Raw genomic sequence first — 59260 nt, 5'->3', positions numbered from 1 at the left:
GCGGAAGTGACACGCAATAGTGTCCTTTTAAACAATGAAACCGTGCCTGACACACGTGGCCTTTATCCACCACAACTCATGTGTTAACCAGTGACATATTTGACACAAGTCAGACTCATGTCAGTGTTAACATTTTGTACATAGTTTGGATGGAAAATTCTCTAAACAGTTAATGGACAGGTCTAAGCTAGGGATTAGCAGTACCTTTAAACAAAAGTCTGCGCTACAGTAACAGTAATACTGTGGCTTAAATATTTAGACAACAAACTGTAGGCTTTTTTTCCTGGAACATAGCAGCACAGATCATTTGTACTTAATGAAAACACGAACTAATAAAGAGATAATAATGTCTCCGTGCAAGACAGCAGTAAATCATCATCATTTGTAAGTGTAGGCCTGCTGTTTCTTCATGTGACTTCAGTAATCCCATTTAGCATCGAATCAGGGATTACTTTGCAACTATGGAGTCAAGTACCTTAATTTAAATGATTTAAAATTACATTATCTTATCCCAGAGAGCCCCCAAATGATACCTTAAATTGTCCACTTAAAGAAGAATAAGAAGCCAGTGAATGAATTGACTCTATGATGCTTGCATCTAGCTAGATTATGCCCACTGGTTTTATTTAGTAGTTAATTTACTGATGTAATAAAAAAACAACTGCCACTGATTTATCAGGCAGCTGGGAACAGCTGCTTGTTGTACCAACTGGCACCAGAGATAAGCTGTGGTTTAGTGACAGCTACTTCATCACGTGCCAAGTTTAACGGCAGACCACAGGAGATCTTCCTTCTCAAAACATTCACCATTTTCACCATTTCACTACTTTGTCACGAATCAACCTATATCCTAGCGGTAGATGTGCTTAGTATTAAAAATACAAAATAAAGAGTTACTAGTTAAACTAGATGTTTCCACTCCTGGGAATAATATAAAAAACTGCGAATATACTTTTTTTTACTGTGCAAAAGTTTTAGGCAGGTGAGAAAAAATGCTGTAAACAAAGAATGCTTTCAAAAATGGAAGTGTTCATAAATGAACAAAATGCAGTGAATGAACAAAAGAGAAATCTAAATCAAATCAATATTTGCTGTGACCGCCCTTTGCCTTTAAAACAGCAGCAATGCTTCTAGGTACACTCGCACACAGTTTTTAAAGGAACTCGGCCGGTAGGATGTTCCAAACATCTTGGAGAACTAGCCACAGATCTTCTGTGGATGTCGGCTTTCCCACATCCTTCTGTCTCTTCATGTAATCCCAGACACACTCGATGATGTTGAGATCAGGGCTCCGTGGGGGCCGTGCCATCACTTCCAGTACTTCCTGTTCTTCTTTACGCTGAAGATAGTTCTTAAATGACTTTAGCTATATGTTTGGGGTCATTGTCCTGCTGCAGAATAAATTTGGGGCCAATCATACGCCTCCCTGATGGTATTGCATGATGGATAAGTATCTGCCTGTATTTCTCAGCATTGAGAACACCAATAATCCTGACCAAAAATCTCCAACTCCATTTGCAGAAATGCAGCCCCAAATGTTCAAGGAACCTCCACTATGCTTCACTGTTGCCTGCAGACACTCATTATTGTATCGCTCTCCAGCCCTTCGACGAACAAACTGCCTTCTGTTACAGCCAAATATTTCAAACGTTGACTCATCAGTCCAGAGCACCTGCTGCCATTTTTCTGCACCCCAGTTCCTATGTTTTCGTGCATACTTGAGTCACTTGGCCTTGTTCCCACGTCGGAAGTATGGCTTTTTGGCTGCAACTCTTCCATGAAGACTACTTCTGGCCAGACTTCTCCAGACAGTAGATGGGTATACCTGGGTCTCACTGGATTCTGCCACTTCTGAGCTGATGGCACTGCTGGACATCTTCCGATTTCGAAGGATAAGAAGCTTGATTTGTCTTTCATTCGCTGCACTAAGTTTCCTTTGCCGACCACTGCGTCTACAATCCTCAACGTTGCCCGTTTCTTTGTGCTTCTTCAAAAGAGCTTGAACAGCACATCTTGAAACCCCAGTCTGCTTTGAAATCTTTGTCTGGGAAAGACCTTGTTGATGCAGCATAACTACCTTGTGTCTTGTTGCTGTGCTCAATCTTGCCGTGGCATGTCTTTCACAACTTCACCTTGGTAGCAGAGTTTGGCTGTTTTAAGCCTCCTACACAGCTGTTTCTGTTTCAGTTCATGACTGGGTTTCAACCTACGTGTGACCTTGATGATCATTAGCACCTGTTTGGTATAATTGGTTGATCACCTGACTATAATCCTACAAAATCCCTGACTGTGTGCAAGTGTACCTATAAGAATCGCTGGTTTGAAGGCAAAAGTTAGTAACACCAAATATTGATTTGATTTAGATTTTTCTTTTGTTTGTTCACTTTGCATTTTGTAAATTGACAGAAATAAACACTCATTATTTATATTTCTGAAAGCATTCTTTGTTTACAGCATTTTTTCACACCTGCCTAAAACTTTTGCACAGACACTTTCTGTGCAATTAGTAACTCTGTGTTTAGGGGATGTATCCGGCAAAGCACAGAGTGCTCCACAGTTATCATTTCATAGAATGCTGCAAGGTTAGTTATAGGTATAGTCATATATCCTTGGGTAGAAATCCTGGTCTGAAACACAAGGTCACCCATAGTTATCTGGCCGCCAAGCAGGCAAGGCAATTATTGCCAGAGAAGGCAATTATCCTGCTGATTTTAGAGATTCACATTTCAGATTGACATCTTGAACAGACTTATAATAAAAGGACATAAAGGACTTTGGTACAAGGGCTGATATCCCATACTGGGCTCCTAGGGAATCAATGCAGAGCTTCCACTTACGGCCAAAGAAGATCCATATACTAGGGCTTCTGGCATTCAGTAAAAACTCTTTGTCCACTGTAAATCTGCTTAAGAGGGATCTTAACAGTGCATTCCGAAAATCACTGAAAGCTCTACAGTAGTTGTAACAAACGTCTTTCCAGCTATCATGGGGCCACCAGAAAATAGTGGTGACGCAAGTAATAAGCCTTTGCATTCTTTCCCAGCAGGCAGTCTGGCTCTGCCAGGGAGAAGCATAACTGTCAATGTGTTTACTTACACTGGCAAAAAGGTCCACCTGTGCCTGGCCAATTTTTCAAGTCTGGGCTTCCTCTCTGTAAGGACAACTATGAATGGGTCCACCTGAGGTGAGATCATCGACCTTGTGATTCTTTCATGGCTGATAACTCAACACTGTCTGAAAGAACGAGCACATGCTAACCTCATAGAATGGGTAAGACAAATCTGATTATCAGACAGACCACCTTCTGTCTGGTCCTTGGATCAGATCTGTTCTCTGATCTTACATTCAGAGGCAATATGTCCTTTATCGGGCAATATGCCCCTGTGACATCACAGTGTTCCTTTAAGTAAATTAATGGAAAGCTTTGTTTCTAGAAATTGTGTCAAATACACAGAGGTGGAGAGAGAGACAATGACCAACAGGGAAAATATAAGTGCAGATTACCAAGTGGAAAGGAAAACTTATGCAGAATGAGTTTATAGAGAATGTAGAAAATGACACGGTGAGAGGCAAGACAATGCTAATGATGCTAGACATGGGACTGCAAACTCATTCACACTTGAGGCAATCAAGTGTAGCCAATTTGCCTGCAAGCTTGGTTTGGGAATTGGGAGGAAACTAAAGAGGAGGACATGAACAGGAACTCCACACAGTGCTAACATGAACCACCGCTCATGATTCAACCATGTATCTTGAATCCAATTTATTACATTTCACAGTGTTCTGTATAAACACCAGTGACTGTTTCTAAAAAAAACTGAAATTTAATACCAACATCTATGCCACAGATGAAAATCTAAAAATTCTTCATTCTGATGTTTGATGTGAAAAGTAATTGAAGCTCTTGACATGTACAGTATCTCCATGATTTTTTTGCATTGCTGATTAGATCATTAGCGAAGTGCATGAATGTTCTTGTCTATATTCATTAATCTGTTTTCTGATTCTCAGAGAAATTTCCAGACAAAAAGCAAATATGACAAATATATTAATTGTAAAGAAAACATTCAGGTGTATTTACAGTATATGTAGCTTGGAAGGAGGTACGATTTGGGATCCTACGTGGACATAAATAGAAAAGGGGGGTCTACTTGAAGCCTGCTTTCTCACTCACATTCAGTAAGCTATATATTCTGGTTCACAGTGAATCCAAGGAACCCTAGGCATGAGATGTGAATACACCCCTGGTTTGGATTCCAGTCCATCACAAAGCTCACATACAGCATCACATACAGGCATGATTTCAGGAGGTGGGATCAAACCCACATAGAACCTGATCTTAAGATGAAACCAGAGGCAACAATGGAATCTATTCCTATAAGAAAAAAAAAACCTACATAGTCCTGATATCTGAAGGGGACAAGCATTAGATATTAGCAAATACCCTTTATTAATATTTAAATGGATATATACACTCCTAGAAAGGGGTATATTTCCTGCTCAGTGAATTAATACTCTCAAGCTAATTAACGGATTAAAAAACCCACAGTGATTCTTAAGACCATCCTTAAGGACATGCCTTCTTATTCTGAGTGTGACATGAAACAGTCATGAATCTCAATTCATTGAGGTTTTTTTCTTTTTTTTCCCCCCTCCTTCTTCTTTTTTTTTAAATAGTTGAAATCGTAAAACCTTACTGACAAACACTTCCTGTCCATCATCTCCAAACTTCATCTGGAGTCTGTGTGCGTCTCTGCGTGCGGTTCAGTCAGTGCGTTGCGCTCTGATGTCATCAGGCGGCCACATCTGGATCGCCTCTGTAGCGCCAGTGCGTGTGAAGAACGGATTTGTGTGTGCGGGAACAAACACTCATCACACTCGTACTGCATTTGTAGCATCGGAGAGTATCAGGCTTGTTTTTTGCACTTCGCCTATTCAATACGGTAAGCCTACTGTTTCTTATTCAGGGTTGCACTGTTGCTCTACACCAGCCTATGTTATTATTATTATTATTATTATTATTATTATTATTATTATTATTATTATTATTATTATTATTATTATTATTATTATTATATTCTATCTATTATATCTTTACTGCTCCTGATTTTCATAGTCAATCTTTTATTTTTTTAATCTATTTTCGTGTAACTATAAAGTAACTATAATTGTTATTTAGGAACAGTGTGATCTGATCCAGTGTGATATATAGATAGTTTTTGGGTTTTTTTTGTTTTTTTTTTGCCATAGTGTCTCTAGAGGAGATGGATATCAGTGTGATGCAGATTTTTAAAGAGGATCAGTGTCAATCTGCTGGTGTTGAGGAGTGTTTGGTGAACTTGGACTCGCTTTTGGAGGCACCTGTGAACTCCACAGGGAATGAGAGCTGGGCAAGCGAGGTGGAGACCCTCTCTCCTATCGTGCCTGTCATCACAGCTGTCTACTCCGTGGTGTTCGTCGTTGGCCTGGTGGGAAACTGCCTGGTGATGTATGTCATTATAAGGTAAGTTAAGGACCTGATGTCATTCACCTTTTTGCTATTATTTCTCTAAGATGTGAGTGTGAATGCAGTGTTTTTGTTTGAATGAGCTGGAGCTTGCAAATAAAAATCGTAGTCAAGATTGTTAAACTTGTTCTGAATATTGTTTGGAAAAATATTTGCTGGAGAAAAAGTCTGACCAAAGAGCTAAGAAGATTATTTGCAAATAGGTGATCTGGCGTCCCCAAGTGGCTGTCAAAACTCATTGGAAAAAAAAAACAAAACAAAAAGAAGAAATCCTCACTAAAGTGTTTGGCTGATTGTGTAACAGTGCTGATTTTTGGATTGTGTAGATTAAATGTACGATTAAAATCACTAGAATGTTGGCTTCCTGTCCATTCTACAAGGAACAAATACAAACATGTACATTGACCTCACTGGGGCAAAAAAAGATGCCCATTATGATAACATGCCGGCATATGTGTATGTTTTTCTTACTCCTACAAAAAATGACTTACATTGTACATGGGATTGTGTGAGAAATATGCAATAAATTTAAACTCAAGTGTAAATGCAAGTAAACACTTGAATCTTGAAAGATAAGATGTGGAAAATGAATCATGTGAAAATAATACAAACATGAATGAATAATATAAAATCTCGTAACAATAAATGAATCACTTGTAAAATCAAATATGAAAATAAATAAATATCAGATCATATACAAAGCATACATTATACGTGAAATTAAATGAATCATGTGAATCATGTGAATCATGACAGTTACATTATTAAAATTAATTCATTAACTGTTTATTTTTATCATGAAAAATCACATGTGAGTGTATTGAAGTTTGTTTGATTTACATGTAGGAGGTAGCGAAAATTAACTTGTGGAATTTCCAATTATAGAGATATTTCTTTTTTTTTTTGTGGCATTTGACATTATGTTTCTTTTAGCAAATATTCCTGTAGACATGTTTATCATTTATGTTTTTATAAAAGATTTACAGCTTCTTTACATCAGAATAGATGGATTTTAAAAAAAAACATTTTGTGCTTTGTTTTATTGGCTTTATTTCAATTTTCTGGTAGATACACTAAGATGAAAACAGCCACCAATATCTACATCTTCAACCTGGCAGTAGCTGATGCCCTCGTGACCACCACCATGCCCTTTCAGAGTACAGACTATCTGCTCAACTCCTGGCCCTTTGGAGAGGTGGTCTGCAAGGTCTTCATCTCTATTGACTACTACAACATGTTCACCAGCATCTTCACGCTCACCATGATGAGCGTTGACCGCTATGTGGCTGTGTGTCACCCAGTCAAGGCCTTAGATTTCCGCACACCAGTCAAAGCTAAAATCATTAACATCCTCATCTGGGTTTTGTCCTCAGCAGCTGGCATCCCGGCTTTGGTCCTTGGAAGTACTCAGACCAACAATGGTAAACAATACATTTCACATCCTCATGTTCCCTACTAAGGCCAGTATTTGCATTACGTTAAACTGTCTAATACAATGGATATAAATAGTTTACACATCCCTGTTAAAATGGGAGCTTTTTGCAACATATTCTTAAACATTTTATTAAAAATATTCATCTCTTGGGGGGGGGGGGGCACGGTGGCTTAGTGGTTAGCACGTTTGCCTCACACCTCCAAGGTTGGGGGTTCGATTCCCGCCTCCGCCTTGTGTGTGTGGAGTTTGCATGTTCTCCCCGTGCCTCGGGGGTTTCCTCTGGGTACTCCGGTTTCCTCCCCCCGGTCCAAAGACATGCATGGTAGGTTGATTGGCATCTCTGGAAAATTGTTCGTAGTGTGTGTGAGTGTGTGAGTGAATGAGAGTGTGTGTGTGCCCTGTCATGGGTTGGCACTCCGTCCAGGGTGTATCCTGCCTTGATGCCCGATGACGCCTGAGATAGGCACAGGCTCCCCGTGACCCGATAAGTTCGGATAAGCGGTAGAAAATGAATGAATGAATGAACATCTCTTAAACTTTTCCACCCATGGTGTGAAATTTCATTGTGTAAAAATTATTTGAAAAAAAAAATTAAAAATTAAAAACAAAAAAACAAACAGTACCATTGAGGATGTATCTGTGTTCAAAATGATTTTATTTTTGTTTCCTTTTATATTCATTGTATATCTTATCTCCATATTACCGTAACCGGTTTTTACATCCGTAGACTCACAAAGCCGCAGAATTTTGTAATTCTCTCTATGCTAAATAATCAACAGGTGGATTGTAACAAGAATTATAGTAACCTACTACGAGTATATTTATGAAAAGCTCATTTTCTACCACATTAGTAACTGCTAATCATTGACTTCTGCCTTTGTCACACCAATAATTGCAAGCTAACCACACTAACCATGTCATGCATTAAAGGGAGTCATTAACTGCCAATTCTGTACACACGATTCAGCAGATGCATGTGATTGTCTAGTGATACTCATTAATAATGAGAAGAAAATGACCCCAAAAGCTTGCTCACTGCTTAATTGATCACAGGCCTGCCTAACACATGGGGTATGTTCACAAAAAAGCTTCATTGTGCCATGTTTAATGAGCTAGCACCTGTTCCATCAAACCCCCCTTCGTGTGCAAATTGATTTCTAGGGCACTAAATTCTGCTCAAATGTCAAGTGATTCACCAATTTATCCATCGTTTCATCAAATATTGTTTCAGCCGTCTCTGCCATCCATTGCTGTTTTGACACTCTGCCAACGGCGGATGAAGACGACAAGCGAATTCTGATCTGCCCGTTCTCATTCATGTCACATGTTAAATACATATTGGATTTAGAACCTCATATGAAACTAGTTGTTATATCCACACAATGCCACATTAAGGTAAAAATCACATTTGTGTCACATCAGTGTGGTAATATAAAGTAGTTTTAGACTGCTACATCACTGGGGAGCTTCGAAATGGGTCCTTTTGACCTAAACAGAATATAAAGGTTAAGAGTAATAAAGAAGGGTTAAGTAATGGTTTACACAAAGTTCTCTATAAGATAAGATGACTTTTTGTTCCTTCATTGTTCTTAGGCACTACGGAGTGTGCTCTGCAGTTCCCTGATCCCTATGTCTACTGGGACACGCTGATGAAGATCTGTGTATTTGTTTTTGCTTTTGTGGCACCTCTGATCATCATTAGCGTATGTTACACACTGATGGTGTTGCGACTGAAGAGCGTTCGTCTGCTATCAGGCTCACGTGAGAAGGATCGTAATCTGCGGCGTATCACACGTCTTGTTCTAGTGGTGGTGGCTGTGTTTGTCGTATGCTGGACGCCCATTCATATCTTCATCCTGGTCAAGGCCCTGGCTCCTGATGTGCCGGAGACCACAGCCGTCATGGGTGCCTACTTCTTCTGTGTGGCACTCGGCTACACTAACAGCAGCCTCAACCCCATCCTCTATGCCTTTCTGGATGAGAATTTCAAGCGCTGCTTCCGCGATTTCTGCTGCCTGACTCGAAGCAAGGTAGACGGTGTGGGCGTGACACGGGTCAGGAGCACTCTCCGTGAGCACACATGCCAGGCAGAGACCAGAGGTGAGGTAGGTCGTGGTAGATCAGTATGACTAGCTGTGGAGCTCTCCTCCTTCCAAGGCCTGGAAATCTCCAATGACCTGGGATTGACACAGATCACCACCACCTTCTGATTAGGAGAGAGATGAATTCAGGCCTTTGAGGTGTGAGAGCCACATCCTTTGGGAGCGCATAAAAGGAACTGTTCCATAGTGCAGCATCTAAAACAAGCATTTCATTCTACTTACAGTTAGCTATATTCATATTCCTACAGTCACATTGTAGGATTAATAATACATACAAACAGCTTATCTCAATCTGAACATATTCTCATCAACAGAATGGCTGAAGGTTTCAGAGGAGCTTACAATCCTGTTGGAGTTTCTGGCAAGGTCCTGATGCTGTAGGTATAAATCAGTCACTGGCTCCAGCCAATCTGCCGGTAAAGAGATTTTTTTGAGGCCGTGCACATCCATTAATCCTTTATTAAAACATCCTGATGTTTTAATTTATGGACCTTGCTGAAATATTAGGTCCTTTCCAACTTCCCACAGCTCTTTATATGCCATTTGTCCAGTGTCCGAACGCTCCTGATCCAGAGACCAGAGACAGTATCCGATATATCATGGATGAGAGTTGTGGGTGATGCTCCATATCTGAGCATTACACAGCTGAATTCTATATTTAAGTGCATTATGAAAGAACACGGCGTTTAACACAAAGGGAGTTGGATGCAATGGGATTTACTTCGTATGCAGGAATAAAAATAAGAACTTTGTGGACATGTGAATGGGGATAAATAGAGATTAATGAAGACTGTGAATGAAACGTGATACAAACATGGTATGATTTCACCAGTGAAACATGATCGTATAGTAGAATTCCTTTTTTTTTTTTTAAATTTCATTAGTTTTCACATCTCTGTTCGCAGAAAATCATTAAGACGTTAATAGCCGCCGATCGCTGCTTTTCACTGCGTTTTGTAAATGATCATGTGTACAGTACTGTATATAAAAAATTTCTTGCTTCTTAGGGATTTATGCTTAAACAAAAATCCATAACAAATTTGATATTTAGTAATGGCTGGAAATATTTGATATCAAAAGAGCTATCTATAAACCTCACGCTGCAAATCTTAGATGTAATTTTTGGACAGAGGGCTTTACAAAATCTAAACTTGAATCTGTAGTTATGTAATGTATGTTCAATACCATTTGGTGTCTTACTCCATAGAGTAAGATGATATTCACATATGGTCCATGGTTCATGGTCACATTTGATCTGAATGTCATTGTCGGCGAAGTTGTGATCTCATCTAAAGGTATGAAATAATCGTGTGATTAAATTAGTCTTAGGTTTTTTTATATCGTCTAAAGCGGCACACTGTAAGTTATTTTTTCAGATATTCACATCTTTCTGTGTTTGGTTACGTTTGTTTAATAATCACGCAGTATACAGTAATATAATTGTGATTGCCTATTGTGTAAATGGGTTTGACAATAGATATGGATTAGTGACAACATCTGCAAAACAACTTGATTTTAAGGTACTCGTACATTACGTTATTACATCATAGTGCATTTTATTCCCAAAACATTGTCAGATCAGATGAGTATGGATTCGATTCTTAAGAAGAATCGGTCTTTTAATATATATATATATATTTTTTTTTTTTTGGAGCAGTCATTGTACTTGTGTAATGTGAAAGTACAGTATGAGATATTGCTATATTATATATGTATGTATCTAATAAATGCTGCTTTGTTTATTGCTTTGATTGATGCACTTTTTAAGTAAATACAGTAATTAACTGTTTGATATAAGCGAGTCATGTCAGGGGCAGCACAGTAGTGCAGGAGCCACCTCACAGCCCCAGGGTCCCCAGTTTGATCCTTGAGTTTCACATGCTTTCCTCATGTCCATGTGGTTTTCTTTTAGGTTCTCTAGTTTCTTCCCAACTTCCAAATCAAGGTGGTGGATTATTTGGTCACTTTCTATTACACTTAGGTGTTTATGTGCATGTACCCTGTGATTAATTGACATCACACAGCATTCCCAGTTTGGCTCACCTCAACCCTGACCAGTATAAAGTGGTACCTGAAGATAAATAAATAAGTCTGTTCCTGTAGCTACACTATTATGTGGTATGTATGTAACTTGTAAGATAAGATAAGATAAGATAAGATAAGATAAGATAAGATAAGATAAGATAAGATAAGATAAGATAAGATATACCTTTATTCGTCCCACAATGGGGGAATTTCTCAGTTTCAGTAGCAAAAAGTAAGAAAATGCAAATATAAAAATATAAATATAAAAAGAATAGAGACATAATTTAATATACATATTGCACACAGGTAATATTGCACGTTTTTCAAAATTTCTGTTATTGCACTTTTTAAAATACTTTGTTATTGTTTATTATTGCAGTTAAACAGTAATAACAGTGTGTATTATGGTGACTGGTTTACTGGGAGGAGCTTTGATTGTAAAGTCTAATAGCAGCAGGGAGAAAAGAGCGTCTGAATCGCTCCTTCAGACACTTAGGATGCAACAGTCTGTCACTGAAGGAGCTGCTCAGAGATGAAACCGTTTCATACAGGGGCTGAGAGTAGTTCTCCAGCAATGATGATAGTTTTGCTACCATCCTCATTTCTACTACCTCCTGTACAGTGTCCAGAGGAATCCCTAGGACTGAGCTGGCCTTCCTGATCAGCTTGTCCAGTCTCTTCCTTTCTGCAGTAGAGATGCTGATGCACCAGAATACCACACCATACAATATGACTGAGGCCACCTCAGAGTCAAATTAACATATTATTCATTTGTAAAATGATTACAAAATTAAAACGTTTTGGATCTGTTTTAGTAGATAAAAAGCACCAGAATGACCTTATTTTTTTTACTTATTACAATTTGTCTAGAGAAACTGATTTGGCCACTAATACAGAGATGTAGCCATTAAAATACCACTGCTCTTTTTGTAGAATATTTATTTATACACCTGGTAACTACCTGCATTTACAATGATATGTGTTCATTTCTAAGTGTGTAATATCTTTAATATCTATTTAATATAGTGTAATATACATTTACATACTAGAGACACACACGATACTAGATTAGCATGGGATTAAATCTGGAAACGATATCAATTAATGACATAGCGGTATTATATTTGAATAGCATCATATTATAGCATTATAAATATATATTTATAGCATTATATTTAAAAAAAATATTTTTCCCTTACCAGTAACAGGAAAGCGACTTATCTGACATCAGTATTTCAATCGGTATAAACAGATGAATTATTTTATATTTGTTCATCATTTATGGAATCTAAATCATGTCAACCGCATTATGATGTCATAATATCATCGATGGATGATATCATGCTAGACAAAATCTGTCCATATGTACACAACGTACAAGTTATTATCAAGTGCCAATATAAAAGAAAGAAATTTTACAACTGAAAATTCTCTCTGACACAGCAGTCAATTTTTATATATTAAATATTATATATGTACAGGATAAATATATCGTTATTGTTTGTGCTGCCGTGCTATTTCCTTTATATTCCAGTATCAGAGCTTAGCACAGCTTGCAAATTCATATAAACCAAAGTTGCAGGTGCTTCTTTCTTAATAATGATGCTTTGAAGTAGAAGGCTTGCTTTACATGAATACATGAGTACAGGAAATGTGTACCTTTGAATGTGAGTTCATTAAGTGTGATTGAGATAATAAGCGGTGAAGCTGCATTCCTAAAGGTCATTTATAATGATGTACAGTGCACATTATAGTGAAGAGTATGAATAGCTTTGATATCTATGTGGACAGTGATTACACAACGGGACTCAAACCTTTCTGTGTGTCAGATCTCAAAGCTTATGCAGGTTTGCACTTTTCAAACATGATTATGTTTCACTAATATACAGTAGTGTAGGTCAAATGTGATAAGAATAAAGGATTTACACGCATACATGAATTACAAATTTGTCACGTGCACCTCTGTACCTGCTACGCAATTGAAATTCTCTGCCCCTTAGTCAGTTCCCACATCACATGTTCGATCCCAGTCTGTGTACTTCTTATGCTATGATCACACATACAGTGAAATGCAGCAACAAAGCAACCAACTGATATATTGATATAGCATGGTGGTTGTTCCACCCACCCAGGAACACCTACTGGCAACTTTATAGACTGATGACTTAGAGAAATAAAATCAGTAAATATGTGAACGTAAAATAATAAGACACACAAAAAAACATTTATGATTCTATTATTAATCACTCTTACTCTTTCCTTAGCACGTTCTCCTCATTCTGCAGAAGAGATTCTGCATAATATCTGTTCCACCAATCCCAACACAAGTCCCAGACCATCTCACACGTTCTCCTCAGCTCTATCCTTAATATCTGGACAGCTCTACCAATTCTCTCAGTGAGGTCATGCCCTCACATGGGTTTTCTTACCATTGCCATGCCGATGAAAATCAACTTATCCTCTTCTTTCTTCTCAGACATTCATGTTTCAGAGCCAGATCTAAGCATACATTTGGCAGACAGTTTTCTGATGGATCCCAGCAAGACTGAGCAGCTGTACATCCCTCTAGATCCATGCCATTTAATAATGTTTGTGTAGTTCTGGAAAACCAACTATCCTTCGAAGATGTTCCTTCAGGTTTGTCCTTGCTCTCCAGGAGGATAATGCCTTCCCAATCCACAGAGGCCACTTGTTCAGTCCATTGTCATCTTGAGATTGGATTCTTCTGATGTTTTCACCATTCCCTCACAGTGGCTACCTGTAGCTGTCAGATTAGCCTACAAAGCCAAAAATGGACCTGTGTCTACCTACCTTTGTCAGTGACGCGGGGTAAAAACAGACCCAAATGCAGGATAGCATAAGAGAAAACGGGATTTATTCAATAAAAAAATACAAAACAGGAACCAAGACATGATACAGGACGCAACAAGAGACGACATTAGATGACAGCATCAGGACGACAGGACAACGACAGAGGATTCGACTAAATACTAATCACAATTAGACACATGAGGAACAGGTGTGCAGAGGCGGGGAGGAAGAGACAAGGGTGGGGCAGACACGTGACCCAAAACATAAACAAATTCACATGGCCAAAGTCCGGGCCATCTAACATGATTCAAGTGGACCCAACATCACTCAAGATACAAGGAGGACATGCTTCTCTGTTCTAGCACCCAGGCATATCCTGGCTCTCTGTTGGTCTTCAACCAAAACTACATTAAAAATTAAAAAAATATTTTTATCTGTTTTCTTTCAGATTTGTTCTAACCTACTAGAGTCAATAGCTTGATTGTATTTTTTAGCCCCTGATTCAGTGAACTAGTGAACACGAGGATAAGTTACATAAATAGCTCAGATGCCCTTTAATAATATGCTGAAAATGTAAATGTGAATCCTAAAACCACCAGTTTCTAGTAAAGATAATAAATACTTGCTTGACACTAAATAAAAACTTGTAATCAACTTGAAAGTTGTCCTTAAGTTGCTAGATTTAGAATCTCAATCTCTTCTAATTTCTTTTTTCATCTTCAGTTAATTCAGAGACTTCATGCACATGCCAGTCCATTAAAGGACACCGTGCATACATATACATTCACACACTCATTTACACCTAGGGGCAATTTAGAATAGCGAATCCATCTACTGATGTGTGGGAAGAAACTAGAGGCATGAGGAAAACATATGAGGTGTATATAAAGTTTATCTTAGCTCAAAATCAAACCAGAGACCCTAGAGTTTTTGATGCTACATGCTGACGATCTCTTATAACAAACAGAAAATTCAACAGCTTAGATGCAAGACTGCACATCATCTAGCTTATTGAACAGAAGATCCGCAGCATTGTCATGGCAACCAAATTTACATCTGAAGCATTAATTTAGCTCAGTACAACAAACAACAGCCAAGAATCATTGTGTCTTCCATAACCACTCGCATTCCAGCACAAGTACTCCTTAGTCTTCACAGCCAAATGTGCTTGATTTATATTTATATCAGAATCCCGCATATGGGAAAGAGTTTTTTTAATGCGATTGGATGTCAGCCAGTGAATCCATCTTCTAAAAAACAACAAAGAAAAAAACGCATTTACTATATAACCAATCCGGTCGTATTTGCAAACCTTGCCTCTAAGCACTTTTTTGCCTTTTTTTCAGGGAATTGATGCAGGAGACAAGCGCAGCTCGAATCAGTCTTTAATCCTCCTTCTTTTCCTAGTTATTTTTAAACCAGTGTTTAGACTTCATGTTTCAGCCCTAATACTGACGTTGCCATGGCACACTATGATGAGCGGAAGCAACAGTTCACGGTATCTTGGAACAATTGAAGACATTATGTTTGCTTAAATCTCTCTACTTTGAAGATGCATTATTTGTATTAATGACTCATTGTAGAGCTTTCAACTTTCTGTGACATTTTCCGGTGTGTTTATTTTTGCGGTTGTAATTTTGTTTGTTTGTTTATGCATTCTGCTGTAATGGACACGTATAAAGAACATGCTTATTTGTCAGATGCTATGGCTGGGAATCTATACTGTATTTTGATACTGATGTTAGCTGGTTCGCAAAACAGAGCTAAAAGAGATATACAGAATCTATTCTTCTATCTATGATCCTCTAGGACTTTTTGGCTGGTCCCACCATCTCTCAGGGTGCAAGAAAAGCATTCGTCAAGGTTTTTTTTTTTACTTCTGGCTTCAACAGTAGTTGGTGGAATGAAGTTCCCCTAAAAACAGAGTTAGTGGAAGTCTTCAAAACACATACCTTTTCCTGAAGTTAGCTTGATGCTACACGATATTACTTCTCCGACAGATTTTTACACTGCTAGAACTCTTAGTCTGTGACCCAATGCACCAATATTTAGCACTTTGGCAATATTTAGCACAAGTTGAAACTAATGCAATATTCCTTCATGCTTGTTTCCTTTCTAAATACCAATAACAGTTAGTATGTTGTGACATTGACTCTGACTTCAGGAAAGAGAATACAGCTCCCTATTATGTCAAGTTATGTCATTTGTATGTCCTATGTTATGTCAAGGCCATCCTTCACTTACTAACCAATCCATAATTACGTATGTAACTTTCCTCTCAGTTACCTTACATTTGAGTTTGCCATTACAGTTTCCTTCTAACGTAGTGCCGACTTTATCCTGGCCCAAATCTCTCTTTATGAACTATAATTGTAAATAAATATACAGTGAGGTCATAAAGACAATATCTTTTCATCTGCCCACCTCCAGAGCTTGCTTGTCCATCTTAACTAGGTACATAACTTTGTTTTTTTCTTAACTCCCTGTCTCTAATGGCTGCCTATACTATATCAAGACTGCTTACTATATCAAGAACATGTGAATGTTTTAGTTTTTATGAATTATATCAGTAGTGTCTGTTCAGCACCATACTATCTTAAAGGGCCAGAAAACTCACTGTCTGTTACCCATCCTACCTCAGTGAAATTTTTGTTACATACAGTTTGTTCCTGTGTTCCTGTTTGATTACTTGAATATTTGTCGAGCAGGAAATCTCCTGTTTGTCTCCAAAAAATCCAGTGATATTGTAACGTAATAAGCTTGTATCTGAAGTTCTCCATTTAAAAACATGCAACCCTAAAAATCTGCCTAAAAATTCAGCCTTTAAAAATCTGAATTTGTATTAATTTGAATTAGATTAGACAAGTAATTCAAGTTCGCATTTAGCTATTACTGATGCACTGTGTCACTATTTAAAATAGACATGGAGATGATGATTAACATCAACATCAACAACAACAACAACAACAACAACAACATCAACACCACCATCACCACCACCAACAAAAACAACATCATCATCAACAACAACAACAACAACAACAACAACAACAACAACTTCAACAACAACAACATCAACATCATCATCAACATCATCATCAACATCATCAACAACATGAACATCAATAAAAAAATACTAAAAAATAAATAAATAAAACTAAATAATAATAATAATAATAATAATAATAATAATAATAATAATAATAATAATAATGAAGGACACACACACACACACACACACACACACACACACACACACACACACACACACACACACACACACACACACACACCGAGACAGATGTACCAGCTTGGGATGTGCACAGCGAATGATCTTATAGGATTCGATTCTTCTGAACTATTTGATTCGGCTAGAACGGTCAGCATGGATAATTCTTGATTCGTTTTGATACATCTGACTCACTCAGAAGAATCATTCGAAGGAATCACTTTCCGCACGAGTCTCCGAGCTTTGGCCTGAAGCAGGATCAGTCTGTCAGGAACATTACAAAATGAACCGGCTTTTCGGTAGGAGCAGGAACCAGGCGCCTCCCAACCTTTCGGACTGTATCGGAAATGTGAGCCGTTTCTTAAATTGCTGTGTGTCTTGTAGTCTAGTGCGGTGTTGCATTGCATCGTGAACACCAGGGCACTGATGCTTCACTCATGATGGCCGCCGTTTCAGATCGATGCTCGAGCCGATGTGATGGAGAAGAAGATAGCGAGGATCGACACAGAGCTCATCAAGTACAAGGACCAGATGAAAAAGATGAGAGATGGTCCAGCCAAGGTACATAAACACCCATAAACAGTGTTTAATGCATGCAAGCTCATGCATTTGTCCTGCGCTATACATCAGGAATGAATGCATTGGTGTATTAACTCTGTTTTACAGAATGCAGTGAAACAGAAGGCGATGAGAGTTCTCAAACAGAAGAGGCTGTGAGTGTTGGTGTTATAGTGAAGCATACTGGCTTCATAGATTTATCTGTGAATGCTCTTTATGTTTACTGTCACTGTAACATTAAATAATTAAGTAATATTTCAGGTAAAGGGGAGCTGCTGACCATAATGGAAAATTAAAATAAATTTTTATAATATATGCACTTGTTAGAAATGTTTAAAAAAATATACATTTAGTTGACACTGTTATCTAGACTTACATTTTTATTTCAATTTATACAATTGAGGGTTAAGGGCCTTGTTCAGGGGTCCAGCAATGGCAGCTTAGGGATTCAAACCCATGAACTTTCAATCAGTAGTCCAACACCTTAACCACTGAGCTACCATATCCCACATACATATTACACCAACCTAGGTTTGAGAATATGTTTCCAAATATATTATTTGCAATATATTATAAATATAGGCCAAAATTTGTTTTGTAAAAAAAAAAAGAAAAAAAAAATTCATGTTCTACAGTGTTTTTGTATTACTTGTCTATATGATGGTGTGTATAATGCAAAACGACATAAATTGTTGTATATTATTAATGTGTAACAATAATAAAAATAGCCTCTCTTTAATTAATGAGGACCGCTGCTTTCTTGCATGGCTGAAGTCCAACACAATGTGCCGATTCCTTCCCATTAACACACCAATTGACATTGATTACTTGATTCCATCGATTATCTGCTAAACCTCACAGTGAGTTTGGTGTAATCGAGCATATGTAAATCATCTATGCTGGGCTGTAGCTGAGAAAAACACGTTTCTGGACACGTTTTGTACTATAGTGTATCTGATACGGGTTTCCTTCTTTATCTTGTTATGTTAAAGATATGAAAGCCAAAGAGATCAGCTTGCCCAACAATCCTTTAACATGGAACAGGCCAACTACACCATTCAGTCATTAAAGGACACCAAAACAACCGTAAGCCTGTTTCCTTTGATACAACTAACTCTCCAGGTCTAGTATAACCGAATATGTTGAATAAATTTGTTACCACAGATGTGAAGCTAAGCTAATCTAAATGTGATAAAGATTTCGTTACAAAATTACAAAAACCATATGTGTGATTTCTAGCATTTTAATTGTTCTTTTATAGGTTGAAGCTATGAAGACTGGAGCAAAAGAAATGAAAAAAGCCTATAAGCAAGTGAAGATGGATCAGATTGAAGTATAACACGGTTTATAATATTCTGTTACACATAAATACAAATTACTAAATAAATAATATATTTCTCATGCATTTGTCATGTATAAAGTTCTGTGGATTATAGAATTTCACCATGTTATAACATAATTATGACTGTGTGTGTGTGTGTGTGTGTGTGTGTGTGTGTGTGTGTGTGTGTGTGTGTGTGTGTGTGTCACTTTCAAGTCTATTGTTAAATGAATTCTGCTTATATGCTACTGAGCTTATGCTTGGCTATTAGGACTTACAGGACCAGCTTGAGGACATGATGGAGGAAGCCGGTGAGGTGCAGGAAGCTTTGAGTCGCAGTTATGGTACACCAGACATTGATGAAGATGAACTAGAAGCAGGCATGTTGTATCTAGGCATATCTGTGAATTAGAAGTTGTTCTTTCCTAGTTCACAGCTCACTGTGTTTGGTTTTGCTTCAGAACTGGATGCCCTGGGAGATGAATTACTGCTGGACGATGACAGCTCCTATCTGGACGAAGCCTCGTCTGCACCCTCCATCCCAGAGGGCATACCAAGTGACAGCAAAACAAATAAGGTTACACTCTTACTGTATCAGTCAAGTATGGATGTGTTTCTTCATCCCTTGGCATCCTTTTATTTTACAACATGTTTGACTGTATTAACACTTTATGACACTTTATGTGTAACTGTCTATATGCAGTATATATGATATATAAGTATATATGCATACTGTACATAATCAGGATATTTTTCTGTTTCTCAGGATGGTGTCCTGGTGGATGAGTTTGGATTGCCACAGATTCCAGCCACATAGACCGGGATGAGCAATGCATATCTGTTTACTGAAGACCGTTTTAGTAGTTTTATTATCAAGGGTGGTTTGCCATGGCATGCTTTTCTAAAGAGCATTTGCTAATTAAGCATGTGGCCTTGTATTTCTCTGTTTCGATTAATATGTTGGTTAACAGTATATATTTTTTTGCTGACACATCTAGTAAATCTTCGTCATCTCATCATCATCATCATCATCAACATCCTTTATCCGCTATATTTATATATAGTGAGATCAAATTGCTAATAAATAAATAAATCACAAACATGTACAGAAGAACATACTAGGATACCTGTGTGCTTATTCATGATGTTAGAGTTTAGTCATTGTTGAGTATTGGACTTTTCCAATCTCTTAAAAACACTAACTTTTTATTTCTGGGCTAAAAAGGGTTATTTATCGACAGGTATTTGCTTGTCACTTTTGCTGTTCTGTTCAATTTTTACGAAATTAGATGTTTGATTTCTTTATTAATTTATTTTGATTTTAAGATATTTTCTTGCACTCATTCGTTTTAATTTATTTGTCACATTCACAGTTCTGTTCAGTATGCAACTTGCAGTAAAATGAAAACCCAGCCACTCCTTCTGTAAATATAAATAAACACAATATAAGATCTACATTTAAAAAAAGGAATGAATAGAAATAATAAGACAGAAAAGGAGGTAATAGAATGTAAGGTTGTTTACATGTTACATGTAGTAGCATGTTGTGCGATTACGTTAAATGTAGCAATGGTACAGAGTGCATTGTGCAGAGTATCAATGCACTAAATGAGTCCTAATACTGAGGAGTCTGAGGGAAGAAGCTCTTCCTGAAACTCTCAGTTTTAGTCATTAGAGAAGGGAAGCACTGAACTGATTGCATTGAGTGAACATGCTGTTCCCAGGACAGGTGGAGTCTTTGATGATTTTCACAGCCCTGGTGCTACATCTTCAGTCCAACAGAACAGTTAGGTGAAAGCAAAATTGGAGTTGCGCTTATTTCGGTGCTTATAGCGATGCAGCAGGTAGTGATTCCACTTCCCAGTTTGGTTCAATCCTGAGTTGATTGTTCTCCACACGTCTGGATGAGTTTCCTCCCGGGTTCCTCTTGTTTATTTCCACCTGAAAGGCGGATTGGCTACTTGAAATTGCCCCATGTGCGTATGGTACCCTGAAGGTTGTATTTTGTTGCTGGGATAGGCGCTGGACTCACTGTTACCTTGACTGGTTACTGGAAATGAGTGAAAACCTAGAAATAAATATGCTCAGCCTGGTGGTGCAGTGGGCGGGTCACAGCTCCAGATTCTCTGGTTCATTCCTTATCTCTGCTACCTTCTCAGTGGAGTTTTGTATATTCTCCCTGAGATACAGCATTCTCTGGGTTCTCTGATTTCACTGATTTCATCTCCTAAAACATTCCAAATGACCTTTAGGTGTGTGTGTGCGTGTGTGTGTGTGTGTGTGTGTGTGTGTGTCTGTCTGTGTGTGGTGTGTGTGTGTGTGTGTGTGTGTGTGTGTGTGTGTGTGTGTGTGTGTGTGTCTGTCTGTGTGTGGTGTGTGTGTGCGTGTGTGTCTGTGTGTGTGTCTGCGTGCGTGTGTGTGTGTGTGTGTGTGTGTGTGTGTGTGGTCTGTGATGAACATTTAGGGTGTAAAATAGGAAAAGAAAAGTATATAAATGGCTATAAAAGGTTATTACATGTCAGTGAAGCCCATAACACAGTTGTCCACTGGGTGGTAGTGTGAGACAAACGATGGAAAGGCGTGATTTTACGTCACATCCGGTGTCCCTGCCGGTCCACTGCTATTGTGTGGAGATGGCGGACAGCACAGTTACAGTGACAGTTGCTCATGGTAAACACTGTTATCTTACGGCTTTTGTCTTTATGTACATATATATTTACTTTTTTAATATCTACACCTTAACTGTTAACAACCGAAAGACGGAAGTTAGCTAATTACAGTGTAACTGTTGTAGCCGGCTAGTTAGCGACTAGCCCAGGATTTGTGTTTATATTTTTGTCTTTTGAGTCTTTTTTCAAAACTCGGAGATTCTGTGCGTATGTTTTTTCCCCATGAAAAAGATATAACCATGACATCCGTGTTTGTTTCTCAGGAAGCTCCAAACACAACATCACACTAACAGAACAGGATGGAAAGGAGCCAATACTTAAAGACCTGTCAGAAGCTCTGGCCCAAACCACTGGGGTACCACAGGCTTGTCAGAAAATAATATTTAAAGGTAATAATATAAATAACTTTAATTTTTAGCCTTGTTTTGGCATATAAGTGTAACATGAGTCTTTTAAAGAAAGCTTCTTAAAAGTCTGAAAATGAGATCTTGCATTATATATATATATATATATATATATATATATATATATATATATATATATATATATATATGTATATACATACATACATATATATATATATATAATATTATTTTTATTTATTTTATTATATTATATTTATTATATGATTTATTTATATATGAAATTTTATTTCTATATTAATATTATATATTTTTAATGTACATATTTTATCATATATAAAGTTATATATATAGAAAATTCAAACCTAATTTTCAATATATTTATATATATATAATTTATTTTTTTATTTATATATTAATTTCTATTTATATATTAATATATTATTTTTTTATTTTTTTATTTACTGCCTTAGGGAAATCCTTGAAGGAAATGGATGAAAGTTTGTCCAGCCTTGGAATAAAGCAAGGATGTAAACTTATGATGATTGGAAAAAGGGTAATGTCTTTATATAAGTATAAATATAAAATTTATATAATCTTTTAGAGGTTTATTGATTTAAATGGAAATCGGTATGTTTTCCACTTTCACTTGCTAGAATAGTCCAGAGGAGGAGGCTGAATTGAAAAAGCTGAAAGACATCGAGAAGACTGTGGAGCAAACAGCCAAGAAGTTGGAGAAAGTGCACGGTGAACTGACCGGACTGAAAAATGCATGTATTCATTCTTTTCAGTATGCTTATGTAGATTCCTCATCCTATATTCTGTATTTGTTTATTTTGTGGTGTTGCTTATTGTTAATTTTTATTATTATTTTTAGGGCTTTTTAGCAAAGGATCTCCAAGCTGAAGCGCTTAATAAATTGGACCACAGAGTAAAAGTATCTGCTGAGCATTTTATGAAAATCCTTGAGGATCTTGATTCCATGGTAATTATATTTTTTTGTTTTGTTTTGTTTTGTATACCTAAAGGGACAGCTTCAGCACTTACTATGAAGTTTTTTTTTTTCTGACAAGGAAAATTATTCCTCTCTTAGACAAACTAGAGCTGCTCTGAAATGCACCTTTTGCTTTAAATGGCAATTGCAACACACACTTTATAACTTGGTTATATCTTTCTTTACAAAGATATGCCTGGTATTAAACCACATTTCTGAAAGAAAAAAGTGTGTGTAGCATTAGTGCACTTATTTATCTCATTTGCAGGGATTTAAAGCTTTTCTCTTGTTTAGAATTACGTGAGTCTGAAACCAGACCAATGCTACAATAGCCTCACAGATTACTTACACTCACCCATGCTATGTGATGCAAGCCAATCCAAACAAAGTGTTTACATCCAGTACTTTGAGGAAGATAATGCGAGCACAACCTCCTCATTCAGATTGACACAGAATATTATGTACACATCATAGTTAATGAATAATTCTAATGCAAGTTTCTCACTTTATTTGCAGACTGTACCTGAAAATTTTAATGACTGTAGAATGAAGAAAAAAGGACTTATAAAATCTGTACAGGTATGGGTGTATTTTTATACATATAAACTTCAAACTTTACCCACTGATTAAGTGATCATAGATCAGTATATCAAATCTAATTTGTATTTTTTCCCCTCTTACAGGGATTCCTTGCTCAGTGTGATAAAATTGAAGCCGGCATTTCGGATCATCTGGCAAAGATTCAGGTCAAAAACTTAGCCTTGACCGAATAACGGGAAGTTAACACCAGCGATCACATTAATATTTGCTCTGTGAGCGACTGAGGAACAATCACACTGAGCTTCAATACTGGAGCAGGTTCAACAGTGTTTATTTATGTATTCGTCCTTTAAAGGGCAGCTTAAATCCTGTCGCAGTGATCTGGAGATTAAAAGGTGTAAATTGACACAGAAAATTAAATAGGTCATTAATTATGCCAAATCACATCATCATGTTTGTGTAAATTATTTTGCTGTGGGCAATAAAATGCTTGTTCTTTTATGATGCCTTCAATATTAATCAACAACTACTCATGTTTCCTTTCCTCACGTTAAACCTTTAAACCTGCAAAACATTACATTTGTTCTTTAAGTGGTTTAATAACTTTTGGAATATTGTAAAAATCATCTGTATCTATAGACACCAAAACCTATATACCAAATAATTACATGAATGCTCTCTTTGTGTCTGTGCAGTTTTCCTCTGTGTTGTCTCAGTTTCTTTCCAGCTCCCACAACATACATGTAGGTGGACGTTGCCTAAATCGCCTCTACAGGTGTGAAAGGTGTGTGTGTGTGTGTGTGTGTGTGTGTGTGTGTGTGTGTGTGTGTGTGTGTGTGTGTGTGTGTGTGTGGTGTGTGTCATGGTGGAGGTGTTTTCCTGCCTCTTCGGATATCCACCATGACCAGAAAATACATCAATGAACAAATTTGTCAAAAAAAAAAAAAAAAGTAAACATTTCATATTTGTTACAAAAAAAACCCTCATTTACTCATTGTGTAGAAGTAAATTATTAATGCTAAGTATCCTAATTCAGCATTAAATGTAGGATAAAAACAGACCCGCTGTGACATTTGATCTAGATGTTCAGGTTTAAGTTTAATAAACTAATACAGTAATAAAGGATGTTAGACTTCAGGAGCAAAGTTTACTAGTCTAACTAAGGAATAGCTTTGTAGTCCTAATCCTGTTTAGTCAGATTTGTTTAGCTGTTTTACTGTACACAGATGTCTTCAATACTGATACGATAACACTCTCTTTTCATTACAGCACCATATCCATGTTTTATTTCACGTTTTCCTTCCAATGAATAATTCAATGACTTACAACATGAGCTGCGTCTTAATATAACACAAAAATATAACCAGTTATCTTGGGCTAGCAAAAGGGTTATTGTTTTAAATAATCTGCTGTATTACGTATGTAGCTGGGTTTTCTAAACATTTACAAATACGCTCATGTGTAAGATGATTAAAACAGAATATGAGAGAAGGGAATTGTTTGTAATGAATTATTTTTAGTGATTATTTAATCGGACATGTCGAATCTGGCGCGTGACACCTAGCATTTTAGCTAAGCTGAACTTTTATTAGCTGATTTTTTCCCCCTCCTAAACACGTTGAGGCCGAAATAAAAGTTCTGTGTTGTTAGATGCAATTTTCAAACAAACTTGGACTGATTTATGGTTAATGAGGTGGGGTTTAAACGGTGTGCCAGGCGAAATACCCTGGACTGAATCTGGCAACCTTGCAAGTGTCTGTGTCCCTGTGGGCTAAATTTAACGCTCCGCTCTCCATACAAGGTCGCGCTGCTCTCCACCGAGTGTTCAGCATTATTTTTGGCCTCTGTGCTCCCGCACTCCGCTCTGCTCCCCCGCACCGCACCGCACCGCTGCCTTGCCCGGATTTTGGCCACTTTTGGAGTCGAGTCACTTCTATCTTACTTTTTTGTCCCCTCTCTAAAATTTGAAGTTTGGTAAGAAACCGCATTTTATTTCCTTTCAATGACTGTCTTCTTGTGTTTTGATTAGCCTTAATGACAAAACATAATGATCTGGGATTAATGTTGTGTTAAAATGTCGTGTATATACAGTATATGCTTACTGTTTTTTCTGATTGAATTTGCCTGATTTGAAAAAGTTGGTATTTGTTATAATAGCCTCTAATTCATATTCACCTGTTATCCACGTTATGTTGCATTAGATTAAAAGAGTAATTACTAGAATATTGTAATAAGCACCACCATAATAGGTGTAGATTGGCAGCCAATCTAGTTATCCAGTTTTGATAATACTCTCCTAGATCCTTTTCATGTATGAATGAAATCTGATGAACCTTTCTTCAACACTGATTAAGTCTAAACTTCAGGCTGGTGAATGAATTGCTGTACCATTTTTAATCCTTGTGGGTTTGTTGTGAACCAAGAACAAGTCAACTTTCTGAATAAAATCTTAATAGGTATTTAAAGTATGCACAACGCAATGCGTTGGGTCTGAAATGCAAAATAAGCCTTTAGCCTAACATTTGAATTGATCATTTTATATTGAAAATGTTTATGTCTTGACCCAAATGTGATGGAATTGACCCTTAGTTAAACTACGAGTGCACCTAAAGCAACAAATCGAGGAGAAAACAGGCCTCCGGGATACTCGGAAATCAAGTGCAAGTCAATCCAAGATCCACTCAGGATGTCAGGATCCGTAGAAGTGCAGCAACAGGAGCTGCAGCGGCGGAATCTGGAGACTAAGTTTGAAAGCAGCTACCACCAAAGCTCGCTGTCGTCCTTTAGCCACCAGACGTATGCAGCTCACATGAGCAGCATGGGGTAAGAGGAGCCAGTGGTGACATGTCACTGTGCTCTTCCTGGATGTGTGCTGACTGGTAGACTAGCACCTGGAAAGCTACCTCACACCACTGCTGCTTTTTAATCATGGCGCCTTTAACGGGCCTAGAGGCTCACATGCTTATGTAATATATAACAACTCATCTTCCTTACTTATCCTTACACGTTGCTTGGGATGAGAACTCTCTTTTAAACATTATATAAAGACAACGGACAAAGTTGTTTCCTGTGTAATGTTGGTCTTTCAGCCTAATCCGTGTGGCAAGATAATATGTTAGACCCTATAAGCAAAGTTTTCTTGGCTAACCATGTAACAATTTAACGACGAATGGCTACCGAATGAATAGAGTTAGTTTTATGAGTAATTATGTAATTCTATTTCAGGTATATGTTTTTTTGATTAGCATTATAACTTCTTTGTAATGAAGTGCAACTGTAATGCTTGATTAATCCCTGCACCAGACCCTATCGGTTAAGTTCAAATCAATTCGGCTGAGTTTTATTTATATATAGCTTTTAATAATACATGTTGTCACAGAGTAGAGGAGACAATGGCGAGGAAAAACGTCCTCAGGCGACAGGAGGACGAAACGTTAAGAGAAACCAGACTCAAAAGTGAACCCATTCTCATTTGGTTGGCACTGGATAGTGGGACTATAAATCGTTACCCTTATACAAGTGTACACTATAAAGTTGAGCAGTACTTAGTGTGTTGAAAGGATACTCAGTATGAGCTGCATGTTATTTATGATTACAGCAGCAGTTCCTAAGTATAATAATATACTATCTAGGTGAGATAAGTTGGAAATAAACCGTACTTGGAAAGTATAATCTTTAGGGTATCCACGGCATCGGTTTAGGTATCTGTACAGTCTTACACATACAGTAGTTTTGCAGGGTTGTGTTAGCCTAGAGATTTTATACTGATGAAAAAATATTCCATTCTTTGCTCTAGTTTTGTCCTGCAGACAAATATATTACTGTCCATCTTGGATATCGATACTGAGATACGTTGATGTCATTATTTTTCGTTGTGCATCATATCCTAAAAGTACATTCAGCATTAACAGATTTCTGAACTAGGACAAGACTTTTAAGTCTGTCCAGAAACCGATGCTCTTAGTTACATTTTGAATTTCCAAGATTTTTATGACTATAAGATCATCACATGCTGAATGTGTGATAATAAATTGTACTACTGTCAAATCCGATTCTTTTAACTGAATTTTTTATTGCTATTAACCTGTTAAAAGACTTTGTCTAACAAATGGCTTCCTTCAATAAATAAAGTGATTTAGTTCTCCGTGACCTAACTAGAGGAGGAAATTGAACCTCTCTGAAAAAATAAGCCAAGGTTATTAATGTGTCTCATGGCTATTTGTAGCTCGTGAGAGAGAAACGTAGAGGCTTAAGATCCCTGTTACTGTACAGCGACTGTACAGCCATTTTCTCAGTTGGTATTGTAAATATGTGTAAAAATGACAAGGATGCAAAGTGATATTATCGCCATCCTTTGTTAAAATGTTTTCCGTTTACAGTGACTCAGATGCTGTTTTTTTTTTTTTTTTTAAACTTCCAGAAAAAAAATCATTTGACATGTATACTTTCGGATTGGTTCGTCTTTATTACAGGATTACGGAAAACTTCATCATATAAATCCCATCAGCTGCTGTGATAAAAGCTTCGATTGCAGGGTGTAATAGCAGATGAAGTGATGCTGAGAATAAATACAATTCGAATTGCTGTGATCCTTCTCGGTAATAAGGTTAGCGCTGAAGGCCGGTGTAGTCCAGAGAGAAATCGTGACACTGAAGGATGAAGAATGAATCTCCCCAGATAGCAGAGCTTTGTGCACGGCAGGATCTGTTTGTCAGCACGTCAGCAGTAGGAAGCTCATAATACCTCTGGCAGGTGGGAATATGTGACAGGACTATTTACATGCCTCCAGGTTTATCTCCTGCTGCCATCCAATTCAGCCGCTGCCATCCAATTCCAATTCAGTCTCCGGCTAAAACAACAAACTTTTATGTGTAGAACTGCTTAAAGAGGAGGATTGTGAGTTAATGAGTTAATAAATCCTTAAAGTTTAAAATGAGTAGCAACATTATTTTGAATAGTTAATGCTTATTTACCAAACCAGATACAAGCAATTTTTTTGTCAATTCTTTGTTTATTATTTGTACTTCATAAAAATCCAGTTAGGAACAAGTTCGTATCCTATGAGTGCCCATGATTTTCTGTAAGTTTATATTCAACCTTCAAATATTATAAATGACACCGGTAATTGATCTTTTATATGAGGATTGTGACGTTTGGTTTAAATAGTTTTTTTTTTTTAATTGTGTAGACAAATGGAATAAAAAATGTATTAATGACTTGAAAGAAAGCGATCCAAAGACAAATAGGTCTAGCGTCATGAAATTGGAGGTGAAAACCAACAAAAAAACATGAAAGCAAGCACCATATACGATGGCTTCACATGACAATCACAACATTAACAACAACAACAAAAACTCGACAAAGAAACAGACACCAGAACTAAATTTGGATGCGAACATGGAGTTACACGAAACAGCCGCTAGCATGATATCTAGCTTACGGTAGCTGAGGTGTATTATTGGAAGTTATAGCACATGCTGGATGTTTAGTAATCATTTTGGTTTTTAGCTCTGTGAGCTTTGCCTTTTAAGGAGATTTGTGGGTGTCACTTTTGTGGGCGATGTAAATCGGCTGTCCTGCGAACCCGGTAACTAATCTGGAGGGAAAGCATTTATGTACAACTTTGCTAAAAGACAAATCAGGCCCAATAACATTTTACATTGTATTATAGCAATGCAATGTAATGCAGGTTTTATCCCTGTGCTTCACATAGTTTGGTATTTTTAAATGTTTAACAGTTTTGCTTTTGCATAACTACAGTATAGATCAGTATCTAATCCCATTTAAGCTTTCATTAACACACTAAACAAAATCATCAAGTAACATTAATCTTTTCATTCCATCCAAGCTGCAGGAACTGTAACATTATTGCGTATTGTTGAAACCAGTAAAAGAAAACACTGCTGGTTTTGGTTTTATCATACTCTGTAAATTTGTGTTATGATTTTTTATTTTTTTTTAGGGTGCAAACTTCAAGCAAAAAGCAGGAAAAGAAGCTGAGCTCCATCTCCGGGTTAGCATGGATTTCTTAATCAGAACAAACACAAGGATAATAGATTTGATGAGAAATAAAACTTTCTTGTGGTGTGACTGCTGTTGCTCAATGTGTTTAGGGTTCATACTTCAAGGAAGAAGCAGGAGAAGAAATTGAGCTCTACGTTCAGGTCCGTAACTCAGGCTGCTATTCTTTATCAATGCAAGTTCAGGAGTATTACACTTGATAGTAAATAACAGTAAATAATAGTAAACTTGTTTACTCTCTGCTGCTTGTACTGTGACTTCTGTTGGATTTTTTTTTTTGCTTTAGGGAGAAGTCTGCAAGTAAGAAGCAAGAGGAAAAAAAGACTTCGTACACCAAGGAACACAAGTGCGCCTGCCTGGCACTGGACAAAGAGGAGAGTGTTATTGGATACGTGGTTCCTGTTTGTAAAACCAGGTAGCTTTCTTACGTATTCATTCGTTTTTTCCTCTTCCAAACATTGAATACTGGCTGGATTCTTTCAAATGTACCAAACAATGTATTAGGGTTATTTGTAAACCTACCAGATCATCTCCAGGGTCACAGTAGCTTTTGTAAAAGATCATTTGTTAGTTTGTGGTGGATTCGGATCGATTCGCTTCTTGGACTGTTAAAATGAAATGATCTGAGCTTGTATTGTCCACCATTAAGCCAATCGAATTTCTTTCATCAGTTATTTAGCCACACAGGATCTGATGGACAGCCAAGAGGCCGTGAAGGAGGAAGGTCTGGGCTACGTGGTCATGAAGAACCTCTTCTCCAGAGACTCTGAGTACCAGCTGAAACTGGTGAAGAAGAGCCGCAGCACAACCATGAGGGAGTCTGCAGAAAAACTCAACCTTACCAAGAAGGTCATACTTCTGTATTTGTTCTGAAGCAGATTCGTTGTAGCTGACAGTCTTTGTGTTGTGTTGTGTTGTTGCCTTTCTGTTGTTACACAAGCTGTCATTAAGAACCAAAAAGGGGTTTTTCCCTCAGTGACGCCATTGAGGAACCGTTTTTGGTTCCCCAGTGAAATTTTCAGTGAATGGTTATTTAAAAGAATCTGGTTTTTTTAGTGCCTTAAATTACATTTTTCTGCTACAAAGTTACAAAGGACCTCTTATGCAATGGGAACGTTTCACAAATGTTACGTTTCTTCATAAAATCATAGATCCTCTAAGAGAACCATTTAAGAGCCAGAGTTTTTATTAATTGATAGATCTTGTTTATGCTATCTGCCTGTGATCATGTGATCAAGCAGGAAGTTTAACAAACGCTGTGTTCTGCATAAAGATGTTCAAATCGTTGCTAGCTAATAGTGATTTCTACACCATGAATGAATCAGGTTGTTGGGTAGCTTACAGTACATTTACATTTACAGCATTTGGCAGAAGCCCTTATCCAGAGCGACATACAGAAGTGCTTAAGTCCCTATCATTGGATACATTAACTCTGGTTCACTAGGTTACATAATGTACTTAAGATACCATGAGTCTAAAACATTGATCAAAGTTATTTATTTATTTATTTATTTTTATAAACATATATGCAACAAATAAGGAGAGAATTGCTAGTTAAAGCGTTTCATGAATAAGTAGGTCTTCAACCATTGTTTGAAAATAGCCAGTGCCACCTCGGTGCCAGAACAGAAAAGAGTCTTATTGTATACTTGCCTCTTACCCTGAGAGATGGTGGAACCAGTCGAGCAGTGCTGGTAGATCGGAGGTTGTGGGGTGTAGTGCGAGGAATGATGAGGGCTTTGAGGTAAGAGGGAGCTGGTCCATGTTTGGCTTTGTAGGCCAGCATCAGTGTTTTGAATCTGATGCGTGCAGCTACTGGAAGCCAGTGGAGGGATCGCAGCGGCGGGGTGGTATGCGAGAACTAAGGCATGTTGATAACAAGCCGGGCAGCTGCATTTTGGATCATTTGCAGAGGACAAATTGCAGAGGAGGTAGACCTGCCAGCAGTGCGTTGCAGCAATCCAGTCTTGAAATGACAAGAGACTGAACAAGTACCTGAGCAGCCTGTGTGGACAAAAATGGCCTTGTAATGTTGTTGAGAAGGAACCAACATGAGCGTATCACATTAGCAACATGAGAGGAAAAGGACAGATGATTGTCCATGGTTACCCCAAGGTTGGGAGCTAAATGTCACGGCAAAATGCACGTTAGCTCAATTCATTCAATTAGAAATCAGACACCAAGGTCAAAATATCCCCATTGCTCCTGTGCCGCAGTCAGTTTATATATATATAAAAAAAACATTCACTTTTCACTTTTCTATCATATAAAATGTCAAACAGACAGCATGTGATCTTTGGTGGCTTCACCAGCCTCACTAATTCATGTGAATTCTGTTCGAATTTGACTCGAGTCAGACTTAAGTCGCAAATTTGAGACTTGAGACTTGCTTGACAAATATTAAAAAGACTCGACCTGACTTTGACTTGACATTCATGACTTGAGACTTGACTCGGACTTGAGTTAAATGACTCAGAGATGGGGGACTCGACTTGAATCGAGTCAGACTTAAGTCGCAAATTTGAGACTTGCTTGAAAAATATTAAAAAAGACTCAACTTGACTTTGACTTGACATTCATGACTTGAGACTTACAGTACTTGTGACTTGCACGTGACTCCCACCTCTGAGAGAAACACAAGATTTATAATAGTTGATTACACTAGTCCTGTGTTTATAGTTTTCTCATACTGGTGCGCTGTAAGTTGAGCGAAGATGCCTCATACTCATACTGTTTATTCTGCTTCTTATTACAGATTCATGAAAAGCACGAGTTCCAGAGGAAGCTGAACACGGACAATCTGGCTCATCCTCCGGAGTTCATTGTGAAGCCGCGTGGTCAGACTGTGTGGGAGGGAAAGAGTGTGACTCTACACTGCACCGTGGCTGGCTGGCCTAAACCTCGCGTGGCCTGGTGAGGCCTCGTGTTCTGTGTTCATTGCTTACCCTGAATGTTTCTTTCAGCTTGTGGCATAACTATTGATTTCATATCCATGTAAACAACAGTTATGTATAAACATGCCAAAGGAAATATGATTCTATTAAAAGAATTTATAAAAGTGTAGTTTTTCATAAAGAAATTGAGCTTAGAACCGGTTCTAAGTTCTAAGCTCTAAATATTTAAATGCCCTAACTTCATATGTAAGTTTTTTATATATAGATCATAAAAAAGAAAAAGCACAGCAAAAAATCTTAGCAAGTGAAGAATCTTGGGTAAAGGAAACATTGTCAGGTATTTTCTTATTGTGAGATTATTGGCTAAGGAATCCAAGGCCACTTTGCTAAACATATTTACTAGTTATAATATATATAGTTATATTTTGTTGGCAGATCATTTTGGGTTTTTTTTTTCAAATAAACAGCTATATTACCCAGCAGCCCCAGCATGTCACATGCCCATGTCAAATTACTAATCACTCATGTGATACCTCTAATTAGCATCCCCATAAAAGTCTCGTGTTTGATCGTCGTTGCTGTTGCCGTGGTGATTTGTGATGTGTCATGTCCATCATATCATATCATGTGTCACAGCCTCTTCCTTAGATTTCAGGATTCTTATTTTTCCCCCTTGATTTCATTTTAGTTGTTTTTTGTTTGCCTTGCACTTTATAACATAAGTTCTCTACACTTGCAATCACTTTCACCTTCGATTTCGTGCCAATAGAACCAAAGCATTTTAAGCCTAAACTTTACGAGTTTAGTAACAATATTTGCTTAAGACATTAGAGGACAATATTAAAGATATCTTTACATGCAAAGCTATATTTTTTGCAATGAGGATAAAAACATGCTTTCTGTTTTTCCTCCTCTGTGATCAGGTACAAAAATAATGTGCTCATCGATGCCAAGGCTCACGCTGAGAAGTACACTGCAGAAAGCAATTACAACATGCACTCACTGGAGATTAAAAAGTAAGAGTCTTGTGTCACTCGTCTCTTGTTTATAAACCTTATGACTTTTTAGTTACTTTGACTTTGGTGTGGAACGCATACGTGTTGTGACGGACAATATGGATGTGTTTATTTGGAGTCAAATTCATCTTATTATTGCATTACAGCTGTGAGTTCAACGACACGGCTGAATACCGCATCTCAGCACTCAATGTGAAAGGAGAGAGCTCTGCCTTTGCCTCGGTCATCATTAAAAGTAGGTGCACACATCTAGAACATTAGTTTTGTTTTTGTTTTGTTTTTTTTGTTTATTTTTTAGGTTATATGGTTTTATTGCAGTTGTCCTCGACACAAAGATGAGACGAGCACTTCAGGAAAATCTAATTCTCTGTATTATTATCAAGAATTACCTACATAGGGCAAGGTGACATGGATTTGCTACATGTTTTGATAAACAATCCTGCATCATAGTCTGTATGTTATATTCAGTACATTGTTTATGAAAAAAAAATATTAAAATCAGGTTTTGTAAATCATATTCTTCATAAAATTAGTTTTATGACTGTAAATTGCCTGGGGTGTGAAGAATGTGTGTGTGTGTGTGTGTGTGTGTGTGTGTGTGTGTGTGTGTGTGTGTGTGTGTGTGTGTGTGTGTGTGTGTGTGTGAGAGAGAGAGAGAGAGAGAGAGAGAGAGAGAGAGAGAGAGACTTTGTGTTTGTGTGTGTGAGTGACTGTGTGTGTATGTGTGTGTCTGTATGTGTGTATGTATCTGTGTGTGTGTGTGTGTGTGTGTGTGTGTGTGTGTGTGTGTGTGTGTGTGTGTGTGTGTGTGTGTGTGTGGTGGTCTGTGATGGATTGGCATCTCATACAGAGCATCTTCCTACTTAGGGTTTCTGGCATAACCTCCTGATCCACCATGACCCTGACCAGGATACCAAATTAAATTGAATTGTTTTACTTATTTATATTTAATTCATTCCACATTGTACTTTTCTGAAACATCTTCTTACCCGATTCTTCTCCTTTTTATTATTTTGAGTGAGCTTTAACTGTATTGTATGGTGGATCATTTCCATACTCTAATGCCTTATTTCCCACAGTGCAACTAATTCTTTTTAATATGGACTTGTGTGGAGCAGGCAGGCATTTGAGTGAAGTATATTTGGAGCAGAACAGCCAGCTGACCCCTTCTCAGACTATTCTATTTTAGGCTGTTAGCTCCCTGCTTTCAGAGGTCACTTGCTTGGGTTTCTGTACAGAATAATTCAGTGTCATGTTTGTCATGTTAGGGCTGAAATACAGTGCTTAAACATCCTTAGAAGAGCTGTGCATTTTTATTTCCTGGAGAATCTTAAGCAAAAATGAAAACCTTTTATTCTGTGTTTTAAAGCCTTAAAACAGGAAATGATTCCTGGCCTTTGCTCGTCTACTTGCTAGAAGACTAATACGGATTGGTTGGAAATCACCAAAAACTTTCCTCTCTTTCTCGACGGATTAGAGATACATTTTTTTATTTAATTGGAGAAGATTAGACTTTTATTAAGTGGTTCTGCTAATGCATTTGGGAAAATATGGGGCCCTTAGTTAACAGCTGGCTAAGAGGGTACATTTGTCCTTGGACTAACGTGACTCATGGTTTGACTGGGAGATAATATCGGGACTGGTGTAGTGGTGTTGATGGTATGGTAGCTTATCCATCTATTGCAGAGATGCCTGAATGTGAGTTGAGAGGATTTCTTTTTATTTCTTTTTCATATTCATTCATTCATTTTCTACCGCTTATCCGAACTTCTCGGGTCACGTGGAGCCTGTGCCTATCTCAGGCGTCATCAGGCATCAAGGCAGGATACACCCTGGACGGAGTGCCAACCCATCGCAGGGCACACACACACACTCTCATTCACTCATTCACTCACACACTACGGACAATTTTCCAGAAATGCCAATCAACCTACCATGCATGTCTTTGGACCGGGGGAGGAAACCGGAGTACCCGGAGGAAACCCCCGAGGCATGGGGAGAACATGCAAACTCCATACACTCAAGGCGGAGGCGGGAATCGAACCCCCGACCCTGGTGGTGTGAGGCGAACGTGCTAACCACTAAGCCACCGTGCCCCCTTTCTTTTTCATATTATTTAATTATTTTTTTTCTGTTTGTCTTCTTTTTTTTATTTTATCTTATATAAAATGTATCTATGAATAGTCTTATTATTCCTCACTAATGTTGTGTTGGCAACTGTTTCGATTCCAGTAAATGTAAGTTATTTATTATTACAGAACTGAGATCTGAGGTCTGTTTACTTTCGTCTTTTACAGGATTTAAAGATGGAGAAGTGACTGAAAGACCCCGTAGGTTTCTAGATTTGAATCATTTATGCAAAATGTTTATTATAGTGTTTATTACACTTACTGGACATGGTGTAGTTCTTCAACTAAACATATACACCAAACATCTTCCACTTTAAAGGTCTAATTCTTAGCTGTCTTCCTCTGCTAAGATGGTTTCAGTCCTGAGTATGGCGTCACCTTCCGGACCTCCATTATCGATAAGTTCGGAGTGGCTTTCGGCCGGGAAGGAGAGACCATGAGTTTGGGCTGCACTGTCATCATCTATCCCACTGTGAAGCGCTATCAGCCTGAGGTGCTGTGGTACAGGAACGGTGGGTAGACACTCGATATCAAATGAGTCACTATACTGTTGTAATTCAGTGTGAGATGTTTTGGATTATTTGGAACTTTTCTATGAAAATCTTGCCCCTAGTCGGCCGGGTCAATACAGTACTTGATGAAAGTGAAGTGACATACGGCTAGGTACGGTGACCCATACTCAGAATTTGTTCTCTGCATTTGACCCATTCGGTGCCTTGCTCAAGGCACCTCAGTCGTGGCTGGCACGAGACTCGAACCAACAACCTTAGGATTACGAGTCAGACTCTCTAACCATTAGGCCACGACTACTTAGGAAGCTAAAATTCCTTCTAGATTTGATAAATGTAAATCAGCCTTAACATAGCAAGTATATACGTGACACAAATTCATGACAGTAGGCACCGGCAAAACTTCTTAAAATGTCACAGAGTAAAAAACGACATTATATACAACTTAAACAAATTTTTCCAGTAATGCAGATCAGCCACTGCAGCTAACATAGACACAGACCAAATCTTTCTCCTTTCTCTCCTTTTAGATTGCTCAGTCAATAATATGCAACGAGTTTCACAAAATGTCAAGGACATCTGTGTGTAACTGAAATAATAAGCAGTGCCTGTGTAATGCCTGTATAATGCCTGTATAATGCCTGTAAAATGTGTGTCGAAATCGCCATGCCGATAATACTGATAAATGTTATTTGTTACACACACAGTTATACACAGTACGACGTGTAGGGAATAAACGCACGTTAGTGAAGGTTCACGTTAATGAATCTTCTTATATATACACGTAGGAGCTCTTGTAGGCTACGAACATTCCCAGTGTAGGGAAGTACGTATGCTAAATGAATTAGTAATTACTGTATGTTGCTAAGTCTAACCTCTGATTCTGTTCCACTCCATCGTTATCGGTCACATCATTTTAACGTATCTATTTAATTAGGTGTTGTTCTGGAACCATCCAGATGGGTGCAGATGCAGTGGAGTGGCCAGCGAGCCACGCTCACTCTCATCCACCTCAACAAGGAGGATGAGGGACTTTACACTCTGCGCATCAACACCAAGTCAGGCTTCGACTCCTACTCGGCTTTCGTGTTCGTTCGAGGTAAAGCTCACTGTTAACCACGACACTTTATAAGGTTCCACTTGTATCATTAATGGTATCTTATTCATATTCAGGTGTAAAGTTCATTGGATACAATCAATGGTTTCAGTGTATAGTAAGTTGTATGTAAAATGCATTTTAACCTAGGGGCAGAGTAACACTTCACACTTGTTAAGAATTGTATGAAGTCCTGCTCTGAGTATTTCAGTATTAGCCCTGCATCCCGCTGCTAAACGTGTACAGTGTGAAATGATGAGGTGTTAATATATTACAGCTAGTTGCCCAGCAACAGACAACCAATCAGCAACTGAACAGTACATCATACTGTACATTGCATGCTCTGTACAGTCACAATAATTTTGGGTCTTTGTCATCTTGCTTTTGTGCTTCTCAGGAGATTTAAACAAAGGGTATTTATGTGGCAACAGTTTTTCCACACTGATGATCCAGTCATGGTTGTTGATGCCACGAACACGCGAATAAGAAGGTTAAGAGAGGGTTTATTAATGTACAGTGTGAAACAGTCAGGATTAATTGTTTACAATCACCTAGGATTAACCATCCGTTAAGGTGGATCTTGCTATTTGAGTCAGCATCAAGCAATATCATGAGGCAACAACAATCAGCACAACACTGTATTGGGGTGACAATATGGGGCGTTCCAGCAGTGTGTGTCTTGTGCCATGTGTTTTTGTTTGTATTGTGTTCTTATGTGTGTTTGTCTCCCCCGATCCTTAGCCTAATGTATACAGGTGTCTTGTGTGTGTTGTTTGTTAGCTTGTCCTTGTCATTGTGTGTCGTTTGATACTCGGTGTTCATTGTTTTGTATTTTTGGCTTCTGTATCTTTTTTGTATTAAAGTTGCTAGTTTTTAGTTTTTTCCCCTAATGTTTTCCCGTGCATTCTGATTTTAATATTATTTTAATAACCCCCTGTCTATCGTCTATCAGTGCATTTGGGTCTGAAGTTTGTTCCTCTCAAAGGAACCCGTTTCATGACAGAGGGCACCAATGTGTTTGTAACGACGAGTCATAAGACTGAGGATCCATTTGCAGCTTTATTATAACAATCTCGTAAACCACAGGCAGGATTCGATAACAGCAAATAAAACAGAGTAGGCAAGGCAAAGACGTGGTCAGAAACAGGCAGAAGATCAGGGCGGGCGGAAAACAGTCGTAAGGCAAAATACAGAAACAAATCACAGAACCGGAAACAGAAACAAATAGGAAACGCTCAGTAAGACAGCCATAGCAAATCAAGACTTCGCATTGGAGACAAGTTCAAGTTTGCCTTAAATAGGTGCTGGGTAATTGGCAGCAGGTAGCGGTGTAGTCCCGGTATGTGGCTTATGGGAAATGCAGTCCAGAAAAGCTAATACGGTTCTCTCTGGTGGCGATCGGAGGACGAGGCAGGTGCTTCAACCATGACAGTGTTATTGTATACAGCCTCATAACCATTTTAAAACATGAAGGTGTATAGATATATATATATATCTGGTGGCCTGGTGAAATGTTCACATCTTCTACTTTATAATGTTTTGAAAGCTGAAATTTTTAAGATTTTATTCCAACGCTACCCTGAAGTCACCGACACACTGCTATCGATTTCCATCGAGTCTGTATTCCGAGTCTATAGACGTTTATTAAACTGGCACCTTATCTACATGTGATCATTGCAGATCTCTGAGTGACTTTTAGAATGGTTAAAAAAAACGTTTTGTTTTTTTCCTAGGCTGCCACACATTTACAATTTTCTATACACGGATAAAAATGAATATAAAGAATACTAATCAGCTGAAATGTATTCGATTTTGATTTTTGAAGGAAGCGCTAGATTTATGAGAGGTTTCTTGTCTCCATTTCTGTCTTTAAAGGTGCCCTGCCACACGTATTTCATTACTTTTGTGGTAATATCTGAAGTTTACCATGTACTCTGTAACATTTTTTGTGGAAAAAATGCCTTGGTTTCCTTGTTTCAAGCCATTCTAGTGTGGTACAGAAAGCCTGCAGGAAGACTCAGCCTGATTTGCACCGGTTCTCATTAATATTCAATGAGCTATGCTGCTTGGCTCCGATTGGCTAACCGCTAGGATATGAGAGCATGTCTATTCATTCACCCAGCACAATAAGTAGCCTAGGCTAGAGGAACTTTGTTTACAATCATCTTGAATTGCGGCAGAATGTCTTCTTCACGAGCCCGTTGACGTTCGGCCATCCTTGCTGTATAGGAAACTCACTGAGTTACACGAATTCTGGGGGCGTAGTCTCAAGTGGGAGAGCTCATGAATAGTAATGAACTCAATCATTATGACGTCAGACTGACCAGCTTTTCCAACTGATCTGATTTCTCCACTTATTTCTTTTAAGTGGCTAGAACTCCCCGCGGAGGTAACAGTTCGTTTTCACATTCCCTATACAACACAAACAAATAAGGACCTAACACATATCAAAAAATACAAGTAAAAACGGTTTTGTGTGGAAGGGCACCTTTAAAGCTGAAGTCACCAAAAGGTTTGCAGTGAAAGATTATCTGTCAAACTGCTGTACGACTTTATCACATGTAGTGACAACAACAAGTAAACGTGCATATGTGTTTGTTTGTCAGATGATGACGTGGAGGTTGAAGGGGTCCCTGTTGCCCCTCTGGATGTAAGGTGTCAGGATGCGAATAAGGATTATGTGGTGGTGACCTGGAAACAGCCTGCGGTCGAGGGCAGCAGCCCCATCCTGGGCTACTTTATAGACAGGTCAGTGTGTGTGAGCAAGTCCAACTGCATGAAGTGAGTCAGACACGTTTCAGGAAACGATTAAGCCCCCCGGATCAGGCTTGTCTAAAGGTTATTGTGGGAGGATGTGAAGGAGCACAACTTCTTTGATAGATAAATGTGGGAAAGGTCTGTTAGAACGATTAATATGAGATCGAATGTTTATTTGTTGCAGTGATAGAACTGTCAGTGATCCAGCTTTTGCACTTTAAATGTATATTTTTCATATTTTTATAGAGTAAAGACATGTGCTTTTCCAAGTAAACTAGACATAAAGGTATTAATAAAAGCCATCCCAGTGATTAGGAAAGATATAAATAATTACCCTCTTTTTTAATGTAAAGACTTTTCAGCAGTTCTATAATAGAAATGTGACTTCTGTAGGATTAGAGTGCTTTATTAAGCTCCGAGGGGAAACTGTATGTCAGTACGTACACACACACACACACACACACACACACACACACACACACACAGACGGATACAAGTGCAGGCTTGGCAGTTTAATGAAGTCTGTGGCAATGGTGCAGAATCAGTAAACAACATGGGCTAGGCAAGGCAAGTGCACAATGATCTAGAGAGACAGTCAAAAAATATTGAGGCTTAGTAATGACCTATAAGAATAACACAAAGTGTACACTTCACAAAGTGTTTGGGTAGAAAACTTTCTTATAAAAGTGTCGATAGCCTGGAAATAAGATTCTTTTTCATTATTACTTGTTGGTTTTCATTTCCAAATAATCTAAATAAAAAAAGACAGGACATTTTACAACTACGAAATAGAAACATTTGCATCATTATTATCCCCCGTATGCAATATTTTGACATTAATGGGATTAACATCTCATCGAATTATAATACAGGAAGTCTGGTTTGCTTGTTGTTCATATAAATCAAAGACAATTGCAAAATACTGTGGTGCAATTAGTGAGGAAGAGAAGAGGTGTGTTTCAGGCACTAGTTTAGTTGATTTATTTCATGGAAACATAATGGATCATTGCAGAGTCGAATGTCGACAGGGTGTAATTCGGTGGTAAGGTTTTATAAAATGCTTTTAACGTAGAAAATAATTAACGTGCTGTTTGCAGGTGTGAGGTTGGCACTCATCACTGGAGCCAGTGTAATGACACTCCAGTAAAATATGCCCGTTTTCCAGTAACCGGGCTCATAGAGGGACGCACTTACATTTTCCGAGTGAGCGCTCTGAACCTGGCCGGGGTGAGTCGCCCTTCTCGTGTCTCTGACCCTGTAGTTGCCATGGACCCGGCTGACCGGGCCCGTCTCAGAGGTGAGAGATGTTTTTTCTTTACACTATTTTTTGGGTTCAGTGCTATATAGATTGATGTATTGAATTGTATTTCTTTCTTATTACTCTTTACATTAGCTGGTATTTCTGCTCCATGGACCGGTATGATCAAATTTACTGAGGAAGATCCCACAGGTAAGAACTAATCTAATCAATAATATGTAATATGTGTGTATACTGTAGACATTTGCTTTCTTGTGTTTGTTATAGTCAGAGAGATCTACAATACACATAAAAGCAATTTCAACAAGAATAGAGGTTATTAAGGACATTACTCTCTCTCTCTCTCTCTCTCTCTCTCTCTCTCTCTCTCTCTCTCTCTCTCTCTCTCTCTCTCTCTCTCTCTCTGTCAGTCGGTGTAATCCCTGGGCCTGCTACTGATCTAGCTGTGACTGAGGCCACTAAGAGCTATGTGGTGCTCAGCTGGAATCCTCCTGTGCAGAGAGGACATGAAGGAGTTATGTATTATGTGGAGAAGGTGAGCAAATATATAAAAAGGACATGCCATGGCCTGCACTCTCACTTTCCGATCATAACGACAGATACGAAGTCCCTACGTTTCTATGAATCCGTTAATTTGTTTATCAAAGGAAGGATCATTTTTACAGCTGTATAAAGTTACCCTAATATAAAGGTTACCAGACCGAATCACAGTGAAGTGCCGTGAAAGCAGAACGAGCATCTGTGACAAAATTGCATTTTTTAAAAATCTTTTTGCCATTATTTGCCCGGTAATAATAATAATAATAAAAGTTTTATGTAACATGTTATGATAGCGTAAATCATCACCATTCAATATACCTTTATATGCGAAGAAAAATCCACAGATCCACAGAATACTTACTTATATTCTAAACATAATCCATCCATTTATATATTAGGCTTTTTTTTTATTTAAGTAAGTAAAATAATCTGTTATTTAAGAATGTATGTGATATCGTTTTCATTAGATTTAAATCGCCATTATTTATAGACCTACTTGTTAATGAGTTATTGAGGTGGATGAAGATTTAACAAAATACAGGGATCACAGACCCTTTGACTCTGCTCCGAGACCCCTGATTAAGAATCGTGACGATAAACAACAGGAAAAACCTTTTCTTTATTCTCAAACAAAGCTAACTAGCAAAGACGCTGGTTTCAAATATCTTTCAAATCCGTTTCCCTCAATTTTTCTTGAATCTCTCCATCGTCAGTAATTCACACTGACAAGAAATACACTAAGAACTGCTATATGAGAATTGTTCTGCTGGGAGATTGAACACAACCTTGACCCAGTTCTAACACTGTGACTGGATGTACTGTTTGTTCATTCACAGTGTATGGTTGGCACCGACACCTGGCAGAGGGTGAACACTGGGATGCCAGCAAAGTCACCTCGCTTTGCCCTTTTTGACTTGGCTGAGGGCAAATCCTACACCTTCCGCGTGCGTTGCTGCAACTCCGCAGGTGTGAGCGAGCCGTCTGAGGAAACCGGAGCCACGACGGTCGGCGACAGATTGGGTAAGAGTACGATTCGACCTTAATGTCACGAACCTTTGCTGCGCTGATATCCACACTGAGTTATTTATTTAGGATATTGTCCTGTATGTCAGCATGCCTCATCTGTGTTTCTACTAATACCACAGATTCCTGAGTTCACCAACAGGAATGCTTTTACCAGGAATGGTTTTTTTAAATATCTATGTTATTTACATCCTTAATCCTTGATTAACATTTAAATATACATAAATATCTTGTTCATAACCCATCAGCTTTATTTGTATACCTTTGATCGGCAATTAACGTTATTACATGTTCTGTACAGTACATGATGCTTATGCTTACAGTGTTAATTACTATTGGGTCTCATCTTATAGTGTTAATTGGCATTATCTTATCTGTATTTTATTTATATTGCCTTATTTGTTATCGGTAGTGAGCTAGTGGACTTTTAATTCGTTTTTGGACCCGAATGTTGTTTGGGTCGTCTTTATCTGCCCTCACTCTTCAGTCCAACTGTTTCAGACCTGCCCTCAGCACCAGGCCCTATCGTGCCCATCAGGAACACATCCTCGTCTGTTGTGGTGACCTGGAAAGCTTCTAAAGAGTCCAGAGAACTTGTGCGTTATTACGTGGAAGTCAGCGTCGTGGGTAGCAATGTGTGGGTGCCGTGCAATAACAAGCCGGTCAAAGACACCAGGTGAGTCTGCAGTTTTATATATCTTCTTGCATATTTATTACAAGTTGTTCCATTAAATTAGGATGTATATTTGAGTCGGAACTTTGATTTGTAGGTTTGTTTGTCACGGGCTGAAAACGGGAGACACCTGCGTGTTCAGAGTGAAGGCCGTGAACGCTGCTGGCTATAGCACTTATTCCAGCGAGTCTGAAACCTGCCTTGTAAAAGCGGCTATTGGTGAGTTCCATTTTAGTCCAAGTAAAGGAGGAAAACAAGTCTTTAGAGGTTAATGTAGGTGTCCACATGCGCTTTCTTTCTGCGTGCCAGATTCGTTTCTGGTGAATCAAATGGTTTATCTGATTGGTTATCAAACACAACGTGGTTATTAGGCTCATTTTCAGAAAGTTCAGCTTGGTCTCTATTCAGTTCAATTATATTTGTATGGCGCTTTAATGAATAGACAGCTCTACAGAAATGTATACATTTAGGATTTAAATTGATCATTAATAAGCAACCAGAGGCGATGAGAGTAATGAAAGAGAAGATATGAGGAAGAAACCTTGTGAGGAACCAGACTCCACATGAGAACTTGTTGCCAGCTTATTAGTTATCAGCTATTGACTGATGGAGACGAGTGAAAACTGCTTGTCTATGCATTAAAATAAATAGACATGTAAAGGTACAACTGGACACGCACTATCGGTATTAAAACAAAATGTGACTTTTGTTCTTATAATTTTTTCACAACCGCGGTTACGGTTTTGACTATTTGCACACTATTTGCACACTTTTCCGACATCTTTGAACGTTCATTTCCTCCAGTTTTCACCATCACTGCTCCATCACCATCTCCCCATTTTTCACCAGACCTCACAGTACATTATTTGTTTTTTTAAAGACACATTTTGACACAGCCAAATGATGCTGTTCACACTCTGAAGTGGACTTGCTGCATGTGCACTGCTCTCTAATAACAGATATCTCTAATATCTCGCCCCGTTATTCACCACTTAGGCCTAACCTCATTGAGCTCCGCGACTCAAGCAGCGATGTTGTTTCCTTGTGTGTTTTTCTTACTAACCTGCCTTGAATTCAGAGAGTGAATGGCACGAGCCTCTTGGAGCGTGTGACAGCGTGTCACTCTGCAATGCAGTATGTCCATGCTGTGTGTCTCTTGCTGTGTTTTGTAAATGACTTTAGGGCATGCGGTGTGTTGAACTTGAGGATGAGGGTCCAGAGCATTCCCAGAGTCCTGGCGGTGGGGGGGAGAGCAGAGTGAGTAGAAGCATGATCGGTACTGAATGTACTGTCGGAAAGTCATCTCTCTTATTAACTGTTAATCCAGCATATTCAAAATGCACAACAGGTAATGTGTGGCTTTTTTTTTTTTTAGATCCTTAATAAAACAATATCTGCAGAGAATGTTTCAGTGTACCGTCATGGATGGTTTTAAGGTTTTACAAGGTATTATCAGTGCACTTTAGAACGGTTTCTATTTGGAGCAGTGCTGGAAATTTGTAGTGATGGATCTCAGCTGAATAATTTAAGATCAATTTTCTTACTTAACTGTGTAAAAATGTACTGATTTTACCGATGTAAAAGGTATTGTTTAAGAGCAACAGCATCATTTCGCACATGATTTTCATAGTATTACACAGGATGGATAATATTGTGTGAATTGAGTCTCAACACAGCATAAATCTGGGATATTAACCTGAGCTGTTCTCTGTGCAGAGGTACCGTCTCCTCCTTCTGCTCTCACTATGGTGGAGCGTGTTCGTGACACCATGGTGTTGAACTGGCAGGCTCCTGCTAAAACCGGTGGAGCCGATATCAGGGGCTACTACCTGGACTACAGGACCGTTAAGGGCAGCGTTGTGAGCAAGTGGCACGAGATCAACACCAAGGCTGTGACTGGAACTAGCTATAAGGTAAACGCCTAAGAATGAGGACGGCCCTGTATGAAAGTTTATTTCATGTCAGATAAATCGAGCAGATACATTCAAATCCTTCATTATTATAGTACAGTCTGAATTCAATTCAATTCAATTCAAGTTTATTTGTATAGCGCTTTTTACAATAGACATTGTCTCAAAGCAGCTTTACAGAGCATAAAAAGAAAGAAAAGAAAGTTCAATCAGCACACACTCGTATCAGAGTAGGAGCAGCATGTGGATTTCCCAACAACCTTTTAGAGATGCTGAATGATTAAAAGAAAGTATTTGAATTGTAGACATCAGCACTACAAATGAAATTTCTAATATGTACAATATGTACTTGTGAGAAGAAAAGGCATTCTTGACCTCAGTGGGATTATTAGTGTAAATTGAGGGAACGAGGAGTTTTCCAGTGTTTGGGTTCTACTGGGATTGATCCACCGCCTACATTACAAAGCAAAGAAAATCTGTGTGTGTGTGTGTGTGTGTGTGTTTGTGTGTTTGTGTGTGTGTGTGTGTGTGTGTGTGTGTGTGTGTGTGTGTGTGTGTGTGTGTGTGTGTGTGTGTGTGTGTGTGTGTGTGTGTATGGCTCTGTTGGCCTGCAGAGGGTCCCACAGGTCTGTTTATGGATTAGAGCTGTAATGAGATCTACATTGCCAGACAACTTGAATCCGTATTAAATATTAACATTTTAAATAAAGAATGCATTTTTAAAAATGAATCTATTTAGGAGAACATTACACACACTTACACACTTACACTTACGGTTAGACAGTGTTTTATTCTTTAGATTTAAATACTACTATTACTACATGTTCAGTACTAATAATGTTTCCAAAAATGTAAATTTCCAGTAAATGAATCTTTTTCACCATGTTAAGGTTTCTGTGAGAATAAGAATAATGGGGAGTAGTTCTCCTCTCTGTCACCAGATCAATCACTAATCAGGATAATCCACTAAGTATTGAGAAACAATTAATAAAGTCATAACCTGTGATTTAATACAATGTGATATAAAACTGTTTAAAAAGAGGAAAGCTCTGTAAAGCTTGGAATAGAAGGCTCTCAGGCACAGAGAGGCAAGAAGAGGATATAGCAATAAATTTGCTAAAAAGAGAGAGTCTGTGTGTGTGTGAGTGTGTGTGTGTGTGTGTGTGTGTGTGTGTGTGTGTGTGTGTGTGGTGTGTGTGTGTGTGTCTGTGTGTGTCTGTGTGTGTGTGTGTGTCTTTGTGTGTTTGTGTGTGTCTATGTGTGTATGTCTGTGTGTGTGTCTGTGTGTGTGTGTCTGTGTGTTTGTGTGTGTGTGTCTGTTTGTGTGTGTGTGTGTGTGTCTATGTGTGTCTCTGTGTGTTTGTGTGTGTCTGTGTGTGTGTGTCTGTGTGTGTCTGTGTGTGTGTGTGTGTGTGTCTGTGTGTGTGTGTGTATGTGTGTGTGTGTGTGTGTGTGGTGTGTGTGTGTGTGTCTGTGTGTGTCTGTGTGTGTGTGTGTGTCTTTGTGTGTTTGTGTGTGTCTATGTGTGTATGTCTGTGTGTGTCTGTGTGTGTGTCTGTGTGTTTGTGTGTGTGTCTGTTTGTGTGTGTGTGTGTGTGTCTATGTGTGTCTCTGTGTGTGTCTATGTGTGTCTCTGTGTGTGTTTGTGTGTGTCTGTGTGTGTCTGTGTGTGTGCCTGTGTGTGTTTGTGTCTGTCTGTGTGTGTCTATGTGTGTGTGTTTGTGTGTGTCTGTGTGTGTGTCTGTGTTTGTGTGTGTGTGTGTCTGTGTGTGTCTGTGTGTGTGTCTGTGTGTGTCTGTGTGTGTGCCTGTGTGTGTTTGTGTCTGTCTGTGTGTGTGTCTATGTGTGTGTGTTTGTGTGTGTGTCTGTGTGTGTATCTGTGTGTGTTTGTGTGTGTGTGTGTGTCTGTGTGTGTGCCTGTGTGTGTTTGTGTCTGTCTGTGTGTGTGTGTCTATGTGTGTGTGTTTGTGTGTCTGTATGTGTGTGTCTGTGTGTGTGTGTGTGTGTGTGTGTGTGTGTGTGTGTGTGTGTGTGTGTGTGTGTGTGTGTGTGTGTGTGTTGTGCTATTGCCATCTCAAGTGGTATATGCAGTCACTTAGGAGCCATTTGGGAGCTCTGCAGGAATGCAGGATTTTATATGTATGTATTTAGTGAGTGTATGGCTCTTAGCATGGCTCATGGTTTCACAGATGCCAATTGGGGTTTTCAGCTTGAGAGTATGCTTGGAGTGCTGGTGGTGGTGCTGGTGGTGGTGGTGGTGGTGGCAAATAGTGTGTCACTAATGCTAAAAACAGCCCTGGTGTACACTCTCCCACTTTACACACAGATATGCCTGAAACCATTCAGCTGATTCAGAATAATACATTTATTGGAATTGTTAAATCTTTCCAATGCAGTGTTAGGTTTTCGTTTCTAAGTTGGAATAAAACATGCTTATTCTGCACGGAATTTACGACTTTTAAATGACTTTCCCTCTCTCCCTGTGTGTGTTCAGGTAGAGAACCTGAAGGAGAACGTATTGTACCAGTTCCAGGTTCGTGCAGTTAACCAGGCTGGTATTAGCGAGTCCTGCATCACCAGTGTTGCCTTTGAGTGTAAGGAGTGGACTGTTGCATTGCCAGGTAAATTATTCAGCCGAACCAAACTCTCCTGTGTGATGATGCTGGATAAAATCAGCACCTAGTCACCTACAGGTCACCGTTTCATGTCAGTCAAATGATTCACAGACTGTCTCTATTGAGCTTGTGATGGTTTATAGCTAGTATCAATCACTTAGCATTAACACAATAATCCTTTATTGATTGCTCTGTATATAGTTTTAAAAAGTCTTTCAGATCTATAGTAATTAATACATGTGTGTGTGAAGATTGTGATAAATGGAAAATGGCCTTCAGGTGTCTCCATTTACAAGCGTATAGCGTGTGATCAGATGACATCCCCAAGTCCCGACTAATCTTTATTCTGTGTTTAATTATCACACTACCCTTTTAGTACGTGCTGTAAATCAGCATTGTTAAGTTCTTGTCTTTTTTGTCGGTGTAACGCAGGCCCTCCTCATGGGCTTCACATGCTGGAGGTGAGAAAGGATTCACTGGTGCTGCTTTGGGAGCCTCCCACGTTCACCGGCCGCAGCCCCATCACCGGCTACTACGTGGACATCAAGGAGGGGAATGGCAAATGGATAGGCGTTCAGGATAGATCCACCAATAATACATACCTGCAGGTTAGGCTGGAAAGATTCAACTCAATTCAATTCAAATTTATTTGTATGCCGCTTTTTACAATCGACATCGTCTCAAAGCAGCTTTACAGAACATAAACATAGGACAAAAGGTTATTATAAAGAATAATAGAAAGATTAATAGAATACAAAATTCAAGATTATTATTAGATATATTTAGTTCACAATGTTCTGAGGTGACTCAGGCAGCAGTGGCAAGGAAAATCTCCCTTAGACGGTAAAGGAAGAAACCTTGAGAGGAACTAACAGTCGTGATGAAGATTTCATTTGTAGGTCTGAAACTGACATATGTTTCTCGATCAGAAGTATATGATCTGATTCCTTTAGAAAATGCACAGCTTCTTTTACCAAACATGCTAAAAGGAAAACTACTAAATTTGAAAGAATTATAACGTGAAAGCATTCCGATTATCGGCATTTTCCATATCTGTCTGTGTGTCATCGCTTTAGGTAAAAGGCATTTGCTGAATAATTCAGTACGGTTTGTTAAGTCACTTACATTTGTAAATTAATCTGATTCTTTTTTCTTTGGTCCTTTAAACCAGTGGTCCCCAACCCCCGGGCCGCAGACCGGTACCGGTCCTTGGACCAAATGGTACCGGGCCGCCCAAGGAACATTAAATTATTTCCATTCTATTTACTGTGGTGTATTTCTCTCGGGTTTGTGCGACTTTCCATGGACGAGAGGTTGTGCGACTTTCCATGGACGGGAGCTGAGAGACGTCACCTAAAGCCGCACCAATACCGCACATGCGCAATATATCGCTCTTGTCTCTGTTCACCGGTACTTTCTTATGTTTAACAGTGCTTGGTGTACGTGTATATTGTGTTTGCTCAAATTTAACCCACAAATTAGCAAAAATGAGTACGAAACAGACGTCGTTAGACAGTTAGAAACTCTGCCGGTGTTCTGGATTAAAGTCTTGACGGAATACCCTGAGATTGCCACCACAGCACTTAAATCCCTATCGCCATTTCCGACATGCTATCTGTGTGAAGCGGGGTTTTCTGCAGTGACAGCAACCAAAACAAAACAACGGGATAAACTGGACCCCCCACCCCCAGCGGGCCGTGGTAAAATTATCAAACATTGACCGGTCTGCGGCGAAAAAAAGGTTGGGGACCACTGCTTTAAACCTTGTAGAACTGTGTGTAAGTGCTCTTCTTGGTTTTGGCCATGTGATGGCGTAGGAACATCACAGATCAGACAATCAGAGAGTCAGCATCTGAATATATAGAAGTATACAACCCGACACATCCAGAAACATTCCAGAAACGTTCCAGAAATGTTCCAGAGATGTAAAAATACTATTACAATTCCAGTAATTCAAATACAAATCATGGTTGTGGGGATCTTTAGGTAGCCACAGACCAATACACATATAGCTAATGAGTGTGTACCACATTAGAGACAGTTTCTACTGCATGGAATATTAAATAACTGTTGCATAGACTGTTATGAAGGCTGTTATGATGTGTGTTATTAATACTAGAAACCTTTCTGTGACCCAGATATCTGGCCTAAAGGAAGGTGCCTCCTACACACTGCGTGTCCATGCTAAGAACATCGCAGGTGTTGGTGGACCCTCTGAAGCTACAGCCCCCGTCATCGCGCAGACTCGGCCCGGTAAATAAAGCAATTGAATAAACCGATCTATCTCTTTTATCACGTTTCCCATGATTGGTTTTAAAATGCCGTTTTCATGACTCCTCAGGCACTAACGAGATTGTGGTGGATGTGGATGACGACGGCGTGATCTCGCTGATCTTCGAGTGCTCCGAGATGACTGAAAGTTCTCAGTTTGTGTGGTCAAAGAACTACAAAGCTCTCACTGATACATCCCGTCTCACTGTGGAAACAGTCAAGGGAAAGTAAGTTTTCGCTTTAGTTGTTTCCTTTTTTTTTCACACCTCGTGTTGTTTATCTGGCTTCGTGTTCTCGGGAAGATCTATAGTCCCTTTGTTCTTTGGAGAAAGGTTTAGTCACGTGGCACACGGTAGACATTTAGCTGTTCTTTTGGGCCGTCGGACAATGCTGCGTGGGCGAGAGTGTGAGGATGAATAGTGGCAGGCTGTCGGGAATCCAGAAGAGACGTGTGTCACCTTTGTTTTGCCAGATGTGCTGCGAAAACCGTGACAGGATGAAAGTGGTAGGCGAAGTAGGGAGAGAGAAAACAACGAGGAACGGGTGCAGAAAGGGAAATAATAAGCCAAATTCATTGGTGTCGTTTAACCTTTGAAGAAAAGAAAAAGGCTAATTAGTGTTACTGAAATTTTAAAAAAGGTTTCTTCGGCAAGCACCTTGCACAATTTATGCGATGTACACTATAACAGTGTCTTCCTGCCACTCATCACAGTTGATGTGTCCTCAGATCCAGAGCCATCTTTAATGATCCTTCACTGGAGGACCTGGGCATCTACTCCTGTGTTGTCACCAACACTGATGGCATTTCTGCCAGCTACACACTGACAGAGGAGGGTGAGTCACTCTCTCCGACTCTCTGGTTAATGATGGAGATATTCTATCTCCTTCTCATAATATTTTCCAGAAGCTAATGCGTCATGTCTTCTTTTAAACCATAACAAGTGAAGGACATGCATGCACACATCAAAGCCTTGTATGTAACTTGCTTGATAAAGCGGTGCAGATTGTATTTAAAGTAAAAAATACAGTATGACGTACAGTACGCGAAGTAACGGAAAGCATTTTTCAAATATTCTATAGGTCTGAGGCGCTTGTTGGACATCAGCCATGACCACAAGTTCCCCAGTAAGTACAGAACAATAACAAAAACAACAAAGTTGGCATGCAGCAATACTTATAACCCTAATGTTTTCCTTGCAGTTATTCCTTTCAAGACCGAAATGTCTGTTGAGCTACAGGAAAAAGGACGTGTGCGTTTCTGGGCACAGGTTGCTAAGTTTACCTCTAAATGCCAAGTGGAGTATGTTTTCAATGATAACATCATTACTCAAGGAAAGGTATGTGACTAGACTTGTTTTTTTTCATGGTTTTTTTTTCTGTCACACCCTGATCCACTCATGATCCTAATTCCTCAGAAATACACCATGAATTTTGACACCAAAACCGGCATCATCGAGATGTTCATGGACTCTTTGGAAATCACCGATGAAGGAACGTTCACTTTTAACCTCGTCGATGGCAAAGCTACCGGTCGCACCAGTTTGGTGCTCATTGGAAAAGGTAGTAATAGTAAAAATGTACCTGTAACTTTTCATCCTGTCAAAACCTTCTTCAGAAACCACTCTGTGTAGTCAGACATGTCCTCTAGAGGGCAGGAAAAGATCGTACAAAAGCGTGCAGCTCTCACGGGAGTATTATTAGTGGCTTAGTTCAGGACATCCGTTAGCATACACAGCATTCCCTTAACTGCTGATTGAACTTTATCAGGCTTTACTGATTGATCATGGTGCTCCATTATTGGGTGCCACTGTATCACATTTAGCTCCGAGTCCATTATCGGCTAAACTCTAACGACTGTTCTTACGTAGTCCATCTTATAGAGCGATACCGCAGCTTTGTGCTACCTCTTCCAGGTAAATTAATGGTATTTATAGGTCACTGCTGGTATTATAGATCAGGAGGAGTGCATCTGATCCGAATTTCAAACCAACGTCTGAAATTAAATTCGATATCTGATCGAATCAAACAAAAACGCAAAAATCAAACAAACGCCACTCCATTCGGCAGAGATCACGATTTTTAAAAAGTTTGTTTTTTTTACTATACAATTACAATTTTTACTATAGTTCTGAAAGCTACAGTATTGTTACTATTTTGCATGTATCTCAACCTCAAGAAAGGATTTCAACCCATTAGTGAAAAAGGAAGAAAACTAACAACTGGGTGTCCAAGAGAGCAAAACCATCCATGCTGTGAGGAAGAGAAGGATGGGAGGTTTTGCTTTCCTGTCAGTCACAGAAACACTATACGGTTGTGGGCGTGTTAGAGCACGTGTATATAGAAGAGGGTAGATAGCATTTTCCTCAGGGTCCATACATAATGCTACTTATGTCTCGCTAGTAAAATAAATGTGCCAGATGTATAAATCCAGACATTTTGTTTTCACAATACAGAGTTCACCGAGCTTCAGAAGAAGTCTGAGTTTGAGCGAGCCGAGTGGGTCAGGAGACAAGGTACTCCACGTAGCATTTCAATGCTGAATAACTTCTTAACCATCGACTTTTTCAACAATGTCACCCTGTCGATTCTCACATCCAGGTCCTCACTTTGTGGAATACCTCAGTTTTGAGGTCACCCAAGAATGTAACGTGTACCTAAAATGCAGGGTGAGGTTGTGCAAGATTTAATGATTTTTTTCTCCCTCTCCAAGGTCAGTCGGATTAATATTTTATCTCCGCTTCTTCCCCTCGATTCCCCTCCTTCTCCTACTCTCATCTCTTCAGGTAGGAAATATCAAAGCTGAAACGGAGATAACCTGGTTTAAGGATGGAATCGAGATTGCGGAGGATGACGAAGATGCTCAGAAAATTGCCATTGCAGATGCTGTGCTGTCCTTCAACATCGGCAAGGTCAGGCAGCTGCAAGGCATTGTGGGGGAAAATGTACAGTAGGGTGAGCTTTGCTGGAAGCTTTGCTACAGGCTTCATCTGGTTAAAATCTGCTCATTTTACAACACCGACTCATTAAGAATGGAACATTTTTTATTTTCAACTTTATATCACGTTTTTATTGCACTTCAGGGCTATACCCTATAAATATTTTTCTGAAATACTTCTGACGGCACACAAATAGCCAAATAAACCGTTCTCTGTGTCACAACATGATTCTGAGAACGTCTAGATTCCCATTCATTTCTTGTAAACGGTAAACCATGCCAGAGACGATTAACGCTGATGTGTGTGGGTCTGTGGAGGTGAGCCTCCCACGCCGCACTTCCAGACTGCTATTGGCATTAACTTCAATATCTGTCTAATTTACAGCTTGTTAAAAAGAATGAAAAAGAAGTGAAAAAGAAACCTGCTGCTGAAGGAACCCCGAAGAAGCCCAAAGTTTGCAGCTTTTTCCTTTCTAAGTTATCGCCGAGTTTCATGTGATGTGGTTTTATGTGGTTTTATCTTTGTCGCCGTCGTCTCCTACTGTAGTTCTATGGCGTCCATGTGTGCCTGCAGCATCCGTGGCAGGAGAAAAGCTTGCCTTTTCGGATATATGTGACTGTTTTGTTCCGTTTTCGTATTCAAACCTATGTCGTATCTGCGCTGTGCTGTCCCTAGCGATGCTCTTTTCTTTCTCTGACGACTTCTATATTTCTCCATACAGCTTTCAAAGAAGGACGCAGGTGTGTATCAGGTGAAACTGTATGACGAGAGAGGAAAGGATAAGACTTTGTTGGATCTGACAGAAGCAGGTAGAAGTGTTTTATAACTGCTATTATTCTATTCATGTAAAGTATGAATCTTACAGTATGTGTTTCTGAAATGCTGGATCTGGGCTAACGTGTAAATTTGACTCTTCCCTGAAGGTTATAAAGCCGTGTTGAATGAAATGTTCAGAGTTATAGGTGAGTACTTTTTTTTCTGCTCCCTGATGTTAATGTGACAAATGAAAGGAACACCCTGATTAAATGAGTGTTAAAGGAGTACTGCATGATATAACAGAACTATTTATTTCCCACCGTGCTTAAAAGCATGTTTAAAAATGCTTAGCAGGCCCAGATGAGGTCGATTTTTGGATCAGAATGGCAAAAGGACTTTGCAGTGACTTTGAAGCAGGCTTTAATACTGGGGCTCAATATTCAGGCTCAAAGACTGCTAAACTGGCTGTGTTTCAATCAGAGCACAGGCTAAACTGATGTCTGAATTTAGGTCTGTGGGAAAGGTCTCAGTAAATAGGGTTGAGGTTTTTTTTTTCGTGCTTGAAAGTGCACATTGATCATGCCATATCTAAGAACAAATCAAACTGACTAAGCACCATGCTGTTTTTCTTTTAATTCGTCACACATCGCTGTGTCATACTAATTCTCTTTTGTTTTCTTTTTTGTCACAGCACACTCATCTACCGAATTGAAGGTTCAGAGCACCGAGCATGGAATCATCCTCTATTCGTTTGTCGTGTATCACACCGAGGAGCTCCCTGTTGGCTGGTTTCACAAGTAGGTTTTTTTTAAAAATTCGCTTTCATCTATCTGGCTCTTTTGTATGTGAAAATGTTGCTGTGAGAGTTAGAATGCAGACAGGCTGCGTTTCCCAGTAATAATCTGCTTGCAGACAGTGTTGAGTTCCATATAATGTGCTGATGGTCTGTGTAATATGCAGCTTGACACTAAAAGATAAAAGAATTCACATCATTGCAGTTTGTCTCAAGATGAATCTTTCAAACAATGGAAGTGAATATTCATCTTTAGTAACCACTTCTGATTTCTGGCTGATCAGGGATGCACAGTACTGTATCCACATCCTATACTGGGAGTAGTGGAAATGAGACAGTAAATGGGATGGCAGTTTATCAGAAAACACACATTCACACATTTATTGTGTAATTTACTATCATCGGTCCACCTCCCGACATGTTTTTGGGAAACAAGAAGACCCATGTGAACCAGTAGAACTCCCACAGAAAGCTCAGGATCAAACTGAGGACCCTGAAGGTGTGAGGCTGTTGTGCTACATAATGCATGACCGAACCGGCCATAAACAGGAAATGTTTAAATAAATCCCCAGAATATGAATTGCTAACTTCTCTCAGGTCATATGAAATTTGCCTCTAGACAGCTTTTATCTCCACCGCAATAGATCCACAAATGTGCAGTCAGGTGTGTCTTTTGAGAGCACAGCACTTTGAGGGAACAAAAGGCCAGCGAAAGTCTCTCTCTCGGGGTGAATTTGATAAAGCGGATTGTGTCGTGCATTTACAATCCACTACATGAAAGGCGAAGCACACAATGAAGTTTCTGCACATCCCTAAATGCTGGCAGGGTGTTTTTTCCCCTGTATGTCAGCTGTAGCAGTTATTCATCTGTATGAGTTTGATCGGGTGCCTCGACAGTGTCCTCTGACTCATACTCATTTGTGCCCATTCAGAGATGGCAAGATTTCATACTCAGACAGAGTGCAATGTGGAGTCACAGGAGAGCAGCTGTGGCTGAAAATCAATGAGCCCACAGACAAAGACAAGGGCAAGTATGCCATCGACATCTTCGCCGGCGAAGGCAGCGTCAGAAGAGTTCTTGACCTCACCGGCCAAGGTAAAGGCCTCGGGAGTTTCAAGCATTGTGTAGCTACATTGCTATGTGTCTCAGTGTGATTGAACTGTCAGTTTTAGACTGGAGGTTATTATTAGTCTACTTTTTTTTTTCAAATAAATATTTTCTTCAACGATAAAATATTTGTGTTTAACAATATCTACTCTATTCTATTCAAGTATGGGAAGAAGCCTATTCAGAGTTCCAGAGGCTGAAGTAAGTTAATTATGATACAATAAATGACCTGTGTCCTACTTTCAGATATCATTCACAAATTTTATATATATACATATATACTTATAGGAATTGTTGTTTTGACAAGAAGAAGAAAAAAACTCCTACTAAAGTCCTAAAATAGAAAATAACATCTGAGTACATCCTTATGACATAATCGGCTCAGGCTTTTTCTGACACCGACCGTATCACCTTAACAGGCTCTGATGCTATTTAAAGCCTTCACTAACAGTGTGCTTATCCATTTCCTTCCTCAGGGCTGCAGCTATTGCAGAGAGAAGTAAGTGATTGTCTCTGCTGTCATAGTTGTGTTCTTTCCTGCAGACAGCTTGTTTCTGAAAGCATGTGGATGCTATTTCAAGCCATTTCCTTACCTACTTGTGTAGGATGCGTATATAGTAGCGACGCAGGAAGAGATGCGTCTCCTGTCTGAATGTCTTGGGAATGTTTAGAGCCTATAGTCTGTGCTGTGACCTCACTTCATGTATTCATGTTTGAAAATATAATGACATCGAGGGCCAGGAGTAAGAAATTCCTTCAGACTGTACATTGATTTCCAAGAGGTTTGTTTACCGACTGCTTATTTTTTCATTCCACAGACCGAGCGCGTGTGATTGGAGGTCTGCCAGACGTGGTTACTATCCAGGAGGGCAAGGTAATATATCCCCAAGTACCCAGGATGCCAGAAAACCAAACCTCATTATCAAATTATCTCATTATTCCATTGTACCTCATCCTAAATTTGTTTTGTTTAGACTATTACAGAAGCAAAAGAGTTTTTTTGAATGATGTTATTTGTACAACAGCTCTGATTGGTCAGAAGGTGTGGTTAGTTTTCTATGAACAGCTGTAGTTCTAATCACAAGTTTATATCGAAGCAGACATTACTGTTCCTAGAGTAACAGCTTATTTTCAGCGACTGGTATGTTGGATGCAGCATATAAATGTGTTATTGGCAAATTGCTGCAATAAAATTGGAAAAGAATCAACTTAGGATCGCATCGCTCTGCTATCGATTATTTTTCCATAATATATACCGTAATTCTGTGTGTGATGTTGGTATTCAGGATTCTTATATTCTTTTCCTGTTCAGTCTTTGAACCTCACCGGCAACGTGTGGGGCGATCCTCTGCCTGAAGTCAGCTGGCTGAAAAATGACAAACAGCTGGTTCCTGATGACCACATCACACTTAAGCTAGAGCACGGCAGGTTTGCCAGCATCAACATCGCAGCAGTCAGTTCGTCTGACTCAGGCAAGTACGCCCTGCTGGTGAAGAACAAGTACGGCACTGAGGCTGGCGAGTTTACCGTCAGCGTCTACATACCAGAGGATGAGGCTGAAAAGAAAGAGTAGAAATATATATACTGTATACGCAAGCTGAAGGGGCCGTGATAAGACCAGTATGCATCCTAAAGCATTTTACTCCAAAGCATGCACAACCTCACTACATCATACGCACACAGACACGATAAAGCTGCTGACCAGTTAGCAGTAATAATAAACATCTGATATATCAGTCATAATAAACAGTGTGGTGATTTGAGTAGCATCAGATCTGAAACTCTTAGCTAAAACTCTCAGCACATTTAGACAGTTTTAATAAACCACTTACTCTGTTTTCTTTAGAAAACCATTGAAAAGGTGAACATGGTTTGAGATAAAATGCTTTAAATGTCACCATATTCATACAGAAAACTAGCATGTGCCTTTACTGCTTTAAAATGTTACCTGTTTGTGTTATTCGTGTGTCCATGTTATTTCCTGTTTAAACATTATTGTTACCTATGGGTCATCTCGCTATGACTGAGAAAAATCTTGAGCAACAGCTCAGCTAGGAGACGTAACGTTTTATTTTATTTTTTTTGCTTAAATGTATTCATTGTAATAGTACTGAAAGGAAAACTCTTGGAGATGATTACATAAGAAAGCCAGCACATTGTAGAAGTGTAATGACTTCTAACATACTCCGTAGCAGGATTTTAAGCTACACTAGTATTATATGGATGTGCTTCATTTCTATGGCAGTCTATATAAAGCAAAAGGCTTTGAAGGTTATACGCTGTCTGTTTATATCTTTTTGCAATATTGATGGTCAAATGTCACTCTGCATATGAAAAGAAAACACAGTGTAAATAAAGCCTTGAAAAGCAAAATAAAAGTGTATTTTATTGTTTAAAAATCTCTCAAAAACCATTTGAGACCTTGTCTCATATTAATTGCTGTGTAGCTACATATACAGACTCAGTCAATGTGTATTATAAACCAACTAAAAGCTTCATATACAATAGCACTCTTCTATAACACAATAACTCTGCTTTAACAGAATAACACTCTTTGACAGAATAACACTCTGCTGTAACAGAATAACAGTCTTTTTAACAGAATAAGACTGCTTTCACAGAAAAACACTCTTCTGTAACAGAATAACACTCTGCTTTAGCAGTATAACATTCTTCTGTGATAGTATAACACTCTTCTGTGACAGAATAACACTCTGCTGTAACAGAATAACACTCTTCTTTAACAGAATAACATTCTTCTGTAACAGATTAACACTTCTGTAACAGTATAACAATCTGCTTTGACAGTATAACACTCTTCTGTGACAGTATAACACTCTGCTGTGACAGAATAACACGATGCGACTGATTAACTCTATTGTGACAATAACACTTCTTTGACAGAATAACACTCTTCTGTAACAGAATAACACTCTGCTGTAACAGAATAACACTGCAGTGAAAGAATAACACTCTTCTGTAACAGAATCACACTCTTCTGTAACAGAATAACACTCTTCTTTAACAGAATAACATTCTTCTGTAACAGATTAACACTTCTGTAACAGTATAACAATCTGCTTTGACAGTATAACACTCTTCTGTGACAGTATAACACTCTGCTGTGACAGAATAACACGATGCGACTGATTAACTCTATTGTGACAATAACACTTCTTTGACAGAATAACACTCTTCTGTAACAGAATAACACTCTGCTGTAACAGAATAACACTGCAGTGAAAGAATAACACTCTTCTGTAACAGAATCACACTCTTCTGTAACAGAATAACACTCTTCTGTAACAGAATAACACTCTTCTGTAACAGAATAACACTCTTCTGTAACAGAATAACACTCTTCTGTGACAGAATAACTCTCTGCTTTGACAGAATAACACTG

The 59260-nt window shown here is 38.8% G+C and overlaps 4 protein-coding genes across 5 annotated transcripts; all 4 read left to right on the top strand.

Annotated features, from left to right (window-relative positions):
• Positions 1–4693: 4693 nt before the first annotated feature.
• Positions 4694–10693, top strand: oprk1 (opioid receptor, kappa 1). The gene is made up of 4 exons (XM_027169121.2): positions 4694–4943; positions 5251–5503; positions 6575–6927; positions 8535–10693. The coding sequence occupies exons 1-4, from the start codon at positions 4787–4789 to the stop codon at positions 9068–9070; spliced, it is 1299 nt and encodes a 432-aa protein (XP_027024922.1). The 5' UTR covers positions 4694–4786; the 3' UTR covers positions 9071–10693.
• Positions 10694–17242: 6549 nt separating this feature from the next.
• chmp5a (charged multivesicular body protein 5a) lies at positions 17243–20119 on the top strand. 2 transcript variants are annotated; one of them, XM_027169108.2, is made up of 8 exons: positions 17243–17457; positions 17565–17669; positions 17775–17821; positions 18659–18752; positions 18928–18999; positions 19259–19367; positions 19449–19564; positions 19754–20119. In XM_027169108.2, the coding sequence occupies exons 1-8, from the start codon at positions 17392–17394 to the stop codon at positions 19802–19804; spliced, it is 660 nt and encodes a 219-aa protein (XP_027024909.1). In that variant the 5' UTR covers positions 17243–17391; the 3' UTR covers positions 19805–20119. The 2 variants fall into 2 exon arrangements, with proteins under 2 accessions (XP_027024909.1, XP_027024910.1); XM_027169109.2 differs by having other exon boundaries at positions 17249–17407; positions 17493–17669.
• A 1383-nt stretch (positions 20120–21502) lies between these two features.
• bag1 (BCL2 associated athanogene 1) lies at positions 21503–24230 on the top strand. Its single transcript, XM_027169539.2, has 7 exons — positions 21503–21657; positions 21920–22045; positions 22492–22574; positions 22675–22788; positions 22896–23003; positions 23529–23591; positions 23696–24230. Exons 1-7 carry the CDS (start codon positions 21558–21560, stop codon positions 23783–23785), a joined length of 684 nt encoding a protein of 227 aa, XP_027025340.2. The 5' UTR covers positions 21503–21557; the 3' UTR covers positions 23786–24230.
• Positions 24231–25359: 1129 nt separating this feature from the next.
• Positions 25360–58198, top strand: myom1a (myomesin 1a (skelemin)). The gene is made up of 39 exons (XM_047818412.1): positions 25360–25526; positions 26142–26375; positions 29515–29565; positions 29666–29716; positions 29860–29988; positions 30245–30422; positions 32329–32486; positions 33391–33483; positions 33630–33718; positions 35781–35813; positions 35963–36124; positions 37059–37220; positions 39824–39965; positions 41072–41271; positions 41368–41424; positions 41643–41767; positions 42609–42792; positions 43297–43471; positions 43566–43687; positions 45185–45381; positions 47873–47999; positions 48426–48601; positions 50132–50246; positions 50335–50491; positions 50992–51098; positions 51345–51389; positions 51465–51601; positions 51680–51824; positions 52718–52777; positions 52863–52930; positions 53048–53173; positions 53922–54009; positions 54124–54162; positions 54648–54753; positions 55682–55845; positions 56022–56058; positions 56334–56356; positions 56676–56731; positions 57170–58198. The coding sequence occupies exons 2-39, from the start codon at positions 26239–26241 to the stop codon at positions 57428–57430; spliced, it is 4482 nt and encodes a 1493-aa protein (XP_047674368.1). The 5' UTR covers positions 25360–25526; positions 26142–26238; the 3' UTR covers positions 57431–58198.
• The last annotated feature ends 1062 nt before the right edge of the window (positions 58199–59260 follow it).

The sequence above is a fragment of the Tachysurus fulvidraco genome, chromosome 1 (assembly GCF_022655615.1).
Source record: "Tachysurus fulvidraco isolate hzauxx_2018 chromosome 1, HZAU_PFXX_2.0, whole genome shotgun sequence".
In the NCBI taxonomy this organism is placed as follows: Eukaryota; Metazoa; Chordata; class Actinopteri; order Siluriformes; family Bagridae; genus Tachysurus; species Tachysurus fulvidraco.
This window is presented reverse-complemented; position numbering and strand designations above follow the sequence as displayed.

Coding starts and splice junctions, on each gene's coding strand:
- oprk1 (XM_027169121.2), top strand. CDS start 4,787: ATGTCATCAGGCGGCCACATCTGGATCGCCTCTGTAGCGCCAGTGCGT. Junction 4,944..5,250: donor CACTTCGCCTATTCAATACG/GTAAGCCTACTG, acceptor TTTTTGCCATAG/TGTCTCTAGAGGAGATGGAT. Junction 5,504..6,574: donor GTGATGTATGTCATTATAAG/GTAAGTTAAGGA, acceptor ATTTTCTGGTAG/ATACACTAAGATGAAAACAG.
- chmp5a (XM_027169108.2), top strand. CDS start 17,392: ATGAACCGGCTTTTCGGTAGGAGCAGGAACCAGGCGCCTCCCAACCTT. Junction 17,670..17,774: donor TGAGAGATGGTCCAGCCAAG/GTACATAAACAC, acceptor TCTGTTTTACAG/AATGCAGTGAAACAGAAGGC. Junction 19,565..19,753: donor GTGACAGCAAAACAAATAAG/GTTACACTCTTA, acceptor TCTGTTTCTCAG/GATGGTGTCCTGGTGGATGA.
- bag1 (XM_027169539.2), top strand. CDS start 21,558: ATGGAAAGGCGTGATTTTACGTCACATCCGGTGTCCCTGCCGGTCCAC. Junction 22,046..22,491: donor TCAGAAAATAATATTTAAAG/GTAATAATATAA, acceptor TTACTGCCTTAG/GGAAATCCTTGAAGGAAATG. Junction 22,789..22,895: donor AACTGACCGGACTGAAAAAT/GCATGTATTCAT, acceptor TATTATTTTTAG/GGCTTTTTAGCAAAGGATCT.
- myom1a (XM_047818412.1), top strand. CDS start 26,239: ATGTCAGGATCCGTAGAAGTGCAGCAACAGGAGCTGCAGCGGCGGAAT. Junction 41,768..42,608: donor TTATGTATTATGTGGAGAAG/GTGAGCAAATAT, acceptor GTTCATTCACAG/TGTATGGTTGGCACCGACAC. Junction 54,754..55,681: donor CCTGTTGGCTGGTTTCACAA/GTAGGTTTTTTT, acceptor GTGCCCATTCAG/AGATGGCAAGATTTCATACT.